The 72,089-nt window shown below is 41.6% G+C and overlaps 1 protein-coding gene and 1 long non-coding RNA gene across 2 annotated transcripts; one reads left to right on the forward strand and one right to left on the reverse strand.

Annotated features, from left to right (window-relative positions):
• Positions 1-12,277: 12,277 nt before the first annotated feature.
• LOC102416207 (carbonic anhydrase 1) lies at positions 12,278-22,030 on the reverse strand. The gene is made up of 6 exons (XM_045162771.1): positions 21,802-22,030; positions 20,203-20,321; positions 17,331-17,426; positions 16,543-16,605; positions 13,806-13,961; positions 12,278-12,957 (listed from the first exon to the last, which is right to left on the reverse strand). Exons 1-6 carry the CDS (start codon positions 22,013-22,015, stop codon positions 12,841-12,843), a joined length of 765 nt encoding a protein of 254 aa, XP_045018706.1. The 5' UTR covers positions 22,016-22,030; the 3' UTR covers positions 12,278-12,840.
• A 4,962-nt stretch (positions 22,031-26,992) lies between these two features.
• Positions 26,993-34,745, forward strand: LOC123464938. Its single transcript, XR_006640027.1, has 2 exons — positions 26,993-27,745; positions 34,468-34,745. It is a non-coding gene; the product is annotated as an uncharacterized LOC123464938 (long non-coding RNA).
• Positions 34,746-72,089: the final 37,344 nt, after the last annotated feature.

A 72,089-nucleotide genomic window follows, 5' to 3' on the forward strand; every position in this document is an offset into this window, starting at 1 on the left:
AAAGTACCAAATTCATAGTTTCTGAGGATTAGGGCTTGAGAATCGTTGGGGGCCATTATTCAGCTGACTAGTGACCAGCTGTGTGTGTGTCTGGTGGTGAAAGAAAAGCCTGGTGAATAAAGCACAATATTGCATGGGAACCTGGAAAGTCAGGTCCGTGAATCAAGGTAATCTGGACATGGTCAAACAGATGGCAAGAGTGAACACTGACATCTTAGGAATCAGTGAACTAAAATGGATGGGAATGGGTGGATTTAATTCAGATGACCCTTATATCTACTACTATGGGCATGAATCCCTTAGAAGAAATGGAGTAGCCATCATAGTCAACAAGAGTCTGAAATGCAGTCAGATCAGATCAGTCACTCAGTCATGTCCGACTCTGCAACCCCATGAATTGCAGCACGCCAGGCCTCCCTGTCCATCACCAACTCCCAGAGTTCACTGAGACTCACGACCATCGAGTCAGTGATGCCATCCAGCCATCTCATCCTCTGTCGTCCCCTTCTCCTCTTGCCCCCAATCCCTCCCAGCATCAGAGTCTTTTCCAATGAGTCAACTCTTCACATGAGGTGGTCAAGGTACTGGAGTTTCAGCTTTAGCATCATTCCTTCCAAAGAAATCCCAGGGCTGATCTCCTTCAGAATGGAAATTAAATCCCTTATAATTATACAGTGGAGGTGATTAATAGATTCAAGGGATTAGACCTAGTAGACAGAGTGCCTGAAGAACTATGGACAGAGGTTTGCAACACTGTACAGGAGGCAATGACCAAAACCATCCCAAAGAAATAGGAATGCAAGAAAGCAAAGTGGCTGTCTGAGGGAGCTTTACAAACAGCTCAGGGCAGAAGAGAAGTGAAAAGCAAGGGAGAAAGGGAAAGATACACCCAACTGGATGCAGAGTTCCAGAGAACAGCTAGGAGAGATAAGAAAGAAAGTGGAAGTGAAAGTCACTCTGTCCTGTCCAACTCTTTGAGATCTCATGGACTATACAGTCCATGGAATTGACCAGGCCAGAATACTGGAGCGGGTAGCCTTTCCCTTCTCCAGGGGATCTTTCTGACCCAGGAATCGAACTGGGGTCTCCTGCATTGCAGGCAGATTTTTTACTAGCTTATCTATCAGCAAAGCCTGACAGATAAGAAGGCACTCTTAAATCAACAATGCAAATAAATAGAGGAAAACAACAGAAAGGGAAAGATGAGAGATCTCTTCAAGAAAATTGCTGCAGTCCATGTGGTTGCAAAGAGTTGGACATGACTTAGCCACTGAACAACAACAAAAACAATTCATCTGACCACAGATGGGGAGCAGGGAACAGCTTCTCAAAGATTCATTAATAGGGGTGCCCATTGATAGTGATGGTGGGGTGTTGAGCAGGAAACTGACTAAATGGGGAAAAGAGATGGATTTCAGGCCTGGACATGATTGCCTTGGTATATTTCGAAAAGTAGAGTCAGGGAAATTAACTTCATCTGGAGTTTAAAATGATCCAGAGATTTTGCTTTCTAAATTGCAGGTATAATTGTGTGTGTGTGTCTGTGTGTGTGTGTGTGTGTTGGAGCAGGCCTAGGGTGCTTGAAATAATATGCTAAAGTAATAGTTTCCTTAGTATTGTAAAGAATATTGCTCTTTGGATATTTTTTGTGGTTTCTTAGATTTTTAATGGGAGGATAATTGCTTTACCATGCTGTATTGGTTTCTCCTGTAGAACAACATGAGTCAGGTAAAGCATAAGATGCCCCCTCCCTCTTGCACCTCCCTGCCCACCCCGCTGCTCTAGGTCATCGCAGAGCTGAGCTCCCTGTGCTCTGCAGAGGCCCCCACTAGCTGTCTGTTTCAAATGTGGCAGCGCACCTATGTCAGCGCTGGTCTCATGGCCCTCTCATTCACCGACTGCATCCACAAGTCCAGTCTCCACATCTCCATCTCTATTTCTGCCTTGCAAATAGGGTCATCAGTACCATTTTTTCTAGAGTCTATATATATGCATTAATATACAAATAAAAACAATATTTGGTTTTTTATTTTCCTCTGACTTACTTACTTTTTATGAAAGTATTACTACAAAAGACCCAATTTCATTCCTTCTTATGGCTGAGAAATAGTCCATGGTATATATGTACCACAACTTCTTTATCCATTCATTTGTCAGTGGACGCCTAGGTTACTTCCATGTCCTGGATATTATAAACAGTGTTTTAATAAACATTGGGGTGCATGTGTCTTTTTGAATTGTGATTTTTCTCAGGGTATATGCTCAGTAGTGGGATTTCTGGGTCATATGCTGGCTTTATTCCTAGTTTCTAAAGGAACCTCCATACTTTCTCCATTGAGGCTGTATGAATCTACCCTCCCACCAACGGTGCAAGAGGATTCCCCTCTCTCCACATTGTCTCCAGCATTTATTGCTTGTAGACTTTTGATGATAGCCATTCTGACCAATGTGAGGTGATAACCTCATTATAGTTTTGATTTGCATTTTTTCATTGACTGTGGCTGGTAGAGCAGAAGGGAGTGGATTTTTCTATATTGTTTCTTCTGGAGATGTGACTGGATTTTCAAGTTCTGATTAGTCATCCCTTGATTCTTTTGGATTTTTTAGGAAGATAACATATACCATATATTATTTTGAAGAAAAGATCAATGCTGATGCCAATAATAGGAAGTGGTTAAGAATAACTGAAAACGTGTGGTTTGGCAACACGATTACCAATAAAGTCATTTATGTGCACTGTTCATCTTAATTCCCTTGTGGCACAGTTGCATAAAGGTGAGTCAGGTTGATTTTGATGTGAGTTTTATTTTATAAGGGCTGTTACAAACCCACACAGGTTTGCTTCGTCTTCATGGCTGGTGTTTGGGGGCATGTTCATCTCCTCACAGTTTAAGGAGAAAGTGAATGGAACACTTTTCTTTTTCAATGCTTTGGCTTCAGGTAGCTCCTTGTTACTTTTCCTAATCATGGGAGAAACTTCAATTTCTTAGTAAGTTAATTTAAACACAAACTTGTATCCATATCTTTTCCACCGCTGGTGGAGTGCCATGCACTGGGGCAGAGCACCATAAATATTTCCCTTCATGCAGGTGATGAACGTGGTCAAGTGTCCCACCCATTAATCACTTAAGAGCTGTAGACCTACATACTTGCAAGGCGTCGCTATGAAAATGTTACTCTTTATTTTCCCCCAAATCCTATAATCAACTTGATTCAAAAGTTTTTGGAAATGTACATCTGACAATAGCCACTGCCACTGATAATTGCTATCTGACAATAGCCAACGCTGCATTTCAAACCTGTGACCTATATTGGTTGTAAGTGAACTCAACCTTATGCTTAGTTAAGCAAGGCCCAAGATGAGCTTTACATGCGTTACTGAATCCTGATTGCGACCATCTTCATTGTGATTCAACAAATATTCCTGTCCTTGTGAAGCTTACTTTCTTCCAGGAAATAGACAAGTGGTATACAAATAAGTCACATTAGTCTGTCTCAAACCCCTTTAACAAAATGTTCCTCTTTTAACTGAGAGCTCCTCTTGAGAGGGTAACAGGCAGGAAGGCCAGGGGTCTCCAAGCAGAGGAAATAAGCTGCAAGTGTTGGGCATTTTTTATCTCTCTCTTAAGCTGCAGGAGGAAACACACTATATTTTTTTCCCTTCTCTATACAAATTTAAAAGGAGGTTTCTCTTAAAATACTGTGTTGCCATAATGACACCTGGTTCCACCTGAAGTTTACTATTCTCAAACCTTGAGTTAACCAATGCATTTTTCTTATGGAGATGTTTGTCTTAAGTGATGTTAATGTACTATGCATTTACCCCAGACTCTGTCTTCAAGTCCGTTCTGCCTAATGGCTCAGAACCGACTTAACAAAACCATTATGTTATACTGGACATTGTTCCCCTAATCTATGTAAATGAAACTATTTGTATGGTAATCTTGCCTTCTACAAGATTCAAGTCAATTGTTGTTATGACCCTGGATGACTCATCTGGTGCCAAGATTATCCCAAAATACATCTTATGGAGGAGAGGCCTGGTGCTATTCTGAGTTTTAAGACATTCCTTTCTTTCATTAACAGACTGCTAGTGACTCTGTAACATCCAGCTAAAAACTAGCAGGGGGCACTTATCCTGCCCTCTTCTGATATCTATGTCAGAAGCTTTCTCTATCTCCTTTATACTTTATACTAAGTCACTTCAGTCGTGTCCGACTCTGTGCGACCACATAGATGGAAGCCCACCAGGCTCCCCCGGCCCTGGTATTCTCCAGGCAAGAACACTGGAGTGGGTTGCCATTTCCTTCTACAATGCATGAAAGTGAAAAGTGAAAGTGAAGTTGCTCAGTCGTGTCCAACGCCTAGCGACCCCATGGACTGCAGCCTAACAGGCTCCTCCGTCCATGGGATCCTCCAAGCAAGAGTACTGGAGTGGGGTGCCATTGCCTTCTCCGCCTTTATACTTTAAGAAAACTTTATTGCACAAAAGCTCTGAGTGATCAAGACTCGTCTCTGGCCCTGGATTGAATTCTTCTCTTCCAGAGGCCAAGAATCCCGGCATCTTTTTGAGGTTCAGCAACAACCTTTCACTCTGCTCAGTCTTTCTGCTGTGAGATTGGCACTGACTGAGTGACTGGCCGGCACTCAGTCTTCCTGCCTCCAGATGGTCTCATGGTCTCTCTCCTGACTCCAGTGTATCAGTTAATGTTGCCACGAAGCCTGCGGGTGGGGGCTCAGCCCCCAGGCCTGGACTTCTCACGAACCCCTCTCTTTCCTTAGGCTTCCACGCGTGAAAACTGGGCTTCCCTCATAGCTCAGTCAGTAAAGAATCTGCCTGCAATGCAGCAGACCCGGCTTTGATTCCTGTGTTGGGAAGATCCCCTGGAGAAGGCAATGGCAACCCACTCCCATATTCTTGCCTGGAGAGTCCCATGGACAGAGGAGACTAGTGGGCCACAGTTCATGGGGTTGAAAGAGTCGGACACGACTTAGCAACTAAACCATCACCACCACCAGCACACGTGAATGCTGTAAATTCTGCCTCCACAACACCACTGGCACGCCTTCCTGCCTTTCCCTTTGCCTTGCGTTTCACCTGTTGACAAGACTTTGCACCCCCCAGGCCTCACTGCCTGAGCCTCTGTCCCCTTCAATGCAGCTCAGGTCCTCCTGTGAGGATCATTGCCCCAAGGCCTGGTTCCATTCAGCTCAATTCTGGACTGTTAACTTTCAACAGCTCCCAAAACTTTTCATAAAAGGTGAACACCACAGCCTGGGCTGCAAACTTGTTTCTCTAGTCTTACATCTTGCTAGTTCCTTTTATATTCTTTACATTTTAGTAAAACAGGATTATATGTTCTCCTCAAATTGATTTTGTCTTTCTCTTCACCTTCGGGCTTTGCTGTGTGCTGCTTTTACGTCTGAGACATCCAGCTTTCCAGTCCAAACATACAAATCCACTTGGGAAAATCCAGTCATTATTCAACGTAAATCTCAGATGATAAGTATTTGCTTAATGAAGTCTTTCATGAAATTAGTAATTCCCCCAAGTTGGAAAAGATCTCTGGGTGGCTGTAGAATTTGTTTTATATCTTTCTTATGACATTTTTCATATGAAAACCTTGGTATATTTATGTGTATACTTGTCTTTCTCCTAGATGATAAGATGTTAGTAATCTTCCACTACTCTTAACAGATCCTCAGTAATTACTTGTCAAATGTTGCGATGGATAAACGAGTGAGTTGAGTCTGTTCTTTATTTCCGTGGGGCGTTTGTGACGCTGAGAACAAGCAATGTGAGGCGACCAGAATATGTAGCTGAGCTGGAGTGACAGCAACTTCAGTCAAGGAGGACTGCTACAGTGCACACCAAGCTGAGAATCATCTCCTCTCAGGAAGATGGGCCAGAGTCTGGGCACAGCATTTTCAGGAAAGGGATACTGTCTCTTTACTTACGACTTGCTCTAATCTTAGTACTAGAAACCCGAAACCTAACTGGAGAATAAATGTTTCAGCGTTCACTATGTCATAAACTGTGACCGAGGTGAAACTATTAAATTACCCTGAACACTGGCCAGCTTGCAGTGCCAGCCAAGGGGTACGTGGTGAGGGAGAAGCTAGAGAAGGCTGGAGGGGGGTCTTCAGCTTCTGGTCATGGGACTGGCAGCAACAGCTGCTGCTGGCTCTGAAGGCTGCCCTCTGCTCTCTCAGTATGGCCAAGAGAAGGATGCAAAAAGCCCCAGCAGCTAAGAGAACCACGCTGCGTGGGGGAGGTGTGCAGAAACACGGGCTGGGGCTCAAGGAAGACTGTGGCCTCAGAGGGGCAGCTGAGCTGCAGGAAGCAGAACGATTCATTCGATAGTCTTCATCCTATAAAAGGGTGACAATCTGAATTGCTTCATAATATCTGCTCGAGAGACTATTGCATCAGTTTAAACAACAACAACAACAACTTCTATATTTCAGAAACATGACTTTAACTGGGTTGTAAACTTATGCCTCATTTTGGAGCAACATGCAACAATTACAGACACATAAATCTAGAAGTATATAGTTTAGGCTCCACCTTAATGGGTGATGAAAGGTGAGATTAAATGATTCTGAAACTTTACCTGACCTGATAAACCTCTATGAGTTAAGAAAGTGAACCCTGCTTGGCTGGACACAGCCTCCCTAATATTATTACAGTAGAAGGGATTTCTCACATTGCAGGCGGGGGAGCCAAATATGGTCTTCATGCCACAGCGGCCTGCACCCTACGTACCCAGAATGTAACTTCAGATTAGCGTTTGCAAGAATCTGTAAGTCACTTAATAGACTTTGTGTGAGTTTTATTCTAGAGAACTTTATAAAAAGTTCACTTCAGTATTGTTGCCTTGAGAACCCAATGAACAGTATGAAAAGGCAAAATGATAGGATACTGAAAGAGGAATTCCCCAGGTCGGTAGGTGCCCAATATGCTACTGGAGATCAGTGGAGAAATAACTCCAGAAAGAAAGAAGGGATGGAGCCAAAAAGAACACCCAGTTGTGGATGTGACTGGTGAGAGAAGCAAGGTCCGATGCTGTAAAGAGCAATACTACATAGGAACCTGGAATGTCAGGTCCATGAATCAAGGCAAATTGGAAGTGGTCAAACAGGAGATGGCAAGAGAAAATGTCAACATTCTAGGAATCAGCAAATTCAAATGGACTGGAATGGGTGAATTTAACTCAGATGACCATTATATCTACTACTGTGGGCAGGAATCCCTTGGAAGAAATGGAGTAGCCATCATGGTCAACAAAGGAGTCTGAAATGCAGTACTTGGATGCAATCTCAAAAAACGACAGAATGATCTCTGTTCGTTTCCAGGGAAACCATTCATTATCACACTAATCCAAGTCTATGCCCCAACCAGTAACGCTGAAGAAGCAGAAGTTGAACGGTTCTATGAAGACCTACAAGACCTTTTAGAACTAACACCCAAAAAAGATGTTCTTTTCATTACAGGGGACTGGAATGCAAAAGTAGGAAGTCAAGAAACACCTGGAGTAACAGGCAAACTTGGCTTTGGAATACGGATTGAAGCAGGGCAAAGACTAATAGAGTTTTGCCAAGAAAATGCACTGGTCATAGCAAACACCCTCTTCCAACAACACAAGAGAAGACTCTACACATGGACATCACCAGATGGTCAACACCGAAATCAGATTGATTATATTCTTTGGAGCCAAAGAAGGAGAAGCTCTATACCGTCAGAAAAAAACAAGACCAGGAGCTGCCTGTGGCTCAGATCAGGAACTCCTTATTGCCAAATTCAGACTTAAATTGAAGAAAGGAGGGAAAATCACTAGACCATTCAGGTATGGCCTAAATCAAATCCCTTATGATTGTACAGTGGAAGTGAGAAATAAATTTAAGGGCCTAGATCTGATAGATAGAGTGCCTGATGAACTATGGATAGAAGTTCGTGACATTGTACAGGAGACAGGGACCAAGACCATCCCCATGGAAAAGAAATGCAAAAATGCAAGATGGCTGTCTGGGGATGCCTTACAAATAGCTGTGAAAAGAAGAGAAACGAAAAGCAAAGGAGAAAAGGAAAGATATAAGCATCTGAATGCAGAGTTCCAAAGAATAGCAAGAAGAGATAAGAAAGCCTTTCTCAGCTATCAATGCAAAGAAATAGAGGAAAACAACGGAATGGGAAAGACTAGAGATCTCTTCAAGAAAATTAGAGATACCAAGAGAGCATTTCATGCAAAGAAGGGCTCAATAAAGGACAGAAATGGTATGGACCTAACAGAAGCAGAAGATATTAAGAAGAGGTGGCGAGAATACACAGAAAAACCGTACAAAAAAGATTTTCGTGACCCAGATAATCACGATGGTGTGATCACTCACCTAGAGCCAGACATCCTGGAATGTGAAGTCAAGTGGGCCTTAGAAAGCATCACTACGAACAAAGCTAGTGGAGGTGATGGAATTCCAGTTGAGCTATTTCAAATCCTGAAAGTTGATGCTGTGAGTGTTGCACTCAATATGCCAGCAAATTTGGAAAACTCAGCAGTGGCCACAGGCCTGGAAAAGGTCAGTTTTCATTCCAATCCCAAAGAAAGGCAATGCCAAGAAATGCTCAAACTGCTGCACAATTGCACTCATCTCATATGCTAGTCAAGTAATACTCAAAATTCTCCAAGCCAGGCTTCAGCAATACGTGAACCGTGAACTTCCAGATGTTCAAGCTGGTTTTAGAAAAGGCAGAGGAACCAGAGTTCAAATTGCCAACATCCACTGGATCATGGAAAAAGCAAGAGAGTTCCAGAAAAACATCTATTTCTGCTTTATTGATTATGCCAAAGCCTTTGACTGTGTGGATCACAATAAACTGTGGAAAATTTTAAAAGAGATAGGAATACCACAGCACTTGACCTGCCTCTTGAGAAACCTATATGCTGGTCAGGAAGCAACAGTTAGAACTGGACATGGAACAACAGACTGGTTCCAAATAGGAAAAGGAGTATGTCAAGGCTGTATATTGTCACCCTGCTTATTTAACTTCTATGCAGAGTACATCATGAGAAATGCTGGGCTGGAAGAAGCACAAGCTGGAATCGAGATTGCCTGGGGAAATACCAATAACCCCAGATATGCAGGTGAAACCACCCTTATGGCAGAAAGTGAAGAGGAACTCAAAAGCCTCTGGATGAAAGTGAAAGTGGAGAGTGGAAAAGTTGGCTTAAAGCTCAACATTCAGAAAACGAAGATCATGGCATCTGTCCCATCACTTCATGGGAAATAGATGGAGAAACAGTGGAAACAGTGTCAAAGTGACTTTATTTTTTTGGGCTCCAAAATCACTGCAGATGGTGACTCAGCCATGAAATTAAAAGACGCTTACTCCTTGGAAGGAAAGTTATGATCAACTTAGGTAGCATATTCAAAAGCAGAGACATTACATTGCCAACAAAGGTCCATCTAGTCAAGGCTATGGTTTTTCCTGTGGTCAGGTATGGATGTGAGAGTTGGACTGTGAAGAAAGTTGAGTGCCGAAGAAGTGATGCTTTTGAACTGTGGTGTTGCAGAAGACTCTTGAGAGTTCCTTGGACTGCAAGGAGATCCAACCAGTCCATTCTGAAGGAGATCATCCCTGGGATTTCTTTGGAAGGAATGATACTAAAGCTGAAACTCCAGTACTTTGGCCACCTCGTGCGAGGAGTTGACTCATTGGAAAAGACTCTGATGCTGGGAGGGATTGGGGGCAGGAGGAGAAGGGGATGACAGAGGATGAGATGGCTGGATGGCATCACTGACTAGATGGACGTGAGTCTGAGTGAACTCTGGGGGTTGGTGATGGACAGGGAGGCCTGGTGTGCTGCGATTCATGGGGTCGAGAAGAGTCGGACACGACTGAGCGACTGAACTGAACTGAACTGACTGAAGTATTTGGTATTTATGGATAATCATGAAGATAATGTTCAGAATGTAAGTATTTCCTTATGTTTTCCTGGTCTTAGATACAAAGAGTGTCGATGACTTTCAGAGTGATTTGAATCCATTATTATCTGATGATCTCTTCCTCAAAAGATTTTTTCCTTCTAAGCCTTTTTATTCTCATTATAATTCTTGGTTAGTCTGCCACAAATAAATGAATAAATTCACAGAGGTTTGGATTATCTTTTTTTTTTTAATTTTTCATCTCTTTTACAATGGGACCTCATAGCAACTCAAAATAATATTTTGAAAATAGAAAGACAGCAAAGGGATAATTCATGAGCTATACTGGAAATATACTGGTATTCTATCTCTAAAGACATATTATAAAAAAAATGAGGCACAAAAGCAAAAATAAATGTTAAGAAGAGAGATAGAGACCTGGAGTCCGTGGTAGCTCAGTTATTTTTTTATAGTTTAGAGTCAGGATCTCGTCCTGGGGACCAGGATTGTCTTTGTTATGAGTAACCAAAGAAGGGAATGAGTCCCTAAATACTCTAGAAATCTATGTCAGATTTCACATATATGGAATTCATTTTGTGGGGAGGTAGGGAGAAGTTTCATAGCTTTACTCACATATTTATAGGAATCCATGATGGCCAAAGGGTGAAGAACCACTAATATAGAACAACCAGAATTATAAGAAAGGACAATTTTCTCTTTTGAGTTCTGTCAGGAAATTAAATCTTTCAACATTTCCCCCCTTCGCTTCCTTTGCCCTAATTCTCTTTGATGAATTTAACGCTTTCAGAGTTATTTTGCTGAAGCTTATCGAAATGAATAACTTAGAAAACAGCTGGAGGTACCTGGACTCACAGATTAACTAAAGGGTTTCATGAAAGCTCAGCGTGATATTTATGAAGAGGGTGGTCCTAAGACAAAAGACAGCAGGGAGTAGAAGCACCTTTCTACTCCTGAACCTATTGCTGAGCCCATCAGCTGGCAGTGTTATTCTGGATGGTTAGAAGCCCAGCAGATTTGGCATAAAGGAAGTCAGCGGCCAAACATCGGGGAAGAGACAGAGAATCTTTGCAGGACGTTCAAAGCCTCCACCTAAGTTGGCAACAAAGGGAGAGGGCACAAAACAGGAACGTGAGTCAAAGAAACATTCGAGCTGCATGCTTAGGTGATCCGATGTCTTGTCCACTTGCCTCCTCTCAGCAGCTGCTTTTATCGGCTACTTCAGAGAAACAGGGACAGCTCCCATAATGCACCTCGCGAGCTCTGCCAAATATGGGAAATTCTGGCAGAAGCAAGTAACCGGGAACCACGCTTTCCAACTGGCATTTAGCTAAGGGATAAGGTTGGATGACCATCATATATCTTCTGTCACTTCTTTGCCCTTTCCATACTACGACTTACAGACGTATTTAAATCCTGGAATCCATTTTTAACTTTCTTAAAAAAAAAATATGGGTCATCAAGTCAGGTCCTTTTCTTATCCTTGCCATGAGATTTATTTTTAAATTGTTCGATTTATTTTCAGAACATACTTTCAAACGTTATTGGTCCTGAGCCTCTTTTGCAAAGGTATTTCTTAAAATCATACTCCTCTTTCTTTGACCCTCATTTGACATTTGATAACTTAAGCTGAAAATTTTATCAAGCCTGTTTCAGGCCTTCTCAATATCTGGCAAATATATATTAAAGCACACAGTCAGAGTAGGTTTGCAAAGAAAGTATTTAATTCTTTAGAATGTTATGGGGGCTGAGATAAATGAAGTGCTCCTTGGTCCTGCCATTTTTAATAAAGATTCACTTAAATTCTGGGCTCCAAATAAAAATTTCCAAAGATGTCTCCTAGGATCTTTATTGCCCTCAGAGCAATAAAGAATCTGGTTTGTCTGTCTTTTTAACCATGATTACATGAGACGTTTTGACTGATTCTGTGACATTAGACAAGACTGGAACATGGGAATGGATGTGGGTTTTGATCACCATTATGATTTCTCAAAGAAGCGAAATAAGGAAATCACAAAACTAAATGCTGGACATGAGATTTGTAGAATTCTGAGTGTAGATATGGCTTCAGAAAGAACTGACTTCAGGTTAAGTACACACCAGACGAAAAGATTATGTGATGTTTCTATATGATTCTAAGTCAAGTGATTCCTTCATTATTTTTAAAAATAAATCATAGGTGATTTTTCTTCCAAATTTGATGTACAGATTCTTCATGAAAGCTAACTAGTTATAATACTGGAACAACCCCATTGGCCTTGATAATGGATGGAGGAATAACCAGAAGTGTCAGTTCTTATATGAGATACATCGTGTTTATAATAGAGCACACAAATGGTAGCAATGTTGGGCCATTTATTTTATCATAATATAAAATCCAGTTGTCATCTTAGCTGCATATTTGTCTTCAAGAGTAAGCAAATGAATTCTTAACATTTCATCTCAAGCTGCTCTTAGATCATTATATTTGAGTAATAGACATGATATTGCATCAGAATAATGTTGCAAATGAAAGCATTTAAGATTCTCGAATGTAAACCTAATGCCATTTAAAAGTATAGTACATAATAGACAAGAAGAAAGGGATAAAATGCTTTTTGGTCCAATTAAATGGAATAAAATGGGAAGGGATAAAAGTCATTAAGAAATCAAGTACGCCTTAATTGCAATGATAAGGAAGTCAATGCAATAGATTTGAATTTAAACACGTTTAGTGAACTTCCAGATTACTGTTTGAGTTCAACAGAAAGAAGAAAAAGATTTTGCATTCTGCAGAGTAAATTTGCAAGCAGGCTGTCTTGCTAGTATTGAAATAAACGTGTTTTTAAAGCTTGTTTTGTTGGATTATGTCAGAAGCAGAGCTGTGCTTCTTGAGGGAAGATGAGCTTCCTCTTGGGCTCATCAGAATGAAGCTCTCACTGTCCTGCCCTTCAGAGGTTGGGGTGGTCGGTTGTTCTGCTTGATGTGGACTTCTCTATCGCCTTCAGCATTTGCCCGCAGACAGCGGAACTGCGCCAGCTTGGGGGAATGATAACATGTTTAGAGAAGCAAAAGCTATTGATGTCACACAGAACACTTCTTTTTTTTTTCCCCCTAATATGATTGATGCAATGTTATTTAGAAAATCAGGTTGAAGACTGCAATGGTTTCACTGATGGAAAGGGAGGAAGCCAACAGTTCTTCCACATGTCTTTGCACCAAGCATTTGGCTTAAATTATCGATAACTGACTGGATTAGCATTCCAGCTTTCTCACACTTGGGTAAGAGACTTCCCTGCTTGGCGCCTCCGTTTCCATATGGCACTATTTCATTGTGTTTTGGTGAAGGCTAAATGGATCAACACAGATAAGGTTCTTAGAATGGCGTTTGGCATGTAGCTCTTATACCAACAGGTCACACTGCAGGTTTGCTGTGAGACTTGACTGACAGAATGTATGTAAGGCACCCGATGAAAAGAGCTGCTCCATCAATGACAGTTTTTATCATAATTATAAAAAATAGTTAATGAGATATTTTACAGAATATTGAAGAGCTTAAGCTTTAAAAAAGAATGAATAACCAATGTCAACAATCAAGGTATGCCACTCGAGAGTCACAGGTCCCCGAAGAGGTTGGATTTTTCCTTATTAAGGTGAAAAGAAGAGCAGGAATTCTGAATCTCTACATAGAGAAAAAAAAGTGCTTATAAATACACTCTACTTTTTGACTATTAAATAGACCTGATGTCACTAATAAATCTTTTCAGTTGAAAGGAAAAGGGAACTCTCCAAAATAGAATGGCAGTAATAATTGCTCTCAGTATGAATTGAACTGATATTCCTGCTTTGCACTTCCAATTCCCGCACGTGCCCCCCTGACACTCTACCTGTTCCGAGCTCGCACTGATGGTCTCTTTAAAGATGATCCAGGTGACACTCTCGTGAAGAGGAGGGTGAGTCAGTGAACCAGAGTAGGCCCAGTAATCCAGGGATGGAGGCAGGAGGACAGAGGGGTCGAAATTTGTGAATGGAGCTTTCTTGTTCTGAAAGAAAAAGATAAGCGATGTATCATTATGCCCTGATGTAAAATATTTACATCATTGCATATATGACATACATATTATTTGGTAGATAGGTCTTAGCAAAGAATTTAATCAATGTTTCTACTATATAGTATTGCATGATTGGTATGTTTGTGGTGGCTCAGCTGCCCATTAATGCAGGAGACACAGGTTTGATCCCTGGGTGGGGAAGATCCCCTGGAGAGGGACATGGCAACCCACTCCAGTATTTTTGCTGAAGAATCCCATGGATGGAGGAGCCTGGTGAGCTACAATCCATGGGGTCACAAAGAATCGGATACCACTTAGTGACTAAACAACAACATGTTTGTAGATATAAACAGTAAAAGTAACAGATGACTGAACATACGCTACACTAGAATTGTGACTGATCTATCTTCTTCCTTCTTCATTTGGCTAAGTATAAGCAAAGGTTAAACATTTTTTTATAATCTATATTCTTTATTCTTATTTCTTTACTGATTGGTCATATTGGTATATAAAAATAAATTGATATTCATATGTTAATATTTTATGTAGTCAACTTTATTAGAACTTGTGTATTAATTATGTTTATTTTGTAGTTTTCCAGGTGGTTGTTAATGATCATATCCTCTACACTTAAGGCAAAGGCATCCCACTCCAGTGTTCTTGCCTGGAGAATCCCAGGGATGGCAGAGCCTGGTGGTCTGCTGTCTGTGGGGTCGCACAGAGTCGGACACGATTGAAGTGACTTAGCAGCACACTTGATGATAGCTTTGTCTCTGTTTTTCTAATATTTATCCTAATATGTACTCATTTCTTTCCTTATTTAACTACATTGAATGGACAATCATTGGAATGTTCATCTGTGGTGGTCACAATTGACACCCTGGTCTTATTCTTGATTGAAATGAAAATGCTTCAAATATTTCACTACTAAGTTTGAAGCTTGTTTCAAATTTCTATTTGATATTCTTTCTTAAGTTCAGTTTAAATTTTAGAGGAGTATTTTTCTTTCTGTCTTTTACTCTTCAGGAATGGACATTGAATTTTAATCAAACATTTTTTCAAGCATCTAACAAGTGAAATTTGCTAACGTAATGAATTATATTGAGAGATAGTTTAATAATGAATCATCTTTGCATGCTTTTGGTAAATTCTACTAGTTTGAAAGCATGACTCTTTTAACATACTGTTGAATATGATTTTCTGTAATCTATTTTAATATTTCTTTTAGCTACACTGCTAAGTAAGATTGGCCTATGATATCCTTTTTGTGGTGTTCTTACCCAGTTTGTGCATTAGGTTTCATTAAATTAAATTGAAATAAAGGTTTTTTTGGTCCCCTAATCTAGGCAGTTTAGTTCAAAGTGGCATGATAGTTTATTAAAAGTTGTGTAACATTTCCCCATAAAGTGGTCTGGGCCTAGGGTTTCTTTTACTAGGTACATTTTTTTTAAACTCTTCTTTTCGACTTCTTTTTATATTATTGGTCTATTTAGACTTTCAACATATTTTGAGTCAGTTTCTCTACGTTTTCCTAGACATTCATCCGTGTGATCTAAATCTTCGAATTTGCTCAGGTAGTGGGGTACCGCTGACCCTTGAGCAATGTAGGGGTTGGGGTGCTGGCCTCTTGAGCAGTTAGAAATCCACGCATAAGTTTATGGTCGTCCCTCATAATCGTGGTTGTGCATCAGCAGGTGCATTTAAGGGGCCATCGTGTGGCGCTAGAGCAAGCATTTATCCAAAAAATAGTCCGCAGGTTACTGGACCTGTGCCGTTCAAACCCATGCTGATCTAGGGCCCACTGTACAAACTTCTCTCTTTTAAAACCTTCTAATGCATCCTTAGTTATGACCCATTTCCTTATTTGTAATAATTTATTGTATTTCTATTTTCCCCCCATCATTAAACGTGCCAAAAGTGTCTTTTTTGGTTGTTTTTTCCCCAAAGAATTAGTTTTTCACTTTATTGAAAAAATTTTACCTGTATTTGTTCATTTTCTTTCTTATTTTATTAATGTTTTATTTCATCTTAATCATTTCCTTCTACTTTCTTTTCATTTATCATCTTTTACATTCTTGAGTGCTTATTTATCTTTAAACATTCTCACTTTATAAAAGTGTAATTTTTTTGGACTCATCATGAACTAGATTTATTTTATATAAAGGTATGATAGTTCTACAAACTGTGAATGACAATGACAAATCTCTGACAATGATTTAACTCTTTATTATCAAAACGGTGAAGCTAAGGTTAAATATATCAGAACAACCCATCTTTTTCTAAGCTGACAGTGGGCATCATAATTATGATGTATGAAAAGGCTATGAAAACTATTCTTCTACAGGCTTCATCTTGCTAAAATAGATAAGCGGTAACTATGAAAAACGAAACTAAAATAAATCACTGCTCAGAGACCTCAGAAACCAGGAACGTGTAAGCAGCACCTTGATTTTCGGATTGGTGGTTTTGCTCAGGACTTCCTACTCCTCACATCAAATATCCAATTAAATGATTTCTGAGGTTCTGTAGATTCTTGTTCTCTGATTTAAACTAACTTAATGAGTCTATTTACCTTATTTTTAACTGCTTTTAGGGCATCAAGTACTTTCTGAAGGTTTGGGTTGGCCTGACCCACCTGGAGATTAAAAAAATAAAGTGTGAGATAAAAATGGTTACCAAGTAAAATCCTATTTAGTTACTTTAAAAAAAATTAAAACCAGTAATTGAAGAAAAGATATGCAAGTCAAAATACAGGAATTTAGCACAACTAAAATACAAAAGCAAACCTCTTTGGTCTGTTCTATTAATTCTAATCAGTAAAATGAATGGTATGTTACAAGTGTTCAATAAAAAGATTCACTAGAATTACTATAATTCCAAAAGTTAGTCACCCAAATATCCTGAATTTAATAGTAACTTCCCTATAGGACTTTTCAGAAGGGACTCTCCTACAGAAGATTTGAATCTTCCATATTAAATATCAGTTCAACTTTCTTTATGGGACAAAAGTCCTCTTCATATTTTTTTCTGATGAAAATTAAATTGATAAACTCCTGCCTCTGTGATGTACAAAGTTTAGAAGAAAAGTGAAAGGTGAGCTGAAAAATAAAAAAATTAGTGCCCCCATCAACACCTTCCCATTTCATCTCTGCCTGAAATGTATTTCTCTCTTCAGTAGGGGAAAGTCCAGTGGAACAAACGTATACCAGAGACCTGCTTGCTCACCTGTGCAGTCACTAGGAGACGGGCACACTTCAAAAAAGAGAGACGCAAACGTCCCGCTGCTCTATTTCACCCTAGTTTGCGGTCTGATTGGTAAGGAATAATTTTAGCAGAGCTCCGAGACGCTCTACGACTCACCTTCACCAAAACGCCAATCAATGCCAAACCATCAGCCTGCGAGGCAGCATCAGCGAAGCTGGGGTACTTGGCAGAATTCCAGTGAACTAAATGAAGCTAAAAAACATAGCGGGATGGAGCAGTTATTCACACCACAGCGAAGGGAAAAAGCAGGTTAGACCTTAACATGTTAATATATACAGATACATCTTGGCTTGGGTAGACAAAACTTGTGTGACCCTTTATCCAGGGCATGGGAAGGGCTATGTTTGCACTCTTAAGAAGGGTTTTCTTAAGAACATAGAGTTGAAGGGAGTGGGCACGTTGCAAATCCTGGAACCAGTAAGTAGAACTTGTTTTTTCCACAATATCATAACTATTCAATATTACTTCTTAAATCAAAACAAAAAAACCAAACACCTCTCTGTTTGGTGTGAGAAGATCAACTATTTCTGGCTAACTAGTTTGGAGACAAAAACTGAGATAATTTTCTAACTTGAGGTACCCGGTAACTTTGTGAGAAGGGGCTCCTGAGATGTCTGGATTGGTGGCCAAGGGCAGGTTCTCCTGAGCGGATCCAGACACCTTTCAAACCAACATCCCCTGCCTACGTTCTCTGTGAAACTCTAGCCCTGTATATCCAACCAAGTGCGTGTGCACGTCTTCCTGATGCTTTCTTGATATCTCCACGTGGATGTCTGATATGCATTTCAAACTTAACACAGCTAAACTAGGACTCTTGGCTTTCTCTTTTCCAGACTCGTTTCATTTTCCTGCTTTAGGAAAAGGCATCGCCTTCCATCTGACTGCTCAATGGAAAACTGCAGCCTTTATTCATTCTTACTCTTCTCCACTGGTTGGCATCCATCCTTCCGTGCAGCGCATAGATGTTACCCTTGCACTTAGTCCACAGCTTTAAGTCTTTGCATAACTGCTGATTTTCCTCTGGGAAGTCAAGTCAAAATGGCAGGATTTTGACTTGAATTATGGCTGAACTCAAATGCTACTCCTGAAAAAGTCTTTTTCTGACCATCTAATGTCAAGTGATCACCGGGTCGCTTGGATGACTCTAAACCAAAGCAGTCCTTTCCCCGCCACCCACATGTCTCCTCTCTGTCTCTGCTCTGTCTTTCTCCCCACCACTCCCTTCTCCTGGTCTCCCTCCCACCCTCCCTCCTACCCTCTCTCATACGCTGAACTTAGTGACTAGTGCCTGTCACCTCCAGCCTGGATTAACTTCACTTCTCTCAAATTAGATAAGAGATTCATCGATTCAGATTTCTTCAGTTCAGTTCAGTTCAGTCGCTCAGTCCTGTCCGACTGTGTGAGACCCCATGAACCGCAGCAGGCCAGGCCTCCCTGTCCATCACCCACTACTGGATTTCTTAGATACAACCAAATATCCTCCCCAGACATAATACTATTACTTATTTAGACTTTCAGCCCATTTGATTTCAGTCCACTTTCAATTTTATGAAAAATAAATAGGAAAAAACAAAACATGTAATAGATTTCTGTACCATTGAAAGTTCCTAGCCTGGCTTTCTAGTGTAACATAAAGTAAGTTTTAGTTGTATACTCTTGCCAAGTCTTCTCTCAAAATGAATACTACACATATACTCTGTACCTAACAATCCCTCTTACAAAAATGCCCTACACAATTGCTTTCACCAGTGTGTAAGATATTTGTACAAATGTATTTATTGCCCATTTTTTTTGGTAAAGAACAAAAAACAACAGCAGAATGAAATGCAAAAGGCATTGCAATTGTTCCTATGTAGGAGTTAGTTAATAAATTCTAACATATGCATACATGGAAATACCGTACAGACCTTAGGAATTCCTACTGACTTGGAAAAATGATCATGATCATTGGGAAATGAAAAAAAAAAGAAAAAAAAAAAGCATGTTGCAAAACTATGTGTATTACAGATCCATTCTACAAGAGTAAAACAAAAAAGCCAACCAGTCTGTATTGGTACAAACTTATTGAATAGTCATGCATACAAAGAACAAAAGTTTTTGTTTTCAGTCTCTGTACCCTCTGTTGAGAATTTGATGCACATTTCCTTGATTTCACTGTGGATATAGAGGCAGAATGTCTTGAACTGAATCACAGACTTCCATGTGGAGGCAAGTCAAGAGGACAGAGGGTAGTGGCCTGCTGCCAGGGAGCCCCAAACCCTCGTCTAGAGTATGCTGCTCGTTGTGATGACTCCTGAGGTTAAACTGGCCCTCTTAGTCGAATCTTAATGGAGTGCCTCGGCCTGGCTACACCTCTGCTGCGGGTGTGTGCACACTCTAACCTTTAAATGAGAAGAGAATGATGGTGTGTTCCCCCTGGGGCTCAGAGCATTAAAAGGACAGCAGCAACTCCCCTTGAGGATAGCCTGATGTCAGGCAGCAGTTTCTGAGACACTCTGAAACGTAAGCGGATTCTGAGGCTCAGGAGTTTGACTGCAAATTCACCTGCCTCCCTCACGTGAAATAATTTCCCCTATTGGCAAATGCAGTGTGTCACTGTTTAAGTTTAAATGAGCCTAGGAGTTCTTCACAGGCCCCAAAATGCTCATTCCTTTGGGCCATTGAAATTGTGTCTTAAGTGATAAGGGGGGCTTCCCTGGTGGTTCAGACAGGTAAAGAATCCTCCTGCAATGCAAGAGACCTTGGTTTGATCCCTGGGTGGGGAAGATCCCTTAGAGAAGGGATAGGCTACCCACTCCAGTAGTCTTGCCAGGAGAATCCCATGGACAGAGGAGCCTGGCGGGCTGCAGTCCATGGGGTCACAACGCATTGGACATGGCTGAGTGACTAACACACATCCACATGTTATAAGGGTGCTACCTCTGGGAGGACTCTGTGTAGCTCTCCCTCACTTACTAAGCTACATTACCTCTGCAGAAAATTTGGCTCCATCCACTAAGTGCTCAGAGCCACAGTCATCTGTGACGCCCCAGTGAAAATGGAACTGCCGCAGCCTGTAGCTTTCAGACAGAGGACCCCCTTTCAGCACTAGAAGAAAAAGGAAACTGGTATTAGTGTTACAATCATGAGCTCCAGCTTGTCTTTGCATTTACTACAAATTAACATTAAATTGGGGCGAGTAGAAATGAAAATAAACAGTAGTCCAAAGTTTCCGTCTTGTTGGTTTTTCCCCATGTCCACAATGATGGGCTTCAGATGTGCGGAGCACCTTAAGATAGTGCGTGAGTTCCATGGTTCTCAGCACATGGGCTATAATTTTATCTTTTCCTGTTTTCAGGAAAACATATTGGAAGATGAGTGAATTCTAGGATTAGAGGTCTTTCCTTGAATCTGCTTTAGTTTATAAGTTCATTCATTCTTTCAACAGACAGTAATGGACAGCATGCATTGTGATATCTAGCAATTTATTTTTAGTAACAAATCACTCTGCACATATCTTGTAACTGATCAAGATACAACAAGGTATTCTGACAGCGTTACTGAGAATCCCTAGCCAGGGACCAAAAGAAAGTTCCAGCAGGAGGGTAGGGTCACTTTTAAAATTTTAACACTAAAGGATCATTTTGCTTTTAGAGAGTCTATCCAACCATATGAGTAATAAAACGCACGTAGTACCAGACCTAATCCAATATTAACAAAGGACGTAGCCCCAAGATGTCTAAAACTTAGGCTCAGAACCTCGTAGGAAAGTGCTATGACTAACTTTGCCTTTTGACAGTAGAGCTGATTTATGAAATTGCCATTTAGTAAATTATTCAGTAAACAGTTTTGAGAATTTTCCTGTGAGCAAGAAAGTATGCTAGATTCTGGGAGATGAAGATAATTCAGTTACTATGATCTAATAGGGAGAGGGGAAGCTGGATAAAAATACTTATGCACAGAATGATTCCATGCAAGATACACCCAAGACCAGTTTTTTGTTTTTTGTTTGTTTGTTTTTTGGTACTGGTACCCAAGCACTTCATGAGCTGGTGATGGACAGGGAGGCCTGGAATGCTACGATTCATGGGGTTGCAAAGAGTTGGACACGGCTGAGCGAGTGAACTCAACTGAACTGAAGCACTTCATTGTTATGGAGCCATTTTCCTGGCCACAAAAAATAAGTATACTCTTCATCTGCATTTCTTCCCTAATGCACTCCTCCAACCTCATCTCAGTTAGAAAATATTTGCCTTTTCAGTTTTTACATTCATGATGATTCATAGACTTTTGTTAAAAAGTACTGTTTATTCGGAGGGTGTAAAGTTAGCATAAAGATATTGGAAACCAGAAGAGATGGAATAGAGTCACTGAGAAGGAGAAGGGCTGAAAAAAGACAGAGCTGGGAGTCCCCAGAATCATCTTTAACACTTGGAAATATTTTAAAACTTCAAGACACCTCAGTAGATGGCATCAATGCTACCCGTGTGCACCCACTGAACATGGGTGCTCGTGTTTCTGAAAGCCCTACTGTTTACATTTCCCCAGTAAAGTCAAAGACAAAAATTAGAAGGATCTTTTGGCTCACCTGATCTGTTATCACTGTCCTCAAAGTTTACATGAAAGGAATGTCCCACGTTGACGATTTCTTTGGCTGTGGCTGGATTGTAGGAGACACTGAGGGGTTTTAGAGAGGGATCATGCTTGGTTTCACTGGTTTTAATGTCGATAGGAGATTGGTTATTTCCATTTGCGATGGGGTACAGCTTGCCCCAGTGTTCAGGACCTACCAGGACAAACATGATTACAATCAAAACTGATCTAATGCTTGAGTCCAAGTTTTAGGGATATAATTTTACTAGATTAGGATTTATTCAGGTATCTCAAATGGTATTCTGGTTAGCTTAATGGAAATCCAAGGTTTGAGAACACCCCTTTTCTATGCTACACTGGCAAATAGTGTCTTTGTCAACAGAAGTTACATTGTCTATGGGATCAGACTATACATATTTTGCTGTTCGCAATAGACCTGTCTATACATAGGGAGGGAGAGAGGCTGAGAGGGAGAGAGGAGAACAGAGGCAGAATACATTTTGTAGACAATCATGGGCCCTAAGGACAACTGTTGAGAATGCATGCAAAGCTGGTATAAGTCAAAGGCACTTCAAACCATTAATCTATGACTTTACCGTTATTTTAAGGGCTCAATATCTCTTTTCCTGGAAAAGGGAAGAAGCCGTTATTTGATCTACATGAGGAGAAGAATGCTTACCTTTTTCACCATCATATCCCCAGTCAGGACTTGCCATGATCTTCTACTTAGTTTTCTTTTCCTGAACAAAGAGAATACCTGGAATAACTGACTGTAACTGAGTGTGCGATAGACAACTGAAACCACAGTTCGCAGGGTTTTTATAGAAAGTCTCTGCCCTTGTGCATGTGTGTTAGTCACTCAGCCCACTATTTCATCATCCTTATCTATCAGGAAGTATATGCATGTTAAAAAAAAGATACTGTTTATAAAAGCTCACAAAGGTAAGGTCAATTCCAATTGCTTTATTCTCTTATATTGTTAAAGAGAAATATCAAAATCTTAGCTTCTGCAAAACCAAGCCCTGTTATTCTCATGTTAGTAGAAGATATGGCTGAGTTATCACACATGATGCTTTGAATTTCTAGTTAAAAAGGACTGTGCATTTGAGATTCCCAGCTTTTACCCTTGATGGACATTTAAGCAATACTAGCAACAGGAATTGAGTCAGGAGAATAATTTGCATATTTACAGGCAGATCAGAACCAATATCATGATGTTAATTTAAAATCAGATAAGAGAACCACTAATCATTTGTAAGCAGAGACATTACTTTGCCAACAAAGGTCCGTCTAGTCAAGGCTATGGTTTTTCCTGTGGTCATGTATGCATATGAGAGTTGGACTGTGAAGAAGGCTGAGCACCAAAGAATTGATGCTTTTGAACTGTGGTGTTGGAGAAGACTCTTGAGAGTCCCTTGGACTGCAAGGAGATCCAACCAGTCCATCCTAAAGGAGATCAGCCCTGGGATTTCTTTGGAAGGAATGATGCTAAAGCTGAAACTCCAGTATTTGGCCACCTCATGCGAAGAGTTGACTCATTGGAAAAGACTCTGATGCTGGGAGGGATTGGGGGCACGAGGAGAAGGGGATGACAGAGGATGAGATGGCTGGATGGCATCACTGACTAGATGGACTTGAGTTTGAGTGAACTCTGGGAGTTGGTGATGGACAGGGAGGCCCGGCTTCTGCAATTCATGGGGTGACAAAAAGTCTGACATGACTGAGCGACTGAACTGAACTGAGTCATTTGTAATACATTGGGTTTGCAGTTTGTAGTATATTGTAAATTCTTAGGGAAAAACGCAAGCTTTTTGGCCAACTCAATATATTATTGCTGACAGTACATTTCAAAGACATACAAGGTGAGAGTTAAGTTCCCCATTTTTGAGCAGTATTGGAATTCACAAATGGAGATTTGTTTTATGTGTGAGCACGGTCGTTTCCAACTCTTTGCAACCCCCTGAACTGTAGCCCGCCAGGCTCCTCTGTATGGAATTCTTCCAGGCACGAATATTGGAGTGGGTTGCCATTTCTAACTCCAGGGGATCTTCCTGGCCCAGGGGTTGAACCTGTGTCTCTTGCATCTTCTACATTGGCAGGTGGATTCTTTACCACTGCTGCTGCTGCTGCTAAGTCACTTCAGCTCTGTCGGACTCTGTGCGATCCCACAGACAGCATCCCCCAGGCTCCTCTGTCCCTGGGATTCTCCAGGCAAGAACACTGGAGAGGGTTGCCAGTTCCTTCTCCCTAGAGCCACCATAAATGGAGAACATTTTATTAAGACTGAAATTACATACAGCACAATACTTTTTTACACATCAAATATTCAAATAGAAGCCTTTCTTTAGTATAGTTCTATACAATCTATAGGAAAAAACCCCCAAACAAATATGCCTAATGCAGGAGATTAAGGGTCATGAGGGTTCGATCCCCGTGTTGGGAAGATCCCCTGGAGGAGGAAACGGCTACCCACTCCAGTCTTCTTGCCTGGAAAAATTCCACGGACAGAGGAACCTCATGGACTATACAGCCCATGGGGTCCCAAAGAGTGAGGCATGACTGAGCGCTCACATACGCATACGATTTATAGGGCATTTTCATATTATTTTACCATCAACACCATACATAAAAATCCTATACAATGAATTATCATTTTGCAGCTGAGAGAAGTTGAGGGGTTCACCACAACCAGGGAGAAGCCAAGACTCCAGCCTCCACGTCTAGTTGCTTTCTTTGCCTCCATCTCCGCTGAAGGCCCCACTGGCCAAGCCAGGAGGTGTGGGAGTCGTACCTGCTTCCATATTCGTGTACTGTGAGCTCCCTGGGCTTTCTGAAGGAATTGGGTCTGTCACAGCTCTTAGCCAGGCTTATCAGAGCCACGTTTTCTGCCCCTTTGGGTGCTGACAGCCCACCGGCTCAGACGTAGAATGGGAAGACACCTGAGTTTCCATTCCTCACTTTAGTAAGTGGAAAGAATGATTACGTAAAGGGAACTTTTAAAAGATACCATTTATTGAGGGTCCAGGATATCTCAAATGCTATGCTAAAAGCTTATACGCAGCAAATAATTAATTCTCACAATAACCCAATCCGGCATCAACATTTGTATTCCACACAGGAAGAAACTGAAGACAACATCCCAGGGTTATAAATGCTTGTAAGTGGATGTGTACATTGGGTCAGGCGAGGGTTTAAACCTAGATCTGTTTGTTTCCAAAGCTTGTCTTCTTCCTTGACTTTCCACTGTCAACAAATACCCCTTAATCTCCACTTGATTCTGTTTGCAGAAGGACTGACTTGGTGGATCCAGACTAATCTGTCTCAAGATGACCAACAGTCAGTGTTGACCCTTCAGATCAGATCAGATCAGATCAGTCGCTCAGTCATGTCCGACTCTGTGCGACCCCATGAATCGCAGCACGCCAGGCCTCCCTGTCCATCACCAACTCCCGGAGTTCACTCAGACTCACGTCCATCGAGTCAGTGATGCCATCCAGCCATCTCATCCTCTGCTGTCCCCATCTCCTCCTGCCCCCAATCCCTCCCAGCATCAGAGTCTTTTCCAATGAGTCAACTCTTTGTATGAGGTGGCCAAAGTACTGGAGTTTCAGCTTTAGCATCATTCCTTCCAAAGAAATCCCAGGGCTGATCTCCTTTAGGATGGACTTGTTGGATCTCCTTGCAGTCCAAGGGACTCTCAAGAGTCTTCTCCAACACCACAGTTCAAAAGCATCAATTCTTTGGTGCTCAGCCTTCTTCACAGTCCAACTCTCATATCCATACATGACCATAGGAAAAACCATAGCCTTGACTAGACGGACCTTTGTTGGCAAAGTAATATTTCTGTTTTTGAATATGCTATCTAGGTTGGTCATAACTTTCCTTCCTAGGAGTAAGCATCTTTTAATTTCATGGCTGCAGACACCACCTGCAGTGATTTTGGAGCCCCAAAAAATAAAGTCTGACACTGTTTCCACTCTTTCTCCTTCTATTGTCCATGAAGTGATGAGACCAGATGCCATGATCTTCGTTTTCTGAATGTTGAGCTTTAAGCCAACTTTTTCACTCTCCACTTTCACTTTCATCAAGAGGCTTTTGAGTTCCTCTTCACTTTCTGCCATAAGGCTGGTGTCATCTGTATATCTGAGGTTATTGATATTTCTCCCGGCAATCTTGATTCCAGCTTGTGTTTCTTCCAGTCCAGCGTTTCTCATGATGTACTCTGCATAGAAGTTAAATAAACAGGGTGACAATATACAGCCTTGACATACTCCTTTTCCTATTTGGAACCAGTCTGTTGTTCCATGTCCAGTTCTAACTGTTGCTTCCTGACCTGCCTACAGATTTCTCAAGAGGCAGATCAGGTGGTCTGGTATTCCCATCTCTTTCAGAATTTTCCACAGTTTATTGTGATCCACACAGTCAAAGGCTTTGGCATAGTCAATAAAGCAGAAATAGTTGTTTTTCTGGAACTCTCTTGCTTTTTCCATGATCCAGCAGATGTTGGCAATTTGATCTCTAGTTCCTCTGCCTTTTCTAAAACCAGCTTGAACATCAGGAAGTTCACGGTTCACATATTGCTGAAGCCTGGCTTGGAGAATTTTGAGCATTACTTGACTAGCATGTGAGATGAGTGCAGTTGTGCGGTAGTTTGAGCATTCTTTGGCATTGCCTTTCTTTGGGATTGGAATGAAAACTGACCTTTTCCAGTCCTGTGGCCACTGCTGAGTTTTCCAAATTTGCTGGCATATTGAGTGCAGCACTTTCACAGCATCATCTTTCAGGATTTGGAATAGCTCAACTGGAATTCCATCACCTCCACTAGCTTTGTTCATAGTGATGCTTTCTAAGGCCCACTTGACTTTACATTCCAGGATGTCTGGCTCTAGGTGAGTGATCACACCATCGTGATTATCTGGGTCATGAAGATCTTTTTTGTACAGTTCTATGTATTCTCGCCACCTCTTCTTAATATCTTCTGCTTCTGTTAGGTCCCTACCATTTCTGTCCTTTATCAAGCCCGTCTTTACATGAAATGTTCCTTTGGTATCTCTGATTTTCTTGAAGAGATCTCTAGTCTTTCCCATTCTGTTGTTTTCCTCTATTTCTTTGCATTGATCGCTGAAGAAGGCTTTCTTATCTCTTCTTGCTATTTTTTGGAACTCTTAAGGTGTTGACCCTTAGGTTACTTTATTTTAGATTTAGAGTCTCAGGTTGCCCAGAAGCTCATAGAGGGATAGAAATAGGCTATGCTTTGTCAGTTATTGCTCTTATTTCTTCGTTCAGTTGCTAAGTTGTGTCTAGTTAAGATGCCTGCTGACTGATACTTTGTTAAAAGTAACTTTAAGTTGAACTACTGTATTAATCAACCTATTTGAAAAGAGATAACTCCCTTTTTATTTCATGATTACATGACAATTCATCACATGAATGTTTAACACTCATATAGGAATGGTAATTTGTTTAAAGTTTAGGCACAAAATTGGCTTGAATCCTAACCATTATGACCCTTTATTCGATTATGTAGCTAGGGTGTGTTTGTTTACGACCGCAAGCAGAAAGCTATATAGAGAAAGATGTACAATTTAATGAGCATCTGTGGTTTACGTCCTGACACGCCTCTCATTTACTTTCATCAGTTTTTCTGCTTACAAACGTCACCTTTCAGCTTAATATCGGTACTAAATCCAAATGGCTCCCTTTGTGTTCCTTCCACTTTCACATGTAGTGTCTTCACAGGACATTTTTCTAAGCCTATAATCTTTGGACTGCTCTTGCATACCAAAGAGTTTAGTCTACACTGAACTCTGCTCTTCTGATTTAAACAGTTTATTCCTTAAAAACCATCAAGGATGCAAGCACATATGTAGAAGGTTTCCCAAGCCCTGTCAGAATATTCCAAAGAAATCCATAGGTACTTGGAACTGAAGCAGGAGCAGGTAAGCTGATGGAAAAACATATATATTTTTAACAGTACTGTAAAACTGCATAAATCAATTTTGATAGAGTATTGGTTAATTGATAACATTTAGAAGTATCAAGCTATATGTCAAGAAAATGGAGAAAATAGGAATAAAATATTGTAGTATTTTAAAAAAAAATTTTAAATGTTGAAAGAATGATGTGCAGAATGTTTAATTTTAACAATTACATTGGTTTAATTTTCAAATTTGATGAAAATGTATTAATTGGCTGGGGGAGAGGGAAGAAAGATTGCTTTCTTAACCTTCTAAAATGGGAATTTTAGAAGTCAAATATTTACTGAAAAAAACTTAAAGCTAAAATGTTGATATTATCTTTACTCTTAAACCATATGCCCTAATTTTATCTCTTGACCATTCTTGCAGCAAACACACAAACAAAAAGAACTATAAAGAGGCTAAAAGATTTACTGTGGTTCCTAAGATGGCTGGATGGCATCACCGACTCAGTGGACATGAGTTTGGGTGGACTCTGGGAGTTGGTGACGGACAGGGAGGCCTGGCCTGCTGAGGTTCATGGGGTGGCAAAGAGTCAGACATGACTGAGCATCTGAACACAAAGATTTACTGTGATTAAGGTCAGCTAGTTCACGATGCACACACTTAGGAGTATTGCAATAGGCTAGAAAAAAAACTATGGGTCACTGAATAAGATTAAAAACGATGATGTAATTCAGTTCTCACAGTAGACTTGGGGTTAGGTTAGTCTCACTCCACTTTTAAAGAGGAATGACTGAGGCTCAGAACATTCCAGTGGACAAGGCAGGATTTGAATCTAAAACCCAAAAACACATCCTCTTCCCTATTTTATCACATGATCGTCTTTAACAGGCTGTCCATAGAAGGTTTGCTTTAAACTTTCTGAGTGCCGAAGAACTGATGCTTTTGAACTGTGGTGTTGGAAAAGACTCTTGAGAGTCCCTTGGACTGCAAGGAGATCCAGCCAGTCCATTCTGAAGGAGATCAGCCCTGGGATTTCTTTGGAAGGAATGATGCTAAAGCTGAAACTACTTAGGCCACCTCATGAGAAGAGTTGACTCATTGGAAAAGACTCTGATGCTGGGAGGGATTGGGGGCAGGAGGAGAAGGGGACGACAGAGGATGAGATGGCTGGATGGCATCACTGACTCCATGGACATGAGTCTGAGTGAACTCCGGGAGTTGGTGATGGACAGGGAGGCCTGGTATACTGCGATTCATGGGGTCGCAAAGAGTCGGACATGACTGAGCGACTGAACTGAACTGAACTGAACTGAATAGCTGATGACATTTATTTATTGAGTAGCATCAATTAACTTTACCGAAGATAATTTTAGGGCCCTAAAATGTAGAGACATTTTCTCAGTGTTTCACAAAATTTGAAAACCAGTTAAGGCGACTCTATATTTTAAAGTCTTAATGTTTCTTATCTGAGTTTTTTTCTCCTAGTCTCTTAAATGAACATTTTCCTCTGATTCCTACTTTCATATTTTAAAATTGAGAACATGAACTATTATGAGGGCAAGTAAATTATGATGAGTTCCAAGTTTAAATTTATAATTAAAAATAGTTCTTTGGTAGAGAAGGAACTAAGAATGGGAAAGAATGATGTCTCATTATGGTAGAAATCCATTAAATGCCACTGAAGAGAAATTCCTAAAGACAGTAGCAGTTCTATAATGCTTAGTGTTCCATAGGATACGTGGATTTCCTGGGACCCATATTTTCCCTAAAATAAGGAAATATACATAGTGAAAATCAAGTGTCATGTTTATTAAATTGGCATAACTCTCACATCGCTTCTTAATTTCCCAGCTTCTCCAGAATTGATATTGTTTAGGGGACAAGAGAAAGCTTAATTCTAGCAGAGAAGTGGGACATGGAAAATGGTAATATTAGCTCGGACATTTCTGCAGTAAGACAATTGGAAATTCTGCTGAATCAGTTTAAATGGCTGGATTATTTCTTCCAGACTTGTCTTCCTCTCCCCTTGTAACCAGCTGTTTTACCAGCTTCATCCTTTCCAATGAAAGTCCATGTCCACCCCTACCACGCTTATTCCCATTTTAGGACTTTGCACTTGCTCTCCCCTCTGTCTGGATTTCTCTGTATCCAGATCTTTCCACAGGCTCAGATATCACCTTCTCAGAGACAGGTTTCCTGACCTCCAAACTGAACATATTGCCCAGCTCTCAGTCACTCTATTACTTCCTTCCATCTTAGGTCTTTCATTACATTTGTTGCATCTTGATATTATTCATTCTTTTCCATTCTGAAATTTATTTGTTTACTTGCTTAATACCTATAACCATCTCTATAGTGACACCTTGATAACAATGGGCTATGTTATTGTTTTTTTATCTCCCTATGTTAACTTTAATTATAACATGCCTGGTAAATAGTGGTGTTCAATAAACAGTTTAGAGACAACTATTAAGTGATCATTTTGAACTTTAATTATTGTATTTTTATAAAGACTTGGAAGAATAGAACCCTCATCGGGAACTGCTGCTGCTACTGCTAAGTCGCTTCAGTCGTGTCGACCCCATAGACGGCAGCCCACCAGGCTCCCCCCTCCCTGGGTTTCTTCAGGCAAGAACACTGGAGTGGGCTGCCATTTCCTTCTCCAATGCATGAAAGGGAAAAGTGAAAGTGAAGTCGCTCAGTTGTGTCCAACCTCTAGCGACCCCATGGACTGCAGCCCACCAGGCTCCTCCATCCATGGGATTCTCCAGGCAAGAGAACTGGAGTGGGGTGCCATTGCCTTCTCCATCATCAGGAACTATGCCCACCCAAATGCACTGGTCTGAACTCAGGTGTGAATGAGCTTTGCTGGAGGTAAACTCATGTTCATATTTGGAACTCAGAAAACAGAGCTTTCCCTTTTCACTTCTATTAATGGAGGAATGAAGTGACCCTTCTGTGTCTGTCAGTCACTGCTGGGGGAGTGAGAACGTTGGTCTGTATAAGTGTCAAATTTTTTGATACATTGTAAGTGTCAAAACTTAACTCCTGAAATGTGGTTTGAAGTTTTGACATACAAATTTCATAAATCCATGACTCTTAAAGAAAAACTTTTAACTTGATATTTCCTGCATTGGAACATTTTATTTTTATTTCTGAAGGCAGTTTTAAAATTCACTAATGAATATTTTTCTAATAACCAAGTCAACCAAAGTGACTATTTTAATCCACAGCATAGAGGCTCTGGTTTCTTACAATTTCTTGCTTTTGAAAACATTACATTTTAAATATGTCTAGTTGATTGTTATACATGTTAAAAATCATTGATTGGAAAGATATATCCTGAATACACTGAAAATATAGGCTTATGCACTTTAAAGCTAATTGTTGAGCCTCTTCTACTAGATGAATGGGTAAGCAGGTTGAGCAGGTTAAGTGTGTTATCCTTGTTTATTTTTAAAACAGACAAAATAATATTTATGTCTTATCTCCTATAATGTTTAGGGAATTAATGAACTCCTCTATAGCAGATGACATAGTTAAACAGTATTTTTCATCTAAAAAGAAAATAGTATGTATAATGCTTTACAAACCTTAAAATACTGCACAAATGTAAATGATTAACTTCAGCCTCAAAAAAGTTTGATTTTTAACTCTCAGGTAAATACATAATATAAATACATGAAATTAAGTAAAATAATTCAAGTGATTGCATGTGGCCTGAAATTCAAAAAGTTGTGTAACAGAAATCTGCTTGCTACAGATTAAAGTAAATCCCACATGTAAACACAAAAGGAGATAAGTTCTCAAACTTAAATATTAAGGGGGTGAAAGTCAGTCACATCAATTGCCTTGTAATATCTTTCATGCAAACTTTGTTGGGGTCCATCTACCAAAAAGTTATTTGAAGAGCTAAAAACATTTTTTCCTGACTTCCCAAATAATTCTGTTAGCTCTCAAACCATTTTTATCAAAGGCTAGATTTCTAAAACAAGTTTGCAACTGAATACGTCCTCTCTTGATCCTGTGGTTTGTAACATGCAGGCTGTAGATCACTGGCTTTGGAGTCACGGACACGAGAGTGAAAATGCACATGCATGTCTCATCACGTCCCTTACTTTTGGGAGATGACCCGAGCCAGTCTGGACTGCTAACAAACTTCAAGATCTTTCAGGGGCGTTGCATTAGTGGTATTGCATTAGTGGTATTGTAGGAGGAGGCAATGGCACCCCACTCCAGTGTTCTTGCCTGGAGAATCCCAGTGATGGGGGAGCCTGGTGGGCTGCCGTCTATGGGGTCGCTCGGAGTCAGACACGACTGAAGCAACTTAGCAGCAGCAGCAGCATTAGTGATATTGCAGCCTTTTCAGATGCATCTGGGGGCTATAGGAATCAGCCTTCACAATCTAACTAACGAAAGATATACTTCAATGAAAACATCTCTGATCAAATACATTTAGACACTTTTGCAAACATTCTTTTAAGAGAAATGTCATCTTCCTGACATGCCTTCCACCTTTAGGAAGAATACAAATATTAGCAGCCACTGAAAGAAATATTTACTTTTTTACTAGCTTTTAATCTCTCTAAGATTTTAAAAATCCTTTGAGCCTTTTACTAGTTCCTGACTTCAGAAAAGAAAACCTTTTTTCCATTCTTTTCTTTTTTTATGCTTTTTTATCTATTGGGTCAACATGCTAACAACAACAGAGTGATAGCTTGCTCTGCAGGGGATTTTGAATCGAGTGTTCAAGTCAGGTCCATGATTAAGTGAAGACAAGCCTAATAACCAAATGCCTTTTAGTAGTGGAAATATCCACGGCTGCATGCCGGAGGCTGCCATTTTAATTTACTGTTAACTGATCCTTGTCTTCCTGAGGCTACCAAAGGAGAGTGGCAAGACCACCACCTGAAATATTGGGGTGCAGAGGGACTTGGACTGCTCGGAGAACGCACGTTGCCGGGATTCTGCTTATTGATCTTAAGCGAGCGAAAGCAGCCACCTAATGGGGACGAAGCCATTCTATTAGCACGATGCTCCCGAGGGCTCTAAAGACTGTCATTTGCTTCACAGCTGTTTCAGTCATTAGCATTAACCAAAACTTGTCTATCCCAATTTCTCTGAATCATTGCATTATTTATTTTGAACTGGTTTAATGATAGTACTCTCTTGAAGGTTTTTCTTTTTGTATCAGGATTAGAGATACAGGCACATAGCTGATGCACACTAAAACACAGCTGTGATTTTCTCCACTGAGTGTAGTGCTGATGATGGGAAACCTCGTGGACTGTGGTTAACTTGCACAGGAGAGTTAAATGCCCCTGACACTCTTTCAGCGCCCACACTTCCAACGTGTCTTTGGATAAACCAAGCTCCGCATGACTTCAACTCCCTGTTTCCAGTGTAGCTGGTAAACATATTTCTACATTCACGCAAAAGTCTACTTTATTTCTTCTAGTCCTAAGGGTGAAGGATGAGAGCACAGGATGGACCATAATATATCCTCCTCTCTTCTATTCCTAGGGCTAAAAGAAGAAAGAGAAAATTTACATTAGAATCCCTACAACAGGATTTCAGAAAAGATTCTTGTCCTTTGCACCAAAGGCCAAATAGCAAGATTTTAATGAAAGTCCCTTCAGGTCTTGTCTCCTATATTCAGATTATTTGTTTAGTTGTTATTATTTAAATTTCTGTTTAGTTGCTGTTATTTAAATTTCTCAGTTGTGTCTGACTCTTTGCGACCCCATGGACTGTAACCCTCCAGGCTCTTCTGTCCATGGGATTCTCTAGGCAAGAATCCTGGAGTAGGGTACCTTCTCCTCCTCCAGGGGATCTTCCCAACCCAGGGATCAAACCCATGTCTCTTACATATCCTCCATTGGCAGGCAAATTCTTTCCCACTAGTGCCGCCTGGAAAGCCCTGAGGCAAATGAGAGCTACCTAAATACGGAACTTACATTAAGCTGATCTCTAAGAAGGACTTGGCCATAAGTGAAGGCTTTTAAGGACTCTTAAGTATCTCTGATAAAATGCTCCTCCTTTAGCAATGACTCCTTGGCAAGAGTGCTCAGGGTCCTTGCCTGCGGTTTCTTATGGCTCCTTTTTGGGACCAGAAAATGTTGGAGAGGTTAGCCAAGCAGCAGTTCTCAACTGTGACTTGAAAGGCCTTGGGTTTCCAAAGGTCATGGTTGAGAGTGAAAAGACGATGACTGCATTCCCTTATACCTCGTTTACCTGGGCGGTGGCAGAGCTGCTTAATATGCAATACTTGGGGAGTGAGTTAACAGTCCTAAATCGTTGAAGACTGCCCGGGGCTGTGCCTTTGACTACTTGGGAAAGTTCCACATAACCTTTGTGCAGCTGCCTGATGATTACAAAATGAGGGGATGACATGTTGGCTAGCGCCTTAGTTTTCCATCATCACCTGGGAGGCAGCCGGAACCAGTCTGGTGAGAAAGAACTCCAGGAAAAACCTCCCCAGCTTCATGTCAATAATGCTTTTGAAATGGACCCCACAGAGTCCAAAGGACTCCTTAAGGGCCCCAGTGGCTGAGAACCAAGCTCCACTTAGCATGAAGTTCATGTGCGTGGACCTCCTAGAACAAACAGGGCTGATTTTACACAGTGATTAGATCTAAGAAGATGAATTCCTCCTGTTGCCGATTTCAGGGGGTGCTAGCTGGCTGGGTTTAGGTGTGACATTCTTACGAAGTGGTCTGTTGTTCCTCTTGTTCCAGGCTCCAAGAGTGCTCAGATCTCTGTCGGCAGAGTTGGACAGGATTCCACTGTGCAGTTGCTCACAGCTGGTTCCAGCTGTTGCTGCATGTTTTGACCCTGTTTTTGGTGAAGATTGTGTTTCCAGTCCTTCCTCTCCCCGCTTACAATCCTACACAAACAGTGTCGTGTGGTTTGCTGGGGAAGCTGATAGTATTCGTAAAGGCCAGTGGCTCCTTCCAAAGGCACACCGACTATTCATATAAAGTTACTTCTGCAAATAAAGCTGTTTACTTTGGTTGCCATCTCTTTAAAAGAATCACTTTAAAATGAGAGGTGGCAAATAAAACTTTGCTGAAGGTTTCAAGTCCTTAGAACACAAAGTTGGAATGATGAGGAAGAAAGGAATGATCATCTAACAGCAGCTAGACGTCATGAAGCTTGAAGAAAACATAGGGTGCCTTTTATTAGATCAAATATTAGCAGCAGCGTTCTGGCATGGAGAACATGCCTTCTGCATGAGATGCGTATGACGTCCACTCAGAAAGCAGCTCAGCGGGGAGAGCAACGCCAACCGTAATAGACGTGACCTTTCAGTGCGTTGACCGTCGGCATCACGGGAGGGTAATCCTAGATCACCCATGTTTCCATTTGGATGGAGCAAAGACTGACAGGGCAGGTGTCCTGCCTCAAGCAACAGATTTATGGCCTGCTCTCGGTCTCCTTCCTGCTTGCCTCTTTCAAAGTGAGCTGGAAAGTCCAGCTCTTTCCATTCCCTCTGCAGGGAACCTAGAGGTGAGGCAGCATTATATGATTTTTGTCAGGCTCCTGTTGAGCCAGTGCAAAGATGGATGATAAACGGAGGACCTGAGAGATTTTTAAGTCTACTAGATTTAGGAGGATTGAAATACAGCTACGGACAAGCCTTGAATTGCAGTGTCTACACAAAGCAAAATTGAGCCCAGCTTAATCCCCTCATCACAAAATGAACAAAGCGTAAGAAAAATGGTACCATGGCAGTCGGGCACCAAGACTTCTGGTTGTTGCAATGAGCTGTGGGTTGAGTGTGTGACTCACCGTTGCACCCACACTGCCATTGAGGTCAGCAGCCTGCCTCCTTAGCCGTCAAGGCTGCCCCCAGATCATTTCAACCCAACTTTTGGGGAAGGACAATGCAAGTTTGCAGGGATTTCCATGACCTGTTGCTTCTTAGAGTATAAAACTGGGCGGGACAGCCCTGAGTGAGGGAGGGGAGGAAATCTCATCCACTCTGTGTTACAAGCAGCACATACAGAACCCTGACCTTTCTCATTTTCCTCAGGGGGAAAAGTGCTTAAACTAGTCCAGTTCATTCAGTTCAGTAGCTCAGTCATGTCTGACTCTTTGCAACCCCATGGACTGCAGCACGCCAGGCCTCCCCGTCCATCACCATCTCCCAGAGTATGCTCCAACTCATGTCCATTGAGTCAGTGATGCCATTCACCTATCTCATCCTCTGTAGTTGCCTTCTCCCGCTTTCAATCTTTCCCAGCAACAGGGTCTTTTCCAATGAGTCCTCTTTTCGCATCAGGTGGCCAAAGTATTGGAGCTTCAGCATCAGTCCTTCCAATGAACGCCCAGAACTGGTCTCCTTTAGGATGGACTGGTTGCATCTCCTTGCAGTGCAAGGCAGTCTCAAGAGTCTTCTCCAGTCCAGTGGGAATGCTATAGCTCCATTCTGGCATAAACACGTATGAGCCTGTCTTTTCTGGAAGCTGAACTCTGTTCTACGTGCCCAGCTTGAACGTCAAGCCGACACTTGCACCCCAGCTTCAGTTCCATCGGGTGCCAGCCTCAGTGGCTTTGCCCTCTGCACCTCAGCCCCCATCCCCGTGGTGCGCCCAGCCCTTGCCCTTGTCCGGGGCTGCCCGTCACAGACCGAAGGCTGCCTGCTGCGACCTGTGGGCCTGCTCTGACCACCCCGCCCACCAGCCTTGCCCAGCCTCCTGTTCAGGACCCTCTCATTCTGCCCTGGCTCAGATGACCACTTAGGCCAGGGGCTGAGAGCTCTGGCCAGAGAAGAATACTCTCCGGGACTGAAGCGGCAGAGAGGGCAGGCTGGCATGAGCCAGAAACAAAGGCCAGTGTGTGCTCTTCAGGGATGGAAGATGAGGGGAAACACCTGTCCTAAATGGGAATGGGAGAAAGCAAGGAAAACACGGGCCATTAACCGTGTGCCGCGCGAATGACTGACACAGGCTGTGAACTGTACCTCCGCTGACTTGGCACCTGTGTCTCGAGTCTCTCACACATTGTGAAAAATCACTCGTGGGTATGTTGACTTATGACTATAAGTTTCTCGGTGGATAATAAGTTCATGTGGTTCTAAACTTAAAGGTATAAAAGGGTACAAAATTAAAGAAAAAAATCCCCCTCAATCATCGCGGAGAGAACCACAGTTATCAATTTTTCTCATACTTTTCTAGTTGATAAATACACATGAAAAAAAACTGAAGATTTTCTCTTTCAAAGAATACAGTTAGCATACTCTGTATACATTTTTTGCCTTCAACTCCCCCCCTTAGCATGTTATTAATTTTTAAAATTAATTTTTTTTTCTCGGACAAATAACCACAAACTTCTCTTGACATCAAGTACAGCTAATACCTAGAAACCACAGAATGAAGTGGCTTTATAGAAAGCAAGAAAATAAGGCATGTTAGAAAATTTTCTCAATTCTTCTTTGGGTGTGAGAAGAAGATAAGAAAAAAATACTTCCACTTTGTAAAAGCTTTGTGGACGATAGGATCACTCACAAATATAAGAGATTCCCGGTTGCTCATCTGAAACTCTTGGGGCCACGTGTGCTTCAGAGTTTAGAACTTTCAGCCCTTACAGGAGCACTACAGGGCAGGTACTATATGCATCATGACCTAATGGGGCACTAAGGAGGTGGAAGAGCACCCTGTCATTTCACATTTTACTATTTGTATAACACAATGTAAGACTAGTCATAATAAGTGGCATAAGTAAGGAGTATAATTAGCTTCATATCAGTTCAGGTCAAGTTTTGTTCACAAATGAGTTCAGTCCAAGTCAGGTCAGATTTTTGCAGAAAAGTTTTTGGTTTGCAGAAAGTTTTGGATGTCAGGGTTGGGAGCAAGCCATGGTGGATCTGTATTTCCCTCTCCTGCGTGAAGTGGGTCAGCATAATGGCAATGTGGGTGGTAGGAACACCATCAGCTCTAGACTCAGGAGTCTGATTATCTGCTCTTCCACTCAACCCTGAGATGAGACTGTGGACGTTTCTTGACCTCTGACAGTCTGTATCCCCACCTGCAAAAAGAGGAAAAGAATTCCTACCTTGCAGGATTGAAGGGAGGGCTAATATTATTATGCTTCAAGTGTCTGCTATCTGCTAAGCAAAGTAGGATGATTGACCCCTCTATCAATCTTCGTGGCAGGTGGTGTCTAAAGATAAAGAATTAAAGTCTTTTTCTTTTTTCCCCATGAAGAATTTTGAAAGTAGCAGGAGAGAGAGGTAGGAATTTTGTATAAGAATCTCTGGAGAGTTTTTAAGGAAACAGACTCCCAAGTCTCCTTTCTGGGTTTTAAAATGAGGGAAACCTGTTGAGGTATTCGAGGCAGTGCTGACCAAGACTCAGAGTCCAGGAAGCTCCAAGGAGCTTTGAAAATGAAACCTCCGGAAAGCGGATGCCCCAACCAGCCTGCAGGACTGCAGCAGTCTGGACTCATCAAGAATAGGACTTGGGAACCTGTCCCAGGCCAGGCATTTGTGGTCACCCTTTCAGACTGGGACTATCTTAATTCATTTATGTATTTGCTTACCCAATATTTGTGAATGCTGAATAATAGTTCTATCAGATGGCATCACTGACTCCATGGACATGAGTTTGGGTAAACTGCAGGAGCTGGTGATGGACAGAGAGGCCTGGGCTGCTGCGGTCCATGGGGTCCCAGAGACCAGGACACACCTGAGCGACTGAAATGAGCTGAACTGACTGATGAAATTATTCAAGAAACATTGGGACATGACCCTATTTTCATGGGAATTATAGCTTATTGGGGACTGGTAATAAGTAAACAACGACCAAATACCTGAAAATTGTAAGTTCTTTAAAAGACTAAACTAGGTAGGGAGTGGTGAGGGCAAGAATAGGCTACTTTAGGTTAGGCAGACAGAGAGAGCCAAGCGAGAGAAGTGGCCTTCAGGTCGAGAGGAGCCGGCACCCGCGGCGTGAAGAGGCGCCTGGAGGGCCCGGGCCTGGCGGAGGGCGGGCTGCTCCTCTGCCTGGAGCCCTCCTCGCCTGCGCCACCCCGGGCCGGCTCCTTCTCTTCCTGCAGACTTCAGGTCCCGAGCTGTCTGTCAGGTCTTCCTGACCTCTCTCAACTCAAAGTCTCCACCTCTGCCAGCCACTGTCTCCCCGCGACCCTGACTGACTTCTTCAGCGCTCTTATAACCATCTGAAATCACCTTGCTTACTTTTGCACTTGCTAGCTGTGTTTCCCCTTTTAAAAGGAAAACTTCATAAGAGCCCCGATGTCAGGTACCCGTGGGTATCTAAATATTTGTTGAATGACTAAAGGAGGAAACGATGCAGCCTAGGGTAGAAAAGAACCTGGTGAATTCTAGGAAATGAAATCAGGCCTTTGGGTCTTGTCACGTTAATGGCCTCCAAGGAGCCCTGCCTGCTGGTGTTCATGCCCTTGTGAAATCCACCCCCCGCCCTCCATTGACTTTGGGCTTGGCTGCATGACTTCATTGGCTCGTGGGACATCAGCGAACAACAGAAGCTTGATAAGCACTCATTTGGAACACAGGTGGGCCTTGAGAGAGAGCCTGCCTGGTCTTGCCTCCTGCAAATGGAAACACCACTTGGAGAGCCAAGCCTGATCACCCAAGGGTGCCCACAGAGTTTAGCTTTCTGCTGAGCCTCTGGTTAAACACAGCTGCAGGAGTGGGCCCAGGCAAAACCAGAACAGCCCTCGTGACCCCCTGATCCCCCACACCGCACAATTGTGAGATAAAAAAATAATTGCCTTAAATCACAGATTTTAGGGGGTGGTCTGCTACCTGCAAAATGAATGGAAACAAAAACTGAAGCACAGTGAACAGCAGAAACTGATACGAAATGCTTTTAAAGAAGTAGACACTTAAATAGTCATTCAGGACCTTATACGTGTAAAGTTCTGTTATACTAAATGAGGTGGAAAATTATTAATAGGTTTGAAGGAAGGAAAGGATTTATGATAGATGAGATCAGTTAATAGACTGTTCCAGTCTCTAGTCCTGCTTTGACAAGTGGAATTGGGTGAAAGAGACTGCACCGATTTCCAAGCTCAGGCCTTGAGGCCGATAACTTCAACTTTCTTTATCCAGGAATAAGCTCTGGGAGGCATGAGTCTGCATTTAAAAAGTTGATTGCCCTGTTAGAGAAATCATATTAAGAGGTGCTAAGTCACAGAGTTCCCCAGATTCAACAGGAGGGGACATACTCCAGTTTTCTTTAGGAAGAGTCTAATCTGCCTTAAGATCCCAGATATTATCCCTTACTTTTCACAATACCACTCTTATTAATATTATTTTAAATTTTATGGATGAGAAAAATAAAGTTTGGTTGGTTTATACCACTTTGTTCAAAGTTTCATAGAGGTAGAAATTCCAAATGCAGACTATTCTACTAGAAGAGATTAGGTTGGCTCTAATGGCTCTCATGTTCTTGGTGCCAGAAAGAGAAGAGGCAAAAGTTGTTAGAGTCGGGAAGAAGGTACGAGAAAGGAGCGGATATTCTAGGAAAACAATTCTTTCTTACCACCCTTCTCTTACCCCAAGCCAAGTACTTTGACCTTCCCCAACAACCATAACCACAATCTCCAAAGAAAACCTCCTTATTCTAAGTTTTCCACACTATAATTGCTTTAAATTCCATTAGAAGGAAAAAATAATTATTGAAGTATTATTTTCAGTGGTTAATAGCTGAAAGCTGGAAACAAATATCATCCAACAGGAAAGTGGACAAATTCATTGTCATCCAGTGGAATATAAACAGAACTATATGCATCAACACAGATACATTTCAAAAACATAAGTAAGCAAAAAATTAAATTGGATAATAATAGATATAGTATAATACCAATTACATAATTATGCCCCCTTCTCCTCCTGCTCTCAGTCTTTGCCAGCATCTGGGTCTTTTCCAGTGAGTCAGCTCTTCACATCAGGTGGCCAAAGGTTTGGAGTTTCAGCTTCAGCATCAGTCCTTCCAATGACTATATAGGGTTGATTTCCTTTAGGATGGACTGGTTTGATTTCCTAGGAGTCCAAGGGACTCTCAAGAGTCTTCTCCAACACTGCAGTTAAAAAGCATCAATTCTTTGGTGCTCAGCCTTCTTTATGGTGCAACTCTCACATCCATATACAATTACTGGAAAAACCATAGCTTTGACTATACGGACCTTTGTCAGCAAAGTGATGTTTCTGCTGTTTCATATGCTGTCTAGGAAACAGTGGCAGGCTTTGTATTCTTGGGCTCCAAAATCATTGCAGACAGTGACATAGCCATGAAATTAAAAGACGCTCCTTGGAAGAAAAACTGTGACAAACCTAGAGGACTCCAAGGATGAATGGGGTATAAGGTTTCATTTGGGGTCAGAGAGTACAGAATCTTATTCCAGCAGATTCAATCAAGACATCAGTGACTTAATTTGTCCTTACAGGTTGGTGGGTGAGGCTTCAGGAACTATAAACTGCACCAAAAAACAGATATACTGGAAATAGCTAACAAAGCAAAATGAGGTTCAACAAAGTGCAAATGATCCCAAATGGACCTTTTTTATTTTAACTGGTGGGGAGAGTTTGAAAGGAGTAAAATATTGGGTTTCAAACTAAAAGAAAGGCTGACATGGAGATAGAAGTGAGGCTGAAGGGAAGCTGGAGAAACAGACCGATTGTATCAAAGGTTCTGTTCTCTTCTCTGGGCAAGAACCCAGTGGAAGCGGCTTGCAATGGCATGTTACATCTAGCTGACAACGTGGTGGAAGTTATAACACAGCTTATTCCACCATTGCCCGTATGACCTCCCTCAGTTACCCTGGGATGTCTAGACTCTCTGAAAAGTGTCTTGGAAGGAAAGTCATGACCAAACTACATAGCATATTAAAAAGCAGAGACATTATGTTGTCAACAAAGGTCCATCTAGTCGTGGTTATGGCTTTCCCAGTGGTCATGTATGGATGTGAGAGTTGGACTGTGAAGAATACTCAGCGCCAAAGAATTGATGCTTTTGAGCTGTGGTGTTGGAGAAGACTCTTGAGAGTCTGTTGGACTGCAAGGAGGTCCAACCAGTCCATTCTAAGGGAGATCAGTCCTGGGTGTTCATTGGAAGGACTGATGCTGAAGCTGAAACTCCAATACTTTGGCCCCCTCATGCAGAGTTGACTCATTGGAAAAGACCCTGATGCTGGGAGGGATTGGGGGCAGGAGGAGAAGGGGACTACAGAGAATGAGATGGCTGGGTGGCATCACTGGCTTGAAGGACATGAGTTTGAGTAAACTCCGGGAGTTGGTGATGGACAGGGAGGCCTGGCATGCTGCAATTCATGGGGTCACAAAGAGTCAGACATGACTGAGCTACTGAACTGAACTGGACTGAAGGTCAGCACAGCTGACTCAAAACCCATTTACTAGAGTTATATATGACATACCACTGAGGAGACCGAATTCTTTGGAGGAACATGGTGAGCGTGTGATAATTGTCCCAGACAGATTATGTTTCCTGGTTGTAACATTTGGTTAATGGAAGAAAAAAAAAGAAGAACAAGACACAAAGATACAGAAAGAACAGTTTAAGCTTCATTAAGTGTCCATCATCCAGTCTCTGGGAGCAAATTACATAGTCCTTTTCCCATAAATCCTTCCAGGAAAACTTAAAAGATGAGGTTTCGTGTTGTTTTTTATAGTCTTTACCTGTCATGTTTGAAATAGTCACTTCTTAAATAGTCATATCTTAAATAGAAAATCAAGCCAACCATTTAATTTATAAGTTGAAATACCAGTGTTCCATGAAAAAAGGCACACATGTGTTCCAATGACACTTAAATATCAAATTTGGCCTAAGAGTTGTGTTCAGGATGGTGGGCTAGGAAGATCCTGAACTCATGTTCTCCCATAGACACAGCAAGCCTACAGCTGCATGTGAAATAATTCCTTCTGAAAGGGAGATAACAAGTAGATAAACAGAGACTCCACAACAGAGGGTAAAAGGATATCACTGAGATGGGCAGAAAAAACTGAGACATGGTCATACTGAGGATAAAACAGTATCCACGCCCCAGTGATCCACAGTCAGGAAGGATCACAAAGGCGTGATTATCTCCCTGAGAAGCAAGAGATTTGAGCTCCACATCAGGCATCCCAAGGGATTCCCTCATGGTTCAGTTGGTAAAGAATCTGTGTGCAATGCAGGAGACCCTGGTTCCATTCCTTGGTCAGGAAGATCCACTGGAGAACGAATAGGATACCCACTTCAGTAATTTTGGAGGTTCAGCTGGTAAAGAATCCGCCTGCAATGCGGGAGACCTGGGTACAATCCGTGGTTTGAGAAGATCCCCTGGAGAAGGGAAAGGGTACCCATTGCAGTATTCTGGCCTGGAGAATTCCGTGGACTGTATAGTCCATGGGGTCACAAAGAGCTGGACACGGCTGAGCGACTTACACTTTCACTTTTCAGGCATTCCAACCCTTAGACTCTGCACAGGAGAAACGAGCTTCCAACACACCTGACTTTGAAAATCAATGGGAAATTCAGGAAAATTATTAAAACTACAGGGGATGGGAAACTCACTTTTAAAGGGCTTGCACATAGACTCACTTGACTCCAAAACCATCACAGAGACATTACATTGGTCGTTTCAGGCTGTAAGGAAAGGAGATCCGCTTACGAACTTTGGAGTGTGTGTTAGAGAGGCAGACACCATTCGGGATGCTCTCTCTGGAGACTGAGACACTGGTGGCTGATGGCGTAGGTGCAGAGTTCATGGTCTCCAAAGCAGAAGACTTAACTCTGGGACCAAAGACGGGTCTCAGTCACTCAGAGCTTCGTGCAGTGAAATTTTATTTAATGAGACAGGACTGAGAAAGCTTCCGACACAGACGTCAGCAGGTGGAAGAAAGAGTACCAACCCTCACTAGTTTAAGCAGGTTATTATATACTTCTCAACTGGCTGTTGAGAACAGATGAAAAGATCTCGAGGTCTGTAAAATTCCACCAGACCCTTTCCCAAGGCAGACAACCTGAGATAATTTTGGCACAAGTTTAGCCAGGGAGAATGGTTTCCAGGCAAGGTCTGGGTGAGAGATGCTGCTGCTGTGTCATCAGGGGTGCAAGTCTTGAGAGACAGGTTCCCAGGCAAGATTTGTAACAATTATAATCATTAATATAGAGCCTAAGAAAGCATTTCCATGAGTAAGACTTTGTGCTCTGTATTCATTAGCTCTGCATCTAAAGAAAGATCAGCTTTCCTGCAAGATCCATTGTTGCATGAGACTCAAGGAACACATGAGCGAGAAGGTTCACCTCCTCCTCCGTAAAGGGCCCTAAGCTTCACTCTCCAAACACCAGCCAGAGCCACCTTGCTAATGGCAGGGTGGGTTCCATTTTGTAAACCTCCATCTAATCTGTTAGTACCAGAAGCACACCACCAGAAAGCCTCCTCTACCACTGCAACCCAGACAGGACTCACAGCTGACTGGGCAATAACCCCATCGACCAGCAGGTGGCAGCTCCCGTGGCTAGGTCCCATCAGTTCTGAGATCCAGCTCTGCCGTTGCTGTGTCTGGGCCACGCTGGGTCTGCCGGGTCAGCAGCCATCCCTGGCCACCAGCGCCCCTCAGCAGCAGCTGTAGCCCTGCCCCGTCAAGAAGGGGCACGCAGCCCACACAGGAGAGAGAGCCCGAGCTTCGGCTCAAGTGCCAGCCCACGTCTGAGCCCCACAGCACGTCCTACACAAGGCTACCCCTTCAAGTCTGGGAGAGGCAGCTGACTTACCCCGGACACAAGAATGGAAAACAGAGAATTAGGCAAAACGATGAGACACAGAAATAGGTCCCCATTAAAAGAACAAGACAAAACCTCAAAAAAGAACTAACAAAACCCAAGACACACAATCTACCTGGTATGATGTTAAAAGTCAGGTCATAAAGATGCCCATTGAACTCGAGAAATGAATGGACAAACACAGTGAGAACTTCAACAGAGAGACAGAAAATACAAGCAAATGCCAGACAGCAGTTACAATTGAGCTGAAAAATACACCAGACCAGTTCAGCGACAGATTAGATGAGGCAGAGGAATGAATCAATGAGCTGGAAGACAAGACAATGGAACTCACCCAGACAGAGCAGCGAAATGAAAATGGAATTTAAAACAGTGAAGATACTCTAAGGGACCTTTGGGACACCATCAAGCAGAATATCCACATTATTGGGGTCCCTGAAGGACAAGAGAAAGAAAAATTAGTTAAAGAAGTAGCAGCTGAAAACTCCCCTAACCTGGGAAGGAAACCGACATTCAGGTCCAGGAAGCTCAGAGAGTTTCAGATATGGTGGACTTAAAGAGAGTCACACCAAAACATGTAATTAAAATGGTAAAAGTGAAATATTAGAATTAAAACACGTCATAATTGTGATGGTAACAATAAAAGAGAAAAAGAGAATCCTAAAAGCAGCAAGAGAAAAGCAAATTGTTAAATACAGGGCCATCAGCAGATTTTTCAGCAGCATCCTCACAGGCCAGAGAGAGGAGTGTGAGATATTCAAAGAACTCGAAGGACAAAATTAAAATAAAAAACAAAATAATTTCTGAGTCAGGAATTCTCTACCCACCAAGGTTATTACTCAGAATTGAAGGAAAGTTTAAAAGTTTCCCAAACAAAAGCTAAGAAAGTTCACCACTGTTAAACTGGCCCAACAATGTTAAAAGGGACTTCTTAAACTGAAAGAAACGGTACTGATTCATAATAATAAATCACCCTAACCCTAACCATTAGGTCCTTATCATTTCTGTCCTTTATTGTGCCCACCCTTGCATGAAATGTTCCCTTGATATCTCCAGTTTTCTTGAAGAGATCTCTAGTCTTCCTCATTCTATTTTTTCCCTCTTTTTGCACTGTTGATTTATGAAGGCCTTCTTATCTTTCCCTGCTATTCTTGGGAACTCTGCATTTAGCTGGCTATGTCTTTCCCTTTCTCCCCTGCCTTTTGTTTCTCTTCCTTCCTCAGCTATTTCTAAAGCCTCCTCAGACAAGCACTTTGCCTTCTTGCATTCTTTTTCTTTGGGATGGTTTTGGTCACTGCTTCTTGTACAATGTCATGGATTTCTGTCCACAGTTCTTCAGGCACTCTGTCTATCAGATCTAATCCCTTAAATCTATTCATCACCTGCACTGTATAATCATAAGGGATTTGATTTAGAGCATTCCTGAATGGCCAGCCGGTTTTCCCTACTTTCTTAGATTTATGCCTGAATTTTACGATAAGGAGCTCGTGATCTGAGCCACAGTCAGTTCCAAGTCTTCTCTTTGCTGACTGTATGGAGCTTCTCCATCTTTGCCTGCAAAGAACATGGGACTGTAAATTGGTGCAGCCATGATGGAAAATGGCATGAATATGCCTCAAAAAACTAAGAAGAGAATTACCATATGACCCAGCTATTTCACTTCTGGATATTTATCCAAACAACATGAAAACAATAATTCAGAAAGATATATACACATGTGTTCATTGCAGCATTATTTCCAGTAGCCACCATATGGAAACAACCTCAGTGTCCACTGACGGGTGAGTGGATAAAGGAGATATAGTGTATGTAAATGTATATTCATAATGAAATGGCAGTCATATAAAGCAATGAACTTCTGCCATTCGTGACAGCATGGATGGGCCTTGAGGACATTATGGTCAGTGAAATAAATCACACAGAGAAAGACACGGACTATATGATTTCACTCCTATGTGGAATTCAAAAGCAAAGCACACTCACAAATAAAATAAAACAAAATAAAAAGCAAACTCATAGATACAGAGACTGGATTGGTGGTTGCCAAGACGGGAAAGCGGTTGGTGGGTGGGCAGAGTGGGTGATGGCAGTCAACTCTATGGTGACGGATGGTAGCTATATCTGGGGTAATACAGTCATTTATGATGACTCTGTAGGGTATACAGGTGTTCAAATATAACACTTACACCTGAGACATATATAGATAAATAGTTATCGTGGACACTCAACTTTAAAGCTCGTTTTAGGATAAAGCAGAAGTCAGCAAAGTTAGCATGTACAAAATATACCTCTAGTCTCCCAGGCCAACAATTTTCCCTCTCAGTATCCCACCTATAAGTGGCACTACCGCCCTCCCTATTTCTTGAGGAAGAGCTCTGAGAGTCTGTTTTGAGCATTTCTTTGCATAGAACCTATGTAAAAACCACTAGCAGGTTTAATATGTTTTTCCTTTAAAATATATTTTTAAGTTTATCTACTTCCCCCATGAAATTAAAAGACACTTACTCCTTGGAAGAAAAGTTATAACCAACCTAGCCAGCATATTCAAAAGCAGAGACATTACTTTGCCAACAAAGGTCTGTCTAGTCAAGGCTATGGTTTTTCCAGTAATCATGTATGGATGTGAGACTTGGACTGTAAAGAAAGCTGAGTGCTGAAGGACTGATGCTTTTGAACTGTGGTGTTGGAGAAGACTCTTGAGAGTCCCTTGGACTGAAAAGAGATGCAACCAGTCCATCCTAAAGGAAATCAGTCCCGAACATTCATTGGAAGAACTGATGCTGAAGCTGAAACTCCAATACTTGGCCACCTGATGCGAAGAACTGACTCATTGGAAAAGACCCTGATGTTGGGAAAGATTGAAGGTGAGAGGAGAAGGGGATGACAGAGGATGAGATGGTTGGATGGCATCACCTATTCAATGGACATGGGTTTGGGTGGACTCCGGGAGTTGGTGATGGACAAGGAGGCCTGACATGCTGGGTCGCAAATGGTCAGACATGACTGAGCGACTGAACTGAACTGGACTGAACTGAACTTTCCCCCAGCTTCATAGCATTTCCCCTTTTGCCATGATTTCTCTCTTGCAGAAGCACTGGGCCCTGGAAAGATTTCAACTCGTAGAGACAATGCTGATCATGCAACAGGTAGTTGATCCTTTCAGGAAATGCACAGTCTCTCTCCTAACAAACCTCCAAATTAAGAGCTGGGTCTTAGAGACAGATGTGGCATTGCCCTTAGAATGGGTACCAACTTCTGAGGCTTGGGCCACTGGGACTGAACCTCTGACTCGTCTGCTGAGCCAAGACTTTCAAAGAAACTGAACTGGCCCATGGATGGTAATGGAGAGATTGCCCAATTTAGAATTTGGGACTTTTACAAATAATGATTAAATCATAAGCTTGTGATCAAACATTACCATTAGAGAAGACAAGCACTGTATATCTCAAAGATATTGAAAAGGTTAATATACAAGAAAACATCTGTTGCCAACATCCACTGGATCATTGAAAAAGCCAGAGACTTCCAGAAAAACATCTACTTCTGCTTTATTGACTTCGCCAAAGTCTTTGACTGTGTGGATCACAACAAAATGTGGAAAATTCTTAAAGAGATGGGAATACCAGACCACCTGACCTGCTTCCTGAGAAATCCATATGCAGGTCAGGAAGCAACAGTTAGAACTGGACATGGAACAACAGACTGGTTCCAAACTGAGAAAGAAGTAAGTCAAGGCTGTATATTGTCACCCTGCTTATTTAAGTTATAGGCAGAGTTCAGTTTAGTTCAGTTCAGTCACTCAGTAGTGTCTCACTCTTGGCGACCCCATGGACTGCAATATGCCAGGCCTCCCTGTTCTTCACCAACTCCCAGAGTTTACCCAAACTCATGTCCATTAAGTAGGTGATGCCATCCAACCATCTCATCCTCTGTCATCCCCTTCTTGTCCCACCCTCAATCATCATGCAAAATGCCAGTCTGGATGAAGTGCAGGCTGGAATCAAAATTGCCGGGAGAAATATCAATAACATCAGATATGCAGATGACACCACCCTTATGGCAGAAAGTGAAGAAGAACTAAAGAGCCTCTTGATGAAAGTGAAAGAGGAGAGTGAAAATGTTGGCTTTAAACTCAACATTCAAAAATCTAAGATCATCGCATCTGGTCCCATTACTTCATGGCAAATAGATGGAGAAACCGTGGAAACAGTGAGAGACTTTATTTTGGGAGGCACCAAAATCACTGCAGATGGTGAGTGCAGCCATGAAATTAAAAGACACTTGCTCCTCGGAAGAAAAACTTTGACCAATCTAGAAAGCATATTAAAAAGGAGAAACATTACTTTTCCAACAAAGGTCTGTCTAGTCAAGGCTATGGTTTTTCCAGTGGTCATGTATGGATGTGAGAGTTGGACTAAAAAGAAAGCTGAGCACTGAAGAATTGATGCTTTTGAACTGTGGTGTTGGAAAAGACTCTTGAGAGTCCCTTGGACTGCAAGGAGATTCAGCCAGTCCATTCTAAAGATATCAGTCCTGAATATTCATTGGAAGGACTGATGTTGAACCTGAAACTCCAATATTTTGGCCACCTGATGTAAAGAGCTGACTCATTGGAAAAAACCCTGATGCTGGGAAAGATTGAGGGCAGGAGGAGATGGGGACGACAGAGGATGAGATGGTTGGATGGCATCGCCGACTCAAAGGACATGAGTTTGAGCAAGCGCCAGGAGTTGGTGATGGACAGCTAAGCCTGGGGTGCTGCAGTCCATGGGGTCGCAAAGAGTTGGACACGACTGAGCGACTGAACTGACCGACACATGAAGAAGATGCAGAGGTAACGTATGTAAAGCATTTAGTACAGTGTCTGAAATGCAGCGGGTGTTCCTCACTAGAAGCTCCATTGGATCTCACGTCACACTTTCTTTTCTGAGTCAGTGCTCTTTATACTGGATCCTCCAGTTGCTCTCATACTGAAGTGTGCACTGATCTTGACTGCACTCTCAGCAGGCAGTGCACAGTGTCATGGTCCAGGATTTATGGCAAATGATATGTAGAAGAAATATAGTACCAATGGTTTTCTACTGTTGTTGTAACAAACTACCAAAATTTAACAGCTTAAAACAATGCAAATTTATTCTCAACACTTCTGGTGGTCAGAACTCTGAAATGAGTCTTAGAGACTAAAATCAAGGTTTTGGCAGGGCCGCATTTATTTGCCAGGCTCTAGGGGAGATCTGATTCTTTGCCTTTTCTGGATTCTGGATACTGCCTACCAACCCACTCCAGTATTCTTGCCTGGAGAATCCCAGGGACGGGGGAGCCTGGTGGGCTGCCGTCTGTGGGGTCGCACAGAGTTGGACACGACTGAAGCGACTCAGCAGCAGCAGCAGCAGATACTGCCTACACTTCTTGACTCAGGGCCACTTTTCTGTCTTTAAAGCCAGAAGCTTAGCATCTTTTCTCTTTCTGCTCTCGGCCTCATGCTTATAAGGAACCTTGTGATTATATCAGGCCCACTTGGATAATTCAGAATAACTACAATCTCAGGTTTATTCATCTGAGATTAACTAAGGATTAACTAAGCACCTGGTCCCATCACTTCATGGCAAATATATGGGGAAACAATGGAAACAGTGAGAGAGTTTATTTTTTAACTAAGAATCTTAGTTAACTAAGGATCTTAGTTAATGCGAAGTCCCTATAAAGTACCAAATTCATAGTTTCTGAGGATTAGGGCTTGAGAATCTTTGGGGGCCATTATTCAGCTAACCAGTGACCATCTGTGGGTGTCTGGTGGTGAAAGTAAAGCCTGATGAATTAAAACACAATATTGCATGGGACCCTGGAAATTCAGGTCCATGAATCAAGGTAAACTGGACATGGTCAAGCAGATGGCAAGAGTGAACATTGACATCTTAGGAATCAGTGAAGTAAAATGGATGGGAATGGGTGGATTTAATTCAGATGACCGTTATATCTACTACTATGGGCACGAATCCCTTAGAAGAAATGGAGTAGCCATCATAGTCAACAAGAGTCTGAATTGCAGTACTTGGGTGCAATCTCAAAAATGACAGAATGATCTTGGTTCATTTCCAAGGCAAACCATTCAGTATCACAGTAATCCAAATCTATGCCTCAACCACTAATGCCAAAGAAGCTGAAGTTGACCAGTTCTATGAAGACCTACAAGACCTTCTAGAACTAACACCATAAAAGGATGTCTTTTTCATCATTCGGGACTGGAATGCCAAAGTAGGAAATCAAGAGATACCTGGAGTAACAGCTAAGTTTGGCCTTGGAGTACAAGATGAAGCAGGGCAAAGTCTAATATAGTTTTGCTAAGAGAAAGCACGGGTCATAGGAAACATCCTTTCCCAACAACACAAGAGATAACTCTACACAAGCACATCACCAAATAGTCAAGACTGAAATGAGTGTACAGTATACAGTCAGCAAAAACAAGAGCTGGAGCTGACTGTGACTCCGATCATCAGCTCTTAGAACAAAATTCAGGCTTAAACTCCAGAAAGTGTGGGGCACCACTAGGCCATTCAGGTATGACCTGAATTAAATCCCCTATAATTATACAGTGGAGGTGATTGGTAGATTTGAGGGATTAGACCTGGTAGACAGACTGCCTGAAGAACTATGGACAGAGGTTTGCAACATTGTACAGGAGGCTTGACCAAAACCATCCCAAAGAAGTAGAAATGCAAGAAAGCAAAGTGGCTGCCTGAGGGGGCTTTACAAACAGCTCAGGAAAGAAGAGAAGTGAAAAGCAAGGGAGAAAGGGAAAGATACACCCAACTGAATGCAAAGTTCCAGAGAACAGCTAGGAGAGATAAGAAAGAAAGCGGAAGTGAAAGTCACTCTGTTCTGTCCAACTCTTTGAGACCTCATGGACTATACAGTCCATGGAATTCTCGAGGCCAGAATACTGGAGTGGGTAGCCTTTCCCTTCTCCAGGGGATCTTCCTGACCCAGGAATCGAACTGGGGTCTCCTGCATTGCAGGCAGATTTTTTACCAGCTGAGCTATCAGGGAAGCCTGACAGATAAGAAGGCACTCTTAAATCAACAATGCAAATAAATAGAGGAAAACAACAGAAAGGGAAAGATGAGAGATCTCTTCAAGAAAATTGCTGCAGTCCATGTGGTTGCAAAGAGTTGGACATGACTTAGCCACTGAACAACAACAAAAACAATTCATCTGACCACAGATGGGGAGCAGAGAACAGCTTCTCAAAGATTCATTAATAGGGGTGCACATTGATAGTGATGGTGGGGTATTGAGGAGGAAACTGACTAAATGGGGAAAAGAGATGGATTTCAGCCCTGGCCATGACTGTCTTGGCACATTTAGGGAAGGAGAATCAGGGAAATTAACTTCATCTGGACTTTAAAATGATCCAGAGATGCAGGCCTAGGGTGTTTGAAATAATAAGTTAAAAGTAATAGTTTTCTTAGTGTTGTAAAGAATATTGCTCTTTGGATATTTTTTGTGGTTTCTTAGATTTTTAATAGGAGGATAATTGCTTTACCATGCTGTATTGGTTTCTGCTGTAGAACACTGTGAGTCAGCTATAAGCATAAGATACCCCCTCCCTCCTGCACCACCCTGACAACCCCGCGGCTCTAGGTCATCGCAGAGCTGAGCTCCCTGTGCTCTGCAGAGCCCCCCACTAGCTGCCTGTTTCAAATGGGGCAGCGCACCTATGTCAGCGCTGGTCTCATGGCCCTCTCATTCACCGACTGCGTCCACAAGCCCAGTCTCCACATCTCCATCTCTATTTCTGCCTTGCAAATAGGGTCATCAGTACCATTTTTTCTAGAGTCTATATATATGCATTAATATACAAATAAAAACAATATTTGGGGTTTTTTTCTCTGACTTACTTCCCTTTTATGACAGACTCTAGGTTCATCCACATTACTACAAAAGACCCAATTTCATCCCTTCTTATGGCTGAGAAATAGTCCATGGTATATATGTACCACAACTTCTTTATCCATTCATTCGACAGTGGATGCCTAGGTTACTTCCATGTCCTGGATATTATAAACAGTGTTTTAGTAAACATTGGGGGTGCATGTATCTTTTTGAATTGTGATTTTCCTCAGGGTATATGCTCAGTAGTGGGATTTCTGGGTCATATGCTGGCTTTATTCCTAGTTTCTAAAGGAACCTCCATACTTTCTCCATTGAGGCTGTATGAATCTACCCTCCCACCAACGGTGCAAGAGGATTCCCCTCTCTCCACATTGTCTCCAGCATTTATTGCTTGTAGACTTTTGATGATAGCCATTCTGACCAATGTGAGGTGATAACCTCATTATAGTTTTGATTTGCATTTTTTAATTGACAGTGGCTGGTAGAGCAGAAGGGAGTGGATTTTTCTATATTGTTTCTTCTGGAGATCTGACTTGATTTTAAAGTTCTAATTAGTCATCCTTGATTCTTTGGGATTTTTTAAGGAAGATAACATATATCATATATTATTTTGAAGAAAAGATCAATGCCGATGCCAGTAATAGGTATGTAAGAGGAAGTGGTTAAGAAGAGCTGAAAACGTGTGGTTTGGCAACACGATTACCAATAAAGTCATTTATGTGCACTGTTCATCTTAATTCCCCTGTGGCACAGTTGCATAAAGGTGAGTCAGGTTGATTTTGATGTGAGTTTTATTTTATAAGGGCTGTTACAAACCCACACAGGTTTGCTTCATCATGATGGCTGGTGTTTGGGGGAATGTTCATCTCCTCACAGTTTAAGGAGAAAGGGAAGGGAACACGTTTCTTTTTCAACGCTTTGACTTCAGGTAGCTCCTTGTTACTTTTCCTAATCATGGGAGAAACTCCAGTTTCTTAGTAGCTAATTTAAACACTAACTTGTATCCATATCTTTTCCACTGCTGGTGGAGTGCCATGCACTGGGGCAGAGCACCATAAATATTTCCCTTCATGCAGGTGATGAACGTGGTCAAGTGTCCCACCCATTAATCACTTAAGAGGTGTAGACTTACATACTTGCAATGCGTCACTATGAAAATGTTACTCTTTATTTTCCCCCAAATCCTATAATCAACTTTATTCAAAAGTTTTTGGAAATGTACCTCTGACAACAGCCAGTGCCACTGATAATTGCTATCTGACAATAGCCAATGCTGCATTTCAAACCTGCTACCTATATTGGTTGTAAGTGAACTCAACCTTATGCTTAGTTAAGCAAGGCCCAAGATGAGCTTTACATGCGTTACTGAATCCTGATTGCGACCATCTTCATTGTGAATCAACAAATATTCCTGTCCTTGTGAAGCTTACATTCTTCCAGGAAATAGACAAGTGGTATACAAATAAGTCACATTAGTCTGTCCCAAACCCCTTTGACAAAATGTTCCTTTTTTAACTGAGAGCTCCTCTGGAGAGGGTAACAGGCAGGAAGGCCAGGGGTCTCCAAGCAGAGGAAATAAGCTGCAAGTGTCGGACGTTTTTTTATCTCCCTCTTAAGCTGAAGGAGGAAAGAAATTAGTGATATATTTTTTTTCCCTTCTCTATACAAATTTAAAAGGAGGTTTCTCTTAAAATACTGTGTTGCCATAATGACACCTGGTTCCACCTGAAGTTAACTATTCTCAAACCTTGAGTTAACCAGTGCATTTTTCTTATGGAGATGTTTGTCTTCAGTGATGTTAATGTATCATGCATTTACCCCAGACTCTGTCTTCAAGTCTGCTCTGCCTAATAGCTCAGAACCGACTTAACAAACCATTATGTTATACTCAGACATTGTTCCCCTAATCTATGTAAACGAAAGTATTTGTATGGTAATCTTCCCTTCTACAAGATTCAAGTCAAGCATTGTTATGGCCCTGGATGACTCATCTGGTGCCAAGATTATCCCAAAATATATCTTATGGATGAGAGGCCTGGTGCTATTCTGAGTTTTAAGACATTCCTTTCTTTCATTAACAGACTGCTAGTGACTTTGTAACATCCACCTAAAAACTAGCAGGAGGGCACTCTTTCTGCCCCCTTCTGATGTCTATGTCAGAAGCTTTCTCTATCTCCTTTATACTTTAAGAAAATTTTATTGCACAAAAGCTCTGAGTGATCAAGACTCGTCTCTGGCCCTGGATTGAATTCTTCTCTTCCGGAGGCCAAGAATCCTGGCATCTTTTTGCGGTTCAGCAACAACCTTTCACTCTGCTCAGTCTTTCTGCTGTGAGATCGGCACTGACTGAGTGACTGGCTGGACTCAGTCTTCCTGCCTGCAGATGGTCTCATGGTCCTTCTCTTGCCTCCAGTTATCAGTTAATGTTGCCACGAAGCCCAGGGCTGGGGGCTCAGCCCCCAGGCCTGAACTTCTCACAACCCCTCTCTTTCCTTAGGCTTCCATGCATGAAAGCTTGGCTTCCCTCATAGCTCAGTCAGTAAAGAATCTGCCTGCAATGCACCAGACCCGGCTTTGATTCCTGTGTTGGGAAGATCCCTTGGAGAAGGCAATGGCAACCCACTCCCATATTCTTGCCTGGAGAATCCCATGGACAGAGGAGCCTGGTGGGCTACAGTCCATGGGGTAAAAGAGTAGGACATGACTTAGCAACTAAACCACCACCACCACCAGCACACATGGATGCTGTAAATTCTGCCTCCACAACACCTCTGTCGCCTTCCTGCCTTTCCCTTTGCCTTGCCTTTCACCTGTTGACAAGACTTTGCACCCCCCAGACCTCACTGCCTGAGCCACTGTCCCCTTCAATGCAGCTCAGGTTCTCCTGTGAGGACCATTGCCCCAGGCCTGTTTCCATTCAGCTCATTTCTGGACTGTTAACTTTCGACAGCTCCCAATACTTTTCGTAAAAGGTGAACACCACAGCCTGGGCTACAAACTTGTTTCTCTAGTCTTACATCTTGCTAGTTCCTTTTATATTGTTTGCTGCTGCTAAGTCGCTTCAGTCGTGTCCGACTCTGTGCAACCCCATGACGGCAGCCCATCAGGCTCCCCTGTCCCTGGGATTCTCCAGGCAAGAACACTGGAGCAGGTTGCCCTTTCCTTCTTCAATGCATGAAAGTGAAAAGTGAAAGTGAAGTTGCTCAGTCGTGTCTGACTCTTAGCGACCCCATGGACTGCAGCCTACCAAGCTCCTCCGTCCATGGGATTTTCCAGTACTCTTGCCTGGAAAATCCCATGGACGGAGGAGCTTGGTAGGCTGCAGTCCATGGGGTCGCTAAGAGTCAGACACGACTGAGCAACTTCACTTTCACTTTTCACTTTCAAGCATTACATTTTAGTAAAACAGGATTATATGTTCTCCTCAAATTGATTTTGTGTTTCTCTCCACCTTCAGGCTTTGCTGTGTGCTGCTTTTACGTCTGGGACATCCAGCTTTCCAGTCCAAACACACAAATCCACTTGGGAAAATCCAGCCATTATTCAATGTATATCTCAGATGATAAGTATTTCCTTAAGAAGTCTTTCATGAAATTAGTAATTCCCCCAAGTTGGAAAAGATCTCTGGGTGGCTGTAGAATTTGTTTTATATCTTTCTTATGACATTTTTCATATGAAAACCTTGGTTATATTTATGTGTATACTTGTCTTTCTACTAGATGATAAGATGTTAGTAATCTTCCACTACTCTTAACAGATCCTCAGTAATTATTTGTCAAATGTTGGGATGGATAAACGAGTGAGTTGAGTCTGTTCTTTATTTCCGTGGGACGTTTGTGACGCTGAGAACAAGCAATGTGAGGCGACCAGAATATGTAGCTGAGCTGGAGTGACAGCAACTTCAGTCAAGGAGGGCTGCTGCAGTACACACCAAGCTGAGAATCATCTCCTCTCAGGAAAGTGGGCCAGAGTCTGGGCACACCATTTTCAGGAAAGGGATACTGTCTCTTTACTTACGACTTGCTCTAATCTTAGTACTAGAAACCCGAAACCTAACTGGAGAATAAATGTTTCAGCGTTCAATATGTCATACACTGTGACCGAGGTGAAACTATTAAATTACCCTGAACACTGGCCAGCTTGCAGTGCCAGCCAAGGGGTACGTGGTGAGGGAGGAGGTAGAGAAGGCTGGAGGGGGGTCTTCAGCTTCTGGTCACAGGACTTGCAGCAACAGCCTCTGCTGGCTCTGAAGGCGGCCCTCTGCTCTCTCTGTATGGCCAAGAGATGGATGCAAAAAGCCCCAGCAGCTAAGAGACCCACGCTGCGTGGGGGAGGTGGGCAGAAACATGGGCAGTGGCTCGAGGAAGACTCTGGCCTCAGAGGGGCAGCTGAGCCACAGGAAGCAGAACGATTCATTCGATAGTCTTCATCCTATAAAAGGGTGACAATCTCTGAATTGATTCATAATATCTGCTCGAGAGACTATATTGCATCAGTTTGAACAACAACAACAACTTCTATATTCCAGAAACATGGCTTTATCTGGGTTATAAACTTACGCCTCATTTTGGAGTAATATGCAAAAATTACAGACACATAAATCTAGAAGTAGATAGTTTAGGCTCCACCTTAATGGATGATGAAAGGTGAGATTAAATGATTCTGAAACTTTACCTGACCTGATAAACCTCTATGAGTTAAGAAAGTGAACCCTGCTTGGCTGGACACAGCCTCCCTAATATTATTACAGTAGAAGGAATTTCTCACATTGCAGCCTGGGGAGGCCAAATATGGTCTTCATGCCACAGCGGCCTGCACCCGTTCATACCCAGAATGTAACTTCAAGATTAGCGTTTGCAAGAATCTGTAAGTCACTTAATAGACTTTGTGTGAGTTTTATTCTAGATAACTTTATAAACAGTTGGTCCACTTTAAGTATTTAAAAACGTTCTCCTCTTTACCTGCTACACAGCCTGGACTTATGAACTTGTTTTTAAGTTCACGGAAAACAACTGTGGCCATAATCTCTGAGCACACAGACGAAGAAGACATAAGAAATTGGGGAAAATGATAATCTGATCGCAAATCCATGACCCTCTCTTCTTGTCAATGCCTTGCTGGCAAGATTCAACAAGTCGAATAAACAAGGCCTAAGGGTTTCCAAAATATAAGTCTTATGAACACACGTCAAGTGTGGAGCATACGTGTTTCTAGACCTGGGGAAGGCAGTGGCTCCTGGCTGGAAACAGGCTTGGTGTTCCAGGTGAGAAACTCAGAAACTTTGGCTCCCAGAGTGGGGACAACCAGTTAAGCCCAGTGGATCTTTCTTGGTCTTTGGAGAAAATTTGCTTTGCCACTCGCCAACATGCTGCCTGCTCCTTAGAGGTCAATGTTAGCAACTCTGAGGAAGACCTGCAACTTGGTGCAGAACTTGCTAATTTACACAGTTGGGGAGGGGAGAAGCCCACCATACCCTTTCTTATCCAGAACACAAAAAGGTCACCTTTTCCCTTGCCTCCAAAAGAAGAGTGTTTAGACTCTACTCACCGATAGACAGTGGTGTGTGAAAAGACTTTCTATGTGACCATTGAGTCAGAAAATAATATTCAAAACAATGAGAAACAGAAAGGATGGAGGGCAAAATGCAAAACATTGACGATATTCCTTAAGGAAGCATGAGGTGGTACAATCATTAGTGTGTAGTGTTCATGGGAATTACAAATGGATAGAGACTGGGGTTTCTAAATGTCATGTTTAGAACTCCACGCTACTGAAGAATTAATAATAATTAATTCTTCAAATAATTTGAAGTATAAGGATGTTAATTGAATCGGAGATTGTAAGAAGAGGCATTTCAAAATGACCTAAAGGCATAAGGCTGAAATAATGATTCTAGATGACAACACTGGCAATATTTTAAGTGCATAAATTGAATTGCAGAGCAACAGCATAAGATGATCCTGATTTTGTATATAACACATTTTTTGCATGTATACATGCGACTGCATTCATTGACAAGTGAGTAGAAAAACACCAACGTGGTATCATTTGTTGCCTGGAAGGGAATATGCTTGGAGGAACAAGAGACAAGGGACTCTTGACTTTTGTAGGTGATCATATTAGAAAATAAATAAAAACACAAAGGATTGGAGGAAAAAATGCCATATTATTTGTAAATTGCATTTGTAATTTAAAAAATCTTTTCTGTCTTTTTTTTAATTACAAATGCAATTTACAAACAATCTGCCATTTCCCCTCCAATCCTTTGTTTTTATGTATTTTTAGTTGTGATACATAATCGCTTTAAGCATATGGAAGTATTGTTTCCATTTTGCTTATATAAAACAAACATAAAAATCCTTTGATAATTGTGTTTCATTCTAACTGAGGCAGTTGACATGCACAGGAGTCTCTTTTGGGTTTCCTTATAGTTTTTCAAAATTGACCCTCCATCTTTCTTAAAATGTAAAAGTTTTTGCAAAAGAGGAGCAAGCTAGAGAATTCCAGATTGATATAACTGTGTGATATTGGGGGTTTGGTGCCCTGTTCCTAAGATGGTGCAATGGCCATGCATCAAAGCCAAGAAACTCCAGGCTTGTCACCACCCTGTCAGTCTCACCACACTCACACACGGTCCTGCCTCCCAGAATCTAAATCCAACTTTCTTCTTGGGACAGTACCAAGCCTCTGGACGCAGCTTCAGGGAGAGGATTTTGAGGTCATGGGTTCTCTCCCTGGAGGCTCAGAAAATGCTTCCCTTGCAGCTGGAGTTTGAAGCCTGCAAATCAGTGGCAGACCAAGTCAGTTAAGAACATTTTCAAGCAAAAGTAGCCACTTTTCTTCTCCTCTTACAGCCTCGTAGCTTGGTCTCTGTGCTCTTCCCGCTGAGGCTCTCCCGTCATCCATTTAAACTGCACATCATAATTGCATGGATGTCTCGGATACTCTTTAAAATGACATGTTTACTTTGTGAAAGATCTTTACTTATGGAAATCAGAGGTCAAGATTGCAGTTGGTTGATACAGTTGTGAAATGGCTTCCCCTTCCTACTTCCTGTTCACATCCATTTCATCTTTCATGGTATTCTCTCTTTTCCAAGCTTATGGTTTCCTAATACTACTTCGCGTCTATCCCACTTTGGACATTGGACTGCCTAGGACACGTATCTCTAGCTTCTAACCCTGTATTCAAGTTTGTCCAACCTGAGCTAATTAGCCATCTTGAAATGAAGTCACATCAGGGTGTCAGTGGCAGAACATGGGTTAAAACTTCTTTGGCTTCTTTCAGTCACATCTGTGTTTTGTATCGTGGTTTTAAACTCAAGCCAAGGGGTGTATTTTCAGCAAAATTTTCATGGACTAGCACAGGCTGGAGAAGGAGGGATTTTTGACTTGAGCAGCTTCTTAGGGTCCCTCATGTTGTAGTAGGCACCCCAAAGTGGCATGCTGCAAAAGTTGTACTTGACAGGAAACAAATGAACAATGCTCTTTTTAAAAAGTACACCCTCAGCCTCTAACTGAAATGAATGGGCACCTAGCAGTATGATGGACTGATCTCAACATCCTCCATTCATCACCCACCCATTATTCATGTTATTTTGTTCCTTATTGATTGAAAGTTATGTTTTCTTGTGTGATCCCTGCATGCTTCTTTGTATCAGTTCAGTTCAGTTCAGTTCAGTTGCTCAGTAGTGTCCGACTCTTTGCAACCCCATGAATCGCAGCATGCCAGGCCTCCCTGTCCATCACCAACCCCCGGAGTTCAGTCAAACTCACATCCATCGAGTTGGTGATGCCATCCAGCCATCTCATCCTCTGTCATCCCCTTCTCCTCCTGCCCCCAATCCCTCCCAGCATCAGAGTCTTTTCCAGTGAGTCAACTCTTCTCATGAGGTGGCCAAAGTACTGGAGTTTCAGCTTTCACATCATTCCTTCCAAAGGACAACCAGGACTGATCTTTAGAATGGACTGGTTGGATCTCCTTTGCAGTCCAAGGGACTCTCAAGAGTCTTCTCCAACACCCAGTTCAAAAGCATCAATTTTCTTTGTATAGCCTCCTGCTATTATGACTTTTCTACCAACTTGAGCATCGATCTACAGGCTGTGGATCAATGGTGTGCATTGATGGACTTTAAAGGAGGTTTAAAGGAGCGAGTTTAAAGAAATTCAAAGTGAAGCTGCTCAGTTGTGTCCAGCTCTTTGTGACCCCATGGACTATTGCCCACCAGGCTCCTCCATCCATGGAACTTTCCAGGCAAGAGTACTGGAGTGGGGTGCCATTTCCTTCTCCAGGGAATCTTACAGACCCAGAGGTTGAACCCAGGTTTCCCGCATTTCAGGCAGAAGCTTTACTGTCTGAACCACCAGGGAAGCCCCACCAGTTTCAGTGATGGGGCTGGGGAGGTGATTTTGTGGCTTATTCTTAGCTAAGACCTGAACTTATATCACAATATGTATAAAGAGCTCTATTTCTTTTTTCTTTCTTCTTCTCTATTTCTATTTCTTCTTTCTATTTCTTTTCCTAAACTTCAGACTCTGGTTTGATAATGAGTCAGATGCCCTAGGCCTTCTAGATTCGTCATTCTTAATACTTTTTCGACCATAAACTCCTTTCAAATTCTGATGAAAGTCAGATCTATGTCTCTAAAATCTGTCCATATTCTCTCACACACACTGTATGCAATTCCAGATACAGTTTTAGGGTTTTTATGAACTCTAAGGCCCACCTAGGATTGGGATCCCCAAATCTCACACAGGCTATAGTGTCACAGAGAGTGCAGGCAAGCAGAAATCAGCCCAGCTGGGGCAGCTCTCTAAAATATATGTCACTTACTTCATCTGCCCTTGGGGCACCAAAATCTTTTCAGCACTAAGTAGAGTCCTCCCAGTACAAATATTTGTCTAAAGTAATACCCAGAGACTTATAACCTTGACTTATAACTGTATGAGAAAAAGAAAATCACTTGCTGGGCATGAGTGAGCATTATAGAAAGAGAACCATAAAGAGTTTACTATGTTGATAAGCCCTGAATTGCACACAGTGAGTTACAGAGCAGCAGAATTCTGACATGCACTTTCAGTTCTGCATTAAAGACCTTCTGAACTCCTACATTCCCCGTGGCTAAAAGGATTGTGACCTGTGTTCTGCAGACTATTTTAAGCTCAGTCCTCAAACACTTATTAAACCCTGCCTGTGTGTCAGGCCCCACACTAGGTTTTATAGATAAAAATATGATTGAGCAGCTCAAGCACAGTACAGGAGAAAGATGGACAAATATAAAATAGTAAAAGTACTGCTACTTCCTCAGTTGTAGGTACTGCGTTAAGGGCTTCACTTCATCAAATCTTCAAAACAGTTCTAGAGGCAGGCTCATTATTATTCTCATTTTATAAATGAGTAAACAAAAAAAACAGAGAAATTGAGTAAAGTGACATATAGCACAGTGGAGCAGAAGTTCTGACCTGATTCGAGGGAAGACTCAGGTGTTGGGGGCCCTCTGAAAATTGGAATACACTTAACACCCATTAGTTGGCTATTATCAAAAGCCAAGGAAAATAATCTCTGTCCCCCACTCCCCCAAAAAAAAACTCAGAAAATAACAAGTGTTGGCAATGATGTGGAGAAATTAGAACCTCTTGTGTGTTGCTTGTAGGCATATAAAAGGTGCAACTGTGGAAAATGGTATGGTGGTTCCTAAAGTATTAAATATAGAGCTACCATGTAAACCAGTGTTTCCACTTCTGGGTATAAACCTAGAAGAATTGAAAGCAGGGACTAGAACAAATATTTGTATACCCATGTTCATAGCAGCATCATTCACAATAGCCAAAAGGTGTAAACAACCCACACGTCCGTTGACAGATGAATGGACAAACAGAATGCGGTATATACATACAATATACTGCTGCTCAGCCTCCAGAATGAGTGGTACAACATAGGTGAACCTTAAAGACTATGCAAGTGAGAAGCAGACACAAAAGGACAAAGGCATCTTGCAACGGTTCCACTTATACGAGGCGCCTCCAATAGTAAAATTCACAGAGCTGGAAAGCACATCAGTAGTACCAGGGGCTGAGGAAAGAGAACCTGGGGGATTACTGAGAGCAGAAAGATAATTTAATGGGAATGGAATTTTAGGTGGAGAAGGCGAAAGAGGTCTGGAGCTGGGCACAGCGGTGACCAGTGCATAAGAAGGTGCATGTGCCTACGTCACAGAGCAGTGTGCCTGAAATGCTAGTGAACCACCACAAAGAATACAAAAGTAATAACCAAAATTAGTTTCCGAGACCAGTATCTACTTAGAACAAAAGAGCATAACAAACATTTTAAAAATTTAGCAAATAAAAACATCACAAAATCCAGAAAAATTACAATATTTTATATTAACAAACTGCCTGATACATCCCCATAATACTTTTTCCTTACATTTTTGTTTCATAACCTTCAATTATCTCTTTATATGACAAAAATATATATCATTTTCTGTACAAAGAATAGAAAGGTAATTTAGTCTTCCAGTATGCTTGAGTAAAATTTGCTTTTTGTTATTGACAATGAGGCGCCTAAAACCACATACCCTTGAAGTACTGCTTCACATTTGTGCCTGACCAACAGGATTCTCATAATTTTAATTTTGTATTATTCCCATGAAAACATGATGTGGTTTTAACTGTATATAAGACATTCTTAGATCTCTTCCTAAGAGGAAAAAAATTTCTGCCTTGACTACGATAAGGATCAAATTCTCTATTTACAATTTTATATATTTGGGGATTAAATTTTTTTTTTTTGACAATTTTCTCTGTCTCTACATGTCACAATTTCTTTCTTTTCACAACCTAGCAATTTCTGAAGCTGGGAGCCACTAGGACACTTTTGCACTTTGAAAACTCTTTGGGTTCTGCATCTTTGTTTTGGCATAGTGGGTGCTGTACCAATAGCCCACAATGAATTCTCAATGTATGGAAACGACCACGAATCACACAAATCTATCCCATCAGACCCAAACTAAAATTCAACATTCCCTTATCTGGATCTCAAAATACCTGCAGCCCGTTTAACATTTGACACAGGAAATCTGATGATGGTAAGATCTCAAAGTATAATTGTGGTTAAATATCTTCTGTAAATTTTATATGAACATATGACTACCTGAAGACTTGCTAGGGCCTTCCAGGATCTTGGAAGTGGATTCAAGGAAATGGAATCTCCTGAAACTTAAGCATCATTCAGTAGCGTCACCTCTGTCCAAGTCTCAGCACTTTCGTTTCTCAAGGTGGACAGTGCTAGTCCACCTCAGAGAGTTACGAAGGACTGAGGCAAGGGCAACAAGAGAAACCTAAGTAGACATTAAACACACGTGAACAAAAGACGTAAAACAGCCTGGATCAAGGAAGGCTTTGGAGTGAAGAATTCACCACCTTGAGCTGGCCTGTACCAGAACAGCACGGTCCTACCTCAAGCCTTTTAGCTCCACTTTCAGAAAATTAGCACGAAGTACCTCTAATTCTATATCCTGTCCACCTGATTTATGCTGCCCAAATGTGCATAAAAGATCTGTTTTCCCTTTTTTTTAGAGTTATGATTAGAACACATATTTTACCAGAACTGAAAAGATTAAAACGAAGACTGACATGACAGAAGCAAGAAATAAAATAGGCAAAAACTTCCTAAGGGAAGAGCATCATGCTTTCAATGAATTTATGTCTCTTCAAGAGGAATAAGGCGCATGGTATTGAGGGGACGTTCGATAAGATGGATGAACCACAATCAGGAACTCAGAGGTACCGTGGAGCCTCCCACACGACGACCTTATGCTGGGACTTATAGCCCAGACTTCAGAGATGGAAGAGTGCATATAGCTGAGCTACAGATCTTGAGCTCAGTGTAAACCTAGATAATACTCTAAAATAAATATTAAATCGGTTGTGTTTATCAAGTAGGGAGTGGTCTACAAAACAACAATAGGATTATTGATAAACCAAATATGTAATGGATAAAAACATGCAGATTCCAATCATGCCATGAAGAGAGAAGTTAAATTTACTCAAGTGGGGAAGAATATTAGATTGTAGAGTATCAATTACAAACCAGACAAAAGTTATAAAAGAGATTAATGTTAAAAACTGGGGAAAGATACAGGTCATGTACAGGTTGTACAAGATGGAGTGAGCTTGAAACATTCTACTGACCTCAGGATACACTCCACAGGTTGACCTTTGGCCCATGAGGAGTCCCCCTGGCCCCTGATAGCAACAAAGTGGGTCCTCATTCCTCCCTGGAATTCTTTAATTGGCATTGATCTTCTGAGCAGTAACCTCAGCCCAATGAGATCATATGTCTCTTCTCTTTATTTTAGCAAGCAACTCCGAAAAATCGGGAAAACAATGATAAAATGATGAAATTAATTGTAATGATAAAATCAATTAAAATGAGAGTATTAATGGGTTTGTACTAGGTTTGGAAATTATTTAATCATTGGACTAATCTATGAAATATTACCTTTAAGGTGCTTGAAATAATGAACAGAACCTGACATTTTACAGTATTACATATATGAGCCTTTTGATTTCAGAGGTTTAAGAGAACTTTCTTAAGTTTGTACAGTGTTTAAATGTTTAAGAGAACATGACTTACTAATATTATTTACTAATAATGCATATATTTGATTTATTTCTTTTACCAGAGTTACTTTGCTAGAAAAGCCCATTCCCCACTCCACTCCAATCTTTACTTGTTAAGTGTATAAAAAACTAACATGTCAGATATTTGAGATGCTTGAGAGACTCCATAGACTAAACTTATAATTGACATATTTTAAAATGTTTAAAGAGATTTCATTATCCATGCCTAATAATTCCATTAATTGTTTAGAGGAATTAGCATTGGATTGAATCTTCATCAAGGATTAAGTATAAGTAATAATTTGTATTTCCTACCTAAATTCCCAGATTTATAACTATTTGTTTGCTAAATGCTAAAGCTTCAGAAAAACTTGTTTTTAAAGTTGGCAAATTTAATATGTTAAACTGCAATTAAAACCTATGTAGAACTGCAGATGACACCACCCTTATGGCAGAAAACTAAAGAGCCTCTTGATGAAAGTGAAAGAGGAGAGTGAAAAAGTTTGCTTAAAGCTCAGCATTCAAAAAACTAAGATCATGGCATCTGGTCCCATCACTTCATGGCAAATAGATGGGGAAACAGTGGAAATAGTAACAGACTTTATTTTGGGGGGTTCCAAAATCACTGCAGGTGGTTAACTGCAGCCATGAAATTAAAAGAGGCTTGCTCCTTGGAAGAAAAGTTATGGCCAACCTAGACAGCATATTAAAAAGCAGAGACATTACTTTACCAACAAAAGTCCATCTAGTGAAAGCTATGGGTTTTCCAGTGGTCATGTATGGATGTGAGAGTTGGACTAAAAAGAAAGCTGAATGCCAAAGAATTGATGCTTTTGAGCTGTGGTGTTGGAGAAGACTTGAGAATCCCTTGAACTGCAAGGAGAGCCAACCAGTGAATCCTAAAGGAAATCAGTCCTGAGTGTTCATCGGAAGGACTGATGCTGAAGCTGAAGCTCCAATACTTTGGCCATCTGATGCCAAGAACTGACTCATTTGAAAAGACCTTGATGCTGGGAAAGATTGAGGGCAGGAGGAGAAGGGGACAACAGAGGATGAGATGGTTGGATGGCATCACAGACTCAATGGACATGAGTTTGAGTAAGCCCCGGAAGTTGATGATGGACAAGGAGGCCTGGTGTGCTGCGGTCCATGGGGTCACAAAGAGTCGGACACGACTGAGAGACTGAACTGAACTGAGAACTGTTTTATAAGATTTAAAGATTCCTTTGGTGATGGGACACAGCCCATGGAAAGACAGAACTTTTTGTTACTTACAACTCCAAAAGAGAGAGGGCTCCCAGGCAGGGCCACGCAACAGGTTGCACGTGCGGATAAGGTAACAAGTTGGAGCTGGAGGGGCAACTTAAATATTGTGAGCAGGGCAGGGTAAGACCACAAACATCTCCTTGATCAGCTAGGACAAATCTATTGTCAAAAACTGTTTTTGCCAGAGTCCTGTGGCCTTGATTAAGCAGTCTTAATATTTGTTATACTTGAGAAATATGAGATACTAGAATTTCGGACTTTCATGATGTGTCAATGATTTCTGCTTGTTGGATTAAAGCAATGGCCTAACTCTCTGGCTATTCCCTCAAGTCTCAGAGGCGTGGTGAGCGCCAGTATTACAGGTATGAATGCTGCATGTCCATCGTGTCTGGCCAGGGTCAGGAAAAACTATTAAAGTTTATAAAAATGGAAGATCCCTAGAGAGTGAAGTGCATCCGTGTGGTTTGTGTCTAGGAGATAACAGAAGAGCAAAGCAGAAGAGATGAGACCCTCATTAGTCGGACCACGATGTAGTCCTGTGCTGTTGTCTTTAGATGGAAAAGCTATACCTTGCTTTTTGTAAATCAGTTCAGTTCAGTTCAGTCGCTCAGTCGTGTCTGACTCTTTGTGACCCCATGAATCGCAGCACGCCAGGCCTCACTGTCCATCACCAACTCCCGGAGTTCACTCAAACTCATGTCCATCGAGTCAGTGATGCCATCCAGCCATCTCATCCTCTGGCGTCCCCTTCTCCTCTTGTCCCCAGTCCCTCCCAGCATCAGAGTCTTTTCCAATGAGTCAACTCTTCGCATGAGGTGGCCAAAATACTGGAGTTTCAGCTTTAGCATCATTCCTTCCAAAGAACAGCCAGAACTGATCTCCTTTAGGATGGACTGGTGGATCTCCTTGCAGTCCAAGGGACTCTCAAGAGTCTTCTCCAACACCACAGTTCAAAAGCATCAATTCTTCGACGCTCAGCTTTCTTCACAGTCCAACTCTCACATCCATACATGACCACTGGAAAAACCATAGCCTTGACTAGTCGGACTTTTGTTGGCAAAGTAATGTCTCTGCTTTTCAATATGCTATCTAGGTTGGTCATAAGTTTTCTTCCAAGGAGTAAGCGTCTTTTAATTTCATGGCTGCAGTCACCGTCTGCAGTGATTTTGGAGCCCCAAATAATAAAGTCTGACACTGTTTCCATAGTTTCCCCATCTATTTCCCGTTTTTGTAAATGGGAATGGTCAAAGAACAGGACCCGAGGAAGACGGCGATTTTTGTCGGGTGTATGTTGAGAGTCGGTCGCTCCCTATGTAGTGTGTACTGAGCTGGTGCCACTCGCCATGAGGGGGCGCCCTAGGTACAGGGCAGACGGTTGTGTGCTTTAACTTGTTCTTTGCCTTCTCTGGACCAGGTATCAGCGGGATAAATGTGCGGTGTACTATATGTGAAAGTGGACTAACGGCAAATCCAACAGCTATAGCTAGTCCGTGTATGAGAGGCTGTTTCAGTATGTATATATTAGACATGTAAATATTCGAGTTTAGGGCATTGGGTTTGCATTTTGCTTGCATTGCCATCTTTTAAAGCAGGAGGGATGGACATTGTTAGGGTAAGACAGACTAAAGTGTGAGTCTGGGTGCGGAAAGCTGGAGGGGGAGGGGAAGATGATGAAGAGGAATGCGTGGTTTGAACATTGAGAGGCCAGCAGAATTCTCCCGTTAAAGGTCGGAGAGCACACAGTGTGGATACTTTGGTAAGGCTGCCCTTTAAGAAGGAGAGGTGGATGGTAATAGAGCAACCGAATCTCGGGAGCATTGTGGAGACATTGGGCTTGGTCCCATCGGGACTTAACGTGGTGTAGGTTGAATTATAACTATAGGGGCAAAGTGTATTCTTTTTGTAGGTATGAAAAACCAAAGTTGGGTCATATAGCAAGCAAACTTCAATGTCTAGAAAGTCACTCCAGTCTGGTGGGTCCCATCTTTTAAAGCAAGACTCAACAGTAATCACTAGAAAATCAAGACTGGTCTTCTGTGGGTGCTGCTGCTGCTGCTGCTGCTAAGTCGCTTCAGTCGTGTCAGACTCTGTGCGACCCCATAGACGGCAGCCCACCAGGCTCCGCCATCCCTGGGATTCTCCAGGCAAGAACACTGGAGTGGGTTGTCATTTCCTGTGGGTGGTGAGGCCTTCCCAACTCTGGTGTCATTGGGACTTCTGGTATCTGGCTGGGAGACAGAGGTAAAATCATCACCAATGACAAGCTCTTGGGCACCGTGATACTATAGTATCCTTCCCGTGGAGATGTCCACTGAGGTTGATGTAGATCGTATCTTTGTGGCTCTATGGTATTATACTGAGGCTAAGTGTCTTATAGAATTTGAAGATAGTGTTGAGCCCTGAAAGCTTCATTTGCAAATATTCTTTATGTCAAAGGTTTTGTGGGTGCAGAGCTAGCATGGTGCTGGCATCCTGAAACTACTACCATTAGAGCAAAGCACCAGAACGTGAATAGACATCATTAAAGCCCCACTTGAAAGTAGCTGAATCTAAAGGTCCTCAGAAAGCCCAGGTTTTGCCCAGATAGGTGATGAAAGGGGTTCTGCTGCAAATAAAATTTAAATCTTAAGGCCTGATTTGGGTGCATGTGGATAACAAGCTGTTAGGTTGTTTGACAAAATATCCATGGGTGACGTGGGATCTCCAGCATTAGCTTCAGATAACCACCCCCCACCCTCTGCCCCTGGCCCCTGCCAATTTAACCAATTACTATGGGGCTTTTGCCTCAGTTATTGATTTGTTGATTTGTTGATTGGTGTGGGGCAAGCCATTGAGATCTGGAGCTACAAGGTTTGCATTAGTAAAATTCAGTGGCATCTAGGCTTCAGAATTTGCCATATTTGGTTGAAATAATGGCTTATTTGGAGAGTTTAAACTTCTGGTTTGCAAACCAATGAAATCACCTAGACCCATAATAATACCAAGATGCAGCAGAAGGTTGTGGAGCTACATCTTAAAGGCTATTTGTTTCTTGGTGTTTCTTCCTCTCTGGCATGAATTATCACCAAGGAGGGAATTCTAGTTTTGTTGTGATGGGGTAGAGTGTTGAGTCTATCATTATTTTAATATTTTCCCTTTCTTTTTTATTTTTAGATCATGTAACTATGATAACACATTTACAGGAGACTTAGAAAATACAGAACAAAATTACATGTAGTTCCAGTATATATTACAATTATTTTAAGTAGATAAGATTTTTAGTTGGACTTTCAATATCAAACTCTCAAAAATTAATAGAATGACTATACAGGAAAGTAGATATATATAGTAGACCTGAAAAGCACCATGAACCAATTCAACATACCTAAGATTTATACAATTTTCACACAATAGTAAAATACAAATTCTATTCAAGTTCCCATAGACTGTAAACTAGGAAACACTGGAATATATCCAGGGACATAAAACAAGGTGTAGAAATTGCATTTCAAGGTCCAAAGTCTGTTCTCTTATCACTGTGGAATTATGTTTAAAATCAATATAAAAAGATATTTTAAAATAATCCTCATTTTCAAGTGCAATGTAACATTTAGGAGACACTAGAACATATCCAGGGACATAAAAAAAGGTGCAAAATTTCATTTCAAGGTCCAAAGTCTATTCAAGTGCAAAGTAACATTTACCAAGAGAGATCTTTGACTTAACCATTGAAAGTCTCAGTAAAGTTAGAAGACTGAAAGAACACTGAGGGTGATTGCAGAGAAGAAAGCTTTCAAAGGAGAAATTAATATCAAAATGAGAAATTAATATCAAAGATACTTTAAAACTAGTAGAAGGGAATGGCTACCCACTCCAATATTCTTTCCTGAAGAACTCCATGGATGGAGGATCCTGGTGGGTTATAGTCCATGGGGTTGCAAAGAGTTGGACATGACTGAGTGACTAACACTTTGTCTTCCCTTGTGGCTTAGATGGTAAAGAATCCGTTTGCAATGCAGGAAACCCAGCTTTAATCCTTGGGTCTGGAATGTCCCCTGGAGAAGGAGATGGCTACCCACTCCAGAATTCTTGCCTGGAGAATCCCATGGACAGAGGGGCCTGGCGGGCTGCAGTCCACCAGGTCACAAAGACTCGGACATGACTGAGTAACTAACTAATATACTTTGAAAACCTCATGTATTTGGAAATTAGATGTCCATTTTTAAATGATAAAGTGAAGTCACTCAGTCATGTCAGACTCTTTGTGACCCCATGAACTGTAGCCTACTAGGCTCCTCCGTCCATGGGATTTTCCAGGCAAGAGTACTGGAGTGGGTTGCCATTGCCTTCTCCAGGAGATCTTCCTGATCCAGGGATTGAACCCAGGTCTCCTGCATTGTAGGCAGACGCTTTACCATCTGAGCCACCAGGGAAGTCACTTTAAATGATGGTTATATCTAAAAAGCCAAAACAAAGACATTTAGAAAATACTTATAATAAGGATGAAAAGAGAATTTACCGGAATTTGTTGCATGCAGCTGAAGCTGCTCAGTGCAGTTAATATGACGTGGAATGTTGAATAAGGTGTGAAAACAAATAATGGACACCAGCATAAGATTCTGTGAAATTTGAGCAAAATTATGGATCACAGTTGTGACCCAAGATGTGGGTCACAAATCAAGCCAGGGTCTGCCCTGGAGAATGTTCCTTATATACCTTAAAGAAAGTGCATTTCATCTTTTGCATGGAATCTCTTACAGATATCAATTAAGTTTGTCAGTATAATGTGTCATGTAAAGCTTGTGTTTCCTTATTAATTTTCTCTGTGGATTATCTGTGCATTGGTGTAAGTGGGGTGTTAAAGTCTCCCAATGTTATTGTGTTACTGTTGAGTTCTCCTTTTATAGCTGTTAGCGTTTACCTTATGTATTGAGGTGCTCCTATGTTGGGTACATACATATTTACAATTGTTACGTCTTCTTCTTGGATTGATCCCTTGATCATTATGTGGTGCCCTTCTTTGTCTCTAATAACAGTCTTCATTTTAAAGTCTATTTTGTGTGATATGAGTATTGCTACTCCCACTTTCTTTTGATTTCCATTTGCATGGAATATCTTTTCCATCCCCTTACTTTCTGTCTGTATGTGTCCCTGGGTCTGAAGTGGGTCTCTTGTAGATAGTATATATATATGGGTCTTGTTGTTATATCCATTCAACCAATCTATGTGCTTTGATTGGAATGTTTAATCCATTTAAGTTTACAGTAATTAAAGATATGTATGTTCCTATTGCCATTTTCTTAACTGCTTTGGGTTTGTTTTTGTAAGTCTTTATTCTTCCCTTCCTCTTTTGTTATCTTCTCTTGTGTTTCTTACCTAGAGACATTCCTTTAGCATTTGTTGTAAAGATGGTTTCATGGTGCTGAGTTCTTCTAGCTTTTGTTGGATGTAAAGATTTTGATTTCTCCATCAAATCTGAATGGCAGTCTTTCTGGGTAGAGTATTCTTGGCTGTAGGTTTTTCGCTTTCATCACTTTAAATATGTTCTGACACTCCTTTTTGGCTTTCAGAATTTCTGCTGAAAAATCAACTGATAACTTTATGAGGATTCCCTCTTTTATTATTTGTTACTTTTAATATTTTTCTTTGTATTTGATTTGTGTTAGCTTGATTAATATGTGACTTGGCATTTTCCTTTTTGATTTATCCTGTATGGGACTCTCTGTGCTTCCTGGACGGGGGTGACTACTTCCTTTCCCATATTAGGGACGTTTTCAGCTATAATCTCTTTAAATATTTTGTCAGGCCCTTTTTATTTTTCTTCTAGTA

The sequence above is a fragment of the Bubalus bubalis genome, chromosome 15 (genome assembly GCF_019923935.1).
Source record: "Bubalus bubalis isolate 160015118507 breed Murrah chromosome 15, NDDB_SH_1, whole genome shotgun sequence".
In the NCBI taxonomy this organism is placed as follows: Eukaryota; Metazoa; Chordata; class Mammalia; order Artiodactyla; family Bovidae; genus Bubalus; species Bubalus bubalis.

Coding starts and splice junctions, on each gene's coding strand:
- LOC102416207 (XM_045162771.1), bottom strand. CDS start 22,015: ATGTTTGTCCTGGTAGGTCCTGAACACTGGGGCAAGCTGTACCCCATC. Junction 20,322..21,801: donor GGACAGTGATAACAGATCAG/GTGAGCCAAAAG, acceptor TTTTTCTTCTAG/TGCTGAAAGGGGGTCCTCTG. Junction 16,606..17,330: donor TGATTGGCGTTTTGGTGAAG/GTGAGTCGTAGA, acceptor TTTAATCTCCAG/GTGGGTCAGGCCAACCCAAA.